The 69,420-nt window shown below is 56.8% G+C and overlaps 1 protein-coding gene and 2 long non-coding RNA genes across 3 annotated transcripts; 1 reads left to right on the top strand and 2 right to left on the bottom strand.

Annotated features, from left to right (window-relative positions):
- The first annotated feature begins 9,554 nt into the window (after positions 1-9,554).
- Positions 9,555-59,739, top strand: LZTS1 (leucine zipper tumor suppressor 1). Its single transcript, XM_016132439.2, has 4 exons — positions 9,555-9,750; positions 51,197-51,673; positions 52,766-53,569; positions 56,031-59,739. Exons 2-4 carry the CDS (start codon positions 51,329-51,331, stop codon positions 56,667-56,669), a joined length of 1,788 nt encoding a protein of 595 aa, XP_015987925.2. The 5' UTR covers positions 9,555-9,750; positions 51,197-51,328; the 3' UTR covers positions 56,670-59,739.
- LOC118612461 lies at positions 23,953-25,239 on the bottom strand. The gene is made up of 3 exons (XR_004954950.1): positions 24,928-25,239; positions 24,768-24,829; positions 23,953-24,232 (listed from the first exon to the last, which is right to left on the bottom strand). It is a non-coding gene; the product is annotated as an uncharacterized LOC118612461 (long non-coding RNA).
- Positions 34,129-40,560, bottom strand: LOC118612460. Its single transcript, XR_004954949.1, has 2 exons — positions 40,246-40,560; positions 34,129-39,318 (listed from the first exon to the last, which is right to left on the bottom strand). It is a non-coding gene; the product is annotated as an uncharacterized LOC118612460 (long non-coding RNA).
- Positions 59,740-69,420: the final 9,681 nt, after the last annotated feature.

Here is a 69,420-nt window from a genome sequence, read left to right as displayed (position 1 = left end):
TCTCATAAAGGAGTGAGTTCTGTTCATATAAATCTTCGAGCGGAGTCAGACAACCACCTCCTATATGTATTGTCGTGTGAGGATTCTCGCATTGAGCGAGATGTTGGCGGGATAACGTTTAGCCCTGTCGAAGTCTGTGGAATTCTAATTATAGGCCGAGTGGTTCAGTTTAGACGTCGAGAATGTGAACCAGAGGGAGAAGTGGCTTCTGCCTTCTACAACTTGTTAGGTATGTGACTGAATCTTACCGAGCCTCAGTTTTCTCATCCGCTAAATGGCATAATAAATACCTGCCCTCCCTACATCAAAAGGTTGGCAGGATCAAATGAAACCACATTTGGACATCAAAAATACAAAGTGCTCTACAAATATATTCAGTCTCTGCTCTGGAGAAAGAAAAGGAAATTTTGAAGGGCTATGTCTTCTGGTGTCCAGGCCAAGATTCTGTCAGCCTAAAACAAGAGTGTTTTTCCCCAATTCCCCCTAGACGTCTTAGAGATAGTTCGCACCTCTCTCTTTCCCTGCCTGGTGATAATAGGGTTGTTAACTTATTTTTCTTAGTTATGGTGATTTCACTCAGTACATAAACGTCCAGTTCCACCTGACTAGAAGCTAACACAAAATGTCTCTCCCCTTTCCTCATGAGTACAATCCTGTTAAATTGTCCTTTTATGCTCACATTGATTTTTTTTTTCTTTTTGGTTTTAAGTCCTAAAATAGCATGTTCTGTCCAACTGCTTTACCGCTTTCAAGGCAATGAGAATGGTGCTTGGCATTGTGGGAGCTTCATGCAAATCGTCGCGAGGCTGGCTGCGCTTCCAGGCTGTGAGATCGCTCACCGCCAAATGGGCGTTCATCAAGGACAGCGCGACAGTCCCGGAGTCTGAATTACCTTACATCTGCAGCCTTTCGTTCCCGACCCCCTGTCGCCCTCATGCAAGCCAGATAGAAACAGGAGATGGATTTGATTATCCCCATTCTACAGAGTGGAGAAACTAAGATATGAAACAATTACATGCCTTTACAAAGGTCTGTTGGCCCCATCAGTGCTGGGCCTGAACTTACAAATTTGGCTTCCTCTTGACACATTACTCTCGCTACTACGTCTCCAGACACTGCCAGACGATTCTGCCTCCCCGCTGGGTTGATTCTGCTCCGACCCGCCTTCATGATCATGGTGGCATGCAGAGCTTTCAGCCATTGGCCAGTCTTGCTAGGAAAGTTTCTGACCTTTATCGTGGCACCTTCTCAGAAATCCAGAAAAAAAAAAAAAAAAAAAAGCCCAGGCAAAGAAGGTGTCCTTAGAACAAGAGGAAGTAACTAGGAGAGCAAGCTTGTCTCTGTTGTGAAATTCCAGTGGTTGGCCCTTAAAGCTTATCGGAATATTGGAAAGCAAGTATACGCTAGGAGCTCAATGTCTGCATGAGGGGGGTGACTTTACCGTGTACATACAGTGACTTGCGATCTAAAATAACTTGCACATTGTCACCTGATTGGGTCTGGATGACAACCCAGTGAGACATGGATGACAAACTGAGGCGAGGGGAGCGGTGTCTCCCCTCTATATAGCAAATCAGCTGAGGTTAAATGACACCCGTGGTCGTGAAGCTGGTACATGTCAGAGCTACGCGTGACCTCTGGTCTTCGGGCAGCGCTAGAAGGTTTTATCTCACCCTCGATGACTCTTAGGCATTGACTCCCATTGATAGGGATAGATTTAGGAAGCCTGGTTTTGGTCTCCCAGAAACAATGCCACAGATAAACGCTGTCCAGTCTCCCCCTTCCGAGCTCAGGGGGCCCTAGACCTGGCTCTCCTGTGAGAACTCTAAAGAGAGAAGCTGGGGACATTTGTTCTTTGCTTTTGAAGCAGCTAGAGACCTCCCCGTGCCCAGAGGGAGAGGGACTTTCCCAGAAACACTCTTGCACAAGAGCCCCCTCTTTCCTTTCCCTCCCTCCCCGACCTGCACCTTAGCTAAGAGCTCCTCACTCTCCAGCACCCCTTCCTTACCAGCAAAGCCAGCCTGCCCGCCCACACCTCTTGCCTTCTGAGCCAGCAGCCGCCTCTCCCTCAACACAGGTTAGGGCTGTGGGGGGGGAGGGAGGCAGGGGGCAGGCCTGTAAAATGCAGGTTTAAGGGGAGGGGACGCCTCAGAAGCTCTCCTAAGAGGCTGTGTGGACCAGCCATGGTGGTCCCAGAAAGCCCCCCTCCCAGTGCCGGGCTCAGCCCTGCAGCACAGGGAACCTCACAACTGCAAGTTGAAACAGGACTCCCCGCCTCCCCTCTCAGCAGCCTGGCTTTAAATAGGATTAATGAGAGAGAATATTCTAAACACTGCTCTGAGAGGTTCCAGAACAGGCAGCCGGCAACTTCCTCTCAAGCTGCCATTTTGGACGGGTTCCCTGCTGCCTCCCCCGACTTCGAGCTAGCTCTTCTGCGCTTGGCCTTCCAGCTCTGCCGAGGACCCAGCCCTGGGATCTCAAAAGCAGGATGAGATTCCACTGCCCCCCAAGTACCTCCTCTGCCCGCCGCTGGTGTCAAAAGATTTATTCTTACCTCGTGCATTTAGCTTATTTATTTGATAAAATGCAAAGACCTGAGGGAAGGGGGCTGGGGGTGGAGGTGGGAAGGAAGCAATATTAAGCTGTCACTGTCATACGCACCTTACTGCGAAGGGCTCTATTTTATCGTAGTCACAGGATCCTCGAAAACCGCTGTAAATGTCATTCGAATTCGATAGGCTCTGTATGTTGTCCTGTGTCCCTGCCTGTGGCATTATAGTGTTAATATCACTCACACGTGCCAGACAATGAGGATATGTGGGCAAGAGACTTGGCCAAGGTCACACAGCTACTAAGTGCAGAGTCAAATTTAAAACCCAAGTCTCACATCCTGTCTACAGACTCGAGCTGCTGTTTTGTTTGTTTGTTTGCTTGCTTGCTTGTTTGTTTCTCATCACTACTCTTTGCTGAGTCAGCTTCAGGCCAAATCACCAAGCCATTTCCAATAGGAAGATTTAGGGTAGAAAAGGCTCTAAATCTGTGATCAGGGGAGAGGAGATGGCAAAGGAACAACAGTTTCGGGGGTTCTTATCTGACAGGTCCTGGGCCACCGGCATCAAAAGTAGCAACTCGTCAAACCCACACAGCCACATGGGAGGGAAGGAGGCTCCGGCACTGGGAAACCTCGACCTAACTGATCCCATTTCACATTTTGCCTCAATTTTACTATGAAGGGAAAATTCCTCTAAGTTTACCATGAGCCTCTTCGGGACGAGATGCTCACCCAGCTGCTGCAAAAGTCCTATGCTGCTCCCAGGGAGCTTGCAGCTAAAAAAGAGTCAGAAGCTTTTAGTCCCGGCTAAAAAGAGCCAGAAAGCGCTGGAAGAGGCCTCAGAGATTACCCAGTATAAGCATCTGCGCCCTGTTTTGCCCATGACGAGACTGGAGCCTTTTCATGAAGACTCCACTCAGTCTGGAAATAAAGCAGAGTATGTGGTCAACACCTCAAGACCGAGGCACTAAGTAAAAAGAGTGAGGTCGATTCCAGGCGACGCATGGGGAGAACGGCAGTGCTACTTGAGAGGTACAGTGACCCCGAGGATTCCATTTGAAAGCCAAGCAGGACGGTAAGAGCTCAAGCCCAGAGCAGTCCCCCATCCCAGATGGCCAGTCTCCAATCCCACCAACTCTTAGGGGACAGCATGGGCCTTTCAGTGGAGCACTAAGAACGGCTTACTGAAAAATGACTGAGTCAACATGTAAATTAAATTTTAACACACAGGGTCTCAAAATCCTCTGCTATTTGTTTCTCCCCCCTGGGGGGAGGAAATGCGTATGCCAACATTCCCCATGGGGGAACTAAATGATTTACCAGGAGTCCTGGTCTCATGAGCTCTATTTGCGTAAATGAGTTTAAGGCTACAAGCAAATGCGAGCCTGACAGGGCCCATTTGCCAAAGACCTCCCTCGGAACTGACAAAGGTCATGCCAACTTCTTTGTCTGCAAGCCGTTCCTCAGCCCTGGGGAGAAATTAGCCCGAAGTCAATTAGTCCATTAGTTACCACCCACGCACTGAGCAGGAGGCCAAGTATTACTAGGGATATAGAAAAATCAGAGGGGGTCTCTGCCCTCATCCAGCCATTAAATATTTGTTGAGTGTCTATCGCATGCCAAGCATGAAGCTGAGCGCTTAAAAATCCAGTCGGAAAATGGGATTCGTTTACCTGAAACGGTCAAACACGGGTTACCAAGTGCACAGTGGGGGAAAGGAGAGTAGGACAAGGATGTGCTCTCCCTGATGGGGTGACGCTGGGGTGCGGGTGGCGGGTCCAGGAGGGCTGGGTCAGGGCTCGCAAAGGGCCTTCGGAGACACTTCCCTGCTGGCTTGAAAGAAGGCAAGGGCCCAGAGGAGGGCGTGGCCTTGGAGGAAGCAGGGAGGCGGCGTGCAACCGGGAGACGCGGTGGGCAAGAAGGAGGAAAGGGGGCGAGTAGAGAAGGACGGAGGCTCGTTACAGAGGTGTCTGAGGGCTAAGCAGAGAAAGTTAAACTTGATGATGCAGGGAAGGCTGCTCTGTGTCTTGCGCTTACAGGGGTCCTGGCAGGCTCCGGTTCAGTTTGGGGGTCTCTAGCCTTGGGGCGAGCTGCGAAGAGTCAACTCTAGAGAGACAACTGAAACGGCAGAGACGGCAAAGGCCTCGGAGGGTCCCGCCCGCCAGTCCTTCCTCCTCCAGTGGTGGAATCGGGGGCCCATTATTTAAATACCCTGAGCTTCAGTGTCTTCATTTGGGAAACAGAAACAATGTTGTCTATGATTATTAAATAAGATACTATAGATTTAAATGCGGTATGTAATAGGCAACAACGACTGTTGTTCTCCGGCGGCTTTCTCCTTTCTCCGCGAAGACAAAAATGAGATATACAGGAATGTCCTAATATCTATTGCACTCCAACCAACTGCTCAAAGCCAACCACGGTAAGCTCCTTGAGTTTGCCAGTAATGTCAGACGACGCTGCCGAGCCTGTCTGGAGTCAGCTGGGAGCCTTCCAGGAAATGTCATCGTGATCTTAGGAAAGAGATGCAGGAACAAAGGTCGCTTATTCCTCAGCCCATTACTGGTTCTGGGTGTGAGAACTGGGCCGACAGATCCCACATGCAGTCACGAGGGCAGAGCCTGTGCGCTGGGGGCATCGGGAGAGAGAAGTGGAAATACCTGATCTCCGATGACATGGCGAAGCCAAGGTATGAAGTAACTTCTTACCTTGGAGCTTATCTCTTAACGTATTAATGAATGAGATTTTTTTTTTCCTACCATTTAAGCCAGTTTGATGAAGGCTTTGTTGTTCATTGTAAGTAGAAACACCTTTCTGATTCAGAGCTTTAGACAAACTCCTCAAAACCACAAAAGAGATAGATTCCAAAACAGGGGACAGGTCAGGACCTTTCGGAGCTATGATGTTGGATTCGAGATACCTTCCTGTACCCTTTTGAAAATGGAGTTTGGGGTTAAGGGAGTCAAATCAGAATAATTCCTTCTCATTCCTTTGTCATCTAGTTCAACCCCGTATTTACATTGAAAGGTTTGCTGAACGATTGTCACATGAGCCTTGTTAGCTGGTGATTGATCGAACAAAGTCTATTTGAACTAGAAGCCGGTTAGTGCCACTTGAGCCCTGGTTTCGCATTAGCCAAGGTGGCTGGTTCGCTGTTCTCTGCTCAGCAGAAGGCTGCCTGCCTGTTATCTGCACTGCCCAACCATGCTGAGGCCAAGCACCAGTTACAGTTTCTGAGGCCTAGGATGAGACCTGGGGTCCCGGCGCCCCTGAACTAGGCCCATTTCTTCTCTTGCTCTTTGACTCAGTTTCCTTTCCATGAAAGAGTGGGGTGGACTTATTTCCTAAGGCACCTTGAGCATGTTAGTGGGGATGAGTCATCCTTGGACAGGAATTCTGAGATCAGCAAGTTTTCCCCAGGGCACCTAAGAGTTTGTTCCCTCTAAAACTTCTCAGGTCGCCTAAACCTGAATACAGGTTAAGTTATAGATAAGCATGCCACTGGTGATAAAAAGGATAGTGATCATGATAAACAATTTCTTGAAGTCATGTAGTACTTTGTCAGAAAGGAGAAACACTACTTGCCTTTTAACTCATTCAATACTCAGAGGAGTCGAGGAAGAAGAGTTAACTGAAGCCCAGAGACAAGAGGTTCAAGGCACCCAGAGACGTACAGGCAGGAAAGATAAATTCCGATTATCAGAGCTGCATACCCTGGCGACTCTGGAAAAGCTGGTGGGTATCCCCTAAGGTCACAAGGCGTTGGTCCAGCCTTCAGGACAAACGGCCTTCCTGTACTTTCCTGGGGTAGTTGGGAGATAAATGGAGTAGCAATAGCCTGTTAATCCCAGAAGCTTTTCTCAGTGATCTAGCATTATAATACTTTCTCATCTACTTCTGGAGATTACCCAACCTCAGTTAAATATTGTCAGCCTTTCTTATCTCTCAACATAGGGCCCTGGATTTTTAGACTTGAAATAACATTAAACAATTATTTGACATTTTTCACTTTTCTTACCACCTTCAACACCATTAAGCCCTTTCACCTTTGCATTGTTGCCACGAGACAGACAGGACAAATGTTATTGGGCCCATTTTACCAAAGAGCAAACTGAGTCTCAAAAAGGCTGTGACGAGACCACGTGTTTGAAGAAGTGGGAGTAGATGTGGATCTTCTGTATGTGAGTCCATTCCTTTCTCTGCAACACCATTCCGTCCCCCTGCATAGAATTCATTCAAGGATTTTTTGAGTTCTTGTCACATATCAACCATGTGCTGGGGATTCAATGCTGAATGAGAAAGATGTGGTCTTGAATGAGCAACTTCCGGAAGAGTTGACAACAAAAAAGAAGACAGGCAATTATTTAAATTGTGACAGTGAAAGTCTATTGTAAAAGGCAGAGGTGTTTCTAATCCATGCAAGCTGCTGGGTTAACTGGTCCATGAGCCTGGCCTTCTATGGCCAATCTTAGGTCCTAGAGATGCAGAACAGAATGAAAAGACAGGACAGTGAGCTATTTGAATCTCGGGTGATGAGTAGATGCGGATGGCAGGACATTTATTTTTATAAGAACGCGCTTTGTGACCCTGCTTTCCAGACTCAGCTCAGACGAGGGAGAGCCTGAGTGACACAGAGATCCAAACGGGAAACTCAGCCCCGGCGAGGGCAGCACTCTTGCTTTAGACAAAGGAAGAGGAGCCACACCGAAAATCTCACCAGGGGTTTTGGTGGCAGACACACCCAGTCACTGCATTACCATACCCAACAGCTGAATCAGGGAGCTAATTATGGCTTTGTACTTCTGGCGACCACATTCCTGAAGCTTTTACGAACACACACACACACACACACACACACACACATGCGCGCGCGCGCGCACACACACACAACACCACAGGCTATACCATCACAACTCTCCGCCCTACATTCTGCTTCCTTACTTCTACCTCCATGGCCACACACCCCTTCTCCCTTGCACTGAGTGTTTCTGGTGTTCCAAACTAGTCCAGGTTCCATCCCTCGCACACACACCAACACGCCGCCCACACCCTTTGCCTAACTCAGTCATTATAAGAGGGCCACATGTCATGCCCTGTCTTCTACCTAGAATGTCTCTGACAGAACCACAGCATGCTGCTGCTGGAGGAGAGTCTCATCCAGACTATCCACTTTGCAGACGAGGAAACTGAGGCCTAGCCAAGGGACACGGCTTGCCCAAAAGCATTTAAATTGTCATCGGTAGGGCCAGAACCAGAAGCAGCAGGCCTCCGGGAGCCTTTTGCCCCTTCCACAGAATTTTACATCTGAAGACGCAAAAATGAGTTTGACTGAAGTCTGGAGCCAAGCTGATAATTCACTCTACCTATCGAGAATCTACCCTTTATTTAAGGGGCTGAAATATTTGATCTATATTAACCCATTCAGCATATATTCCTGAGAAACTCTCACCTGTGAGGTGCCACATCTATCTCTGAAGATAGATGTAGAGTCAAGTCTGTGACCCCAGACCACTCACACTCTAGGAAGACAGATTTGCAGTCACAGCCACCATGCAAGCAAGCATATATATGCCATGTCACTAGATAGGACACAGGAAACATGGGGCTTTAGAGAATAGAGCTATCATTCCGCCTGGGGTAGTCAGAGAAGGTATGAATAAGAATTGTCACCCTCATTTTATAAATTAAAAAAAAAACTGAGATATAAGGAGGTTAAGGCACTGTTCAGGGGTCACGCAGATGGCAGGTAGCAGAGCCTGTCTGTACTCTCCCCCCATGCTATGCCGCCTTCCAGGAAGCCTGGAATTGAGATTTGGAGTCATCAGGGCGGAGAGCTGAAGGTAGTGAGGATATTCTACAGGACACTGAGCAGAGGGGTGGCAAAACAAAACGATGTTGCTGTCATCTTCTATTCTACTTATAATCAGAGGTCGGCCACTTCCATCCTTGGCCACACACACACACACACACACACTTTTTCGGCTGAGGTTAATGCTCCTTGGGCAGAGCCGTGCCTGGGTTTTAGAGGATTAGCCTCAGTGCACCCTCAGAACAAGAGCCTCATGCAGCACCTGGCACCCCATTTAACTGTCTGACCAAAGCTCGTTAGCTTGGTTTTCCTCTTAGCTCGATTGTTAGAAGTTGAAAGTGAGTGTGGTAGAGAAAATGATAGTGTAAGAAAGGTACCAGGTAAGATTAATAGCTATAAACTTGAAACAAGCCCCAGCTTTTCCCCGAAACTCAATACCTGGGAGGGAGCGGGAAAAGTTTGCCTTTGAAATACATCGGGAGTGAAAATGCCAGGGCTCTGGGTCCCCTCTATAACCCCTACATGGCGAAGTGATGCCCCTTATTAGGCTGCTGGTTAGGTCTTTGAACCTAGAAACCCAGCCTTTTTGAGGGGCTTGGGAGTTGGAGTGCGGAAACATTGCTGGAAAAAGGAAACGGTGAATAAGAAGGGATGATGAAGAAGGGGTAAATACGGATAAAAGAAGAAAGAGAAGGAATGGATAAAGGAAACGAAGGAGGAAGAACGGAGCGCAGATAATAAAAGGAAAAAAGGAAGATGAGAACGGTCAGAGGAAGGGAGAAGGAGGAAGAGAAAGACTGAGCAGGCAGGGCCGCCCGGCGGGGTTTGCTGGAATTGAGAGCGGAGAGATGGGGGATCGCGGCGGACGCAGAGCAGCGGGGAGGGCGCGAGCAGCCCCAGCTGTCAGCCAGAAACAAAGGCCTCGGAGTCGCGATGGTGAGGCTGCCGGCCGCGCCTCGGCCAATGAGCGGCGCCAGCGCCCGCCCCGCCCCGTCCCGGCCAATGAGCCTCCCCGCCCCGCCCCGCCCGTCCGCCGCTCTGCCCCACCCCGGCCAATGAGTGGGACCGGCGCCGGCCCCGCCCCGTCCCGCCCTCGGCTCCGCCCCGTCCCGTCCCTGCCAATGAGCGGCGCGGGCCCCGCCCAGCCCGCCCGTGGTCCCGCCCTCCCGCCAGCCCGCCCGCCCGCCCGCTGCTCCGGACCCCGCACAGAGGCCGGCGCGCCGCAAGCGGGCGGGTGGCGGGCAGCGCGCGGGCGGAGCGGCCGAAAGTTTCTCTGCCCGCCTTGTCCGGCGATCCAGAGTCACCCGGCAGCTCTGGAAAAAGAGAGACGAGAACACATTGCAAACACACCGAAAAATATTCTCCAGTCAGCCCGAGGCGCAGGGGGCAGGTAAGATGCGGTGGACGAGGGGTCTCGCTCCCTGCCAGAAGGGTCTGCTGCCGCGGAGGGCGCCCAGGCTCCGGGGACACCGCGCTGCCCGCGGCGTGCAGCGCGTCCGCGAGTCTGTCGGTCTTTGTCTGTCTGTGCCAGGTCTGTCTAGGTGTCTTTGTCTCTGCACGTAGCTGTCAAGGTCTCCCCTCTGCCAGGGCGGGTGCCGCTGGCTGATCCCAGCCCAAAGGAGAGAATGGTACGTCTGTCCTGTCTTTGTCTCGGTCTTCTGCAGGCAGGGTTTACCTTCTCCCAGCCCAGAATCTGATCTTGATGGACATAAGTGTTGGGTTGGGGGACAACGAATTATCGAAGATGGAGCCAGAGGTGAGCGTGAGACGGGAAGAGTCCTGACTCCATACAGAGGGTTTGACAGCTGGAGCAGGACCACTGAACTTGGCCGTCTGGAACTTTGGAGATGAGCTGTGTCTGCACGGGGTGCAGGGACACGGATGCAGTTAGAGGTCTGGCATGTTTCACTGAAGGAGTATGGCACATGGCTGAGGAGGATAGAGAGGGGGCTGATGACCCCCAGAATGTAAGCGGCCCCCTGAAGCCGGAAGTCGCCAGGATCAGTCCTGGACATGCAATTCAGCCCAAGTAGCACACACACATGCACATGGAGTCTCATACCTATACAAACGCCACATTCACTTCTTTCTCTCACCTACCACAGGCAGCCAGCCCTCCACTCCCTCCCACTCCTACACACACACACACACACCTTTCACATGCTTAAGGCACTGAAACACTTATGGCCAGGTGCTCTTTCTCTTTCCTGCTCCAAGTGGAAAGGATTGAACTGTGGAACAAATGAGTGTTCCGCCCGCCCACGAGTGTCTCAGGCCTAGGAAAGTACCCCAGACTTGATAGCTTCAGAGCCCTCGATTTCCCAGGAACGTGGAGTCCTCAGGGATCCGAGCGTCTGACGCTCCCAGGCCCTTTCTCTTCCATTCCGTCCACCCTCTCCTGCCACCATCAGCCCCTCTGCTCTGGTCTTGGGCGCTGGCGAATGAGTGAGGAGGCACCAAGTTCTGGAGAGCTCTTGGCAGGAGCTGTGCCAGATAAGGGTCTCCTGCTGTGCTGGAGGCGCAACCTAATTATAACCGTGGGAGCCGAGGAGCCCAGCCACAGAGAGATGAGCTGTCTGCTTGGCAGTTCTTCAGAGACCCTTGAGAAGAGTCTGTGGGTGAGAGCAAGAGACTGTAACCTGAGCTTCCTCTAAGTTCAAAAACAATTTTCTGTGGGCATGCCGGAGAAAATACAGGTGTCGGAAGCATGTATGTATACGTGCACACGTGAAAACGGACATCACAGACAGCGTTCATGGGGGGAAGGCGTTTGTGCTCAGGGAGGGAAGGGCCGAGTGTGGGTGGAAGTCCGTGGGCAGAGGAATACACGCTAATCAGGCGTGGCCTCCACACCTTGTATTTATCCAGCACCTTTCTTCTGAGGCGCTTTCCACACCTCACAGACGTTATCTCCTTTGTCATCTCCATTGTCCTCCAACGTAACTATGGGGTTGGCATGAAGCACGGTTAACTCTCTGTCTGTGTTTACCAGTAAAGAAACTGAGGCACTGGAGGGGCAGGGCTTTCCCTGAGGTCCACGGCTAATGGGAGCAAAGTTAGGCTTAGCAAGCAGGAGTTTAAGCACAAGGCCTCAGCTGGACAGCTGTGAGCAGGGGATACTCGCTCTGCTTGAGATGAGAAGAAACTCAGGTGGAGAAAGAAGGGCGTCTCTCGAAGGTGCCTGTGGGCGAGCCAGAGGGAGGACGGGATGGTTGAAGCGGTTGTTATTTAATGTTTATGGCAGCCTCTGCACCCTTCAGGAGGTGGAACCTGTTCCAGCCATTGTGCATGTGTGTGTCTGCAGGAGGGACCCCCGTCTGTGCCGGTGCATCACTAGGTGTGTGGCCGGATGGCTGCCATCAAAGGTGCACTGCTGTGTAGCGTGTGCATTGTGCGTGTGTCAGGGGAAGATGTGCCAGGCACTTTTGAGAAACCATGTGTCTGCCTGTATGGGCCAAGATGTAGATGGGCTCCAGCCAAAAATGGCTTTCGAATCCCCAAAACTTATTTATATGCCTTTGCACTTATTCAGCATTGGGTACCTACAAAATGCAAGGCTCTGGGCCAGACAGCAAGGCTTCAAAGACAAACAAGGTAATGATGGCAAACCTGTCATTAAGCAGATTACAGACGAGCGTAATGGGTCATAGCTCCCAACATCTACGACCATGCTCTGCGTGCACTGTGCGCCCGGTACTTTTTATTGATGATGTCACTTCATTCTCAGCGCAGCGCTGCAGAGTAAGTGTGACGATCAGAGAAGGAGACGTAAATAACGCAGCCAGGGGCAGCAAGTGGAGGGGCAAGGGCCTGAACTCAGCTCAGCCCCTGGCCCTTCCACTTCTCCCGCTATCTTCGAGCATAGAAATACGTGTTTCTTCTCTATAAAATGCTCTTCCCCTGTCCCTCCACCTCCGCCTCGTCTGGCTCACGGGCCTTCCTCTGAGTTCCTGCCATCATTCCATGCTATCCCACATTTATCCGCTGGCTCATGAAGAGCCAGCAGTGTTCCGAGAGGCAGAGATTGCACTGTGAATCCCCAGCTCAGCATACAGTGTCTGGCTACTCCGCGTAGGCCCTTAGCAAATGCTTGTTTAATAGAGTGATGGGAAAGAAAAGACCTGTCCAAGACTCTTGGCAGGGAGCGGTTTTTATTTTTTATTTTTTTTGCAACAGTGGATTTCTGCGTGGGGACACTTTCCTGGCCTGGCCTCTGACTTTCCTTCCTCCATAAGGCCAGCTCCTTGAGGGCATCTGCCTAGACAGGGCTTCTCCACCCCAGCTCCTGCTGCCTCTGACAGTTCCGGCGCCTGAGGAAAACCTAGCCCCACCCACCCTGCCAACCCATGAACTCTTATCTCCAGCTCAATCAACCGACAAGTATAATTATAAAGTGGGAGTTGCCAGGCGTGATCTAGACATTGGGGTTTTTAAATGTATACCCAGAACCCCAGGGGCAGTGGTTTCAGGGCAATGATGAGGTATTTCTGGGGCTTTGCCAACAGAGAAGTGTCCAACCGCCTGGAGGATCTTTAGGCAATTTACATGGTAGGTCTTTGAGTTCGCTTTTGAATAGATCTTTGTGTTGCTGCAGGTTGAAAACCACTGATCTAAATCGGACACTCTTACTCTGCTGCTGGGACTGTGAATTGCTGCCATGTTTGGGGAGGTAATCTGGCCATGATTTGCCCAAGGTCACGCGGTCACAGTCCTGGTGACTCCCTTCCCACGCCCTTTGCTCCAGCCCATTGTTCCTCATATCTGCGTTGCCACATGCCTCCTCAGGGGTGGTGGTGGTTTTAGTTGTCCCTTCAAAGATCATCACTCAAGTCTGAAAAACTTGGCGTTCCACTATTTATTCAGAGTCTTATCCGTGCAAGGTGCCAGGGAGACAGGCGATTTTAAAAATATGGCGAAATAATGGTTTGAGATTAAACTTGGCGATGAGAATGGGGGAGAGGAGCCGGCACACGTGAATCGGCGACAAACACACTGACCACAGCAGCCGCTCAGCAGGAGCGAGGTGAAGGCACCAGGCGGGGGGTGGTTATGGACCGAACCTCAAGAAGGTGTGAGAGTAGACGAAGCAGCGGCAAGGTCATCACTCCACGGTGCAAGCTGAGAGCCGAGGAGACGGTGCTTTCTCTTCCAGGGGGAACCCTGGGGGCGCCTGTTACCTCCTCCCCCAAAGTCCCCCACCCCACCCCCACCCCCATCACCCTGACCACACAGATCCTGGAATGAAGGGTGGGAGGGCTCACCTCTTACAACTGCCTCCTGCCAAATAAGTGTGCAGGCTGGACCTCGCCCTCCAGGGGTGCAGAGCGGTGCCTGGGGACGTGTCGGTGGAGCGTGGTTGGATGGGGCTTGGGGGGCTTGGGGGGCTTGGGGCGAGCTGCCGTTCTCACCGCTGCCTCTGTACCTGCCCTCTCCGTCCTGCTCCTCTCGCTGTCTTGCTTCGGGCCAGACACTGACTTCCGCCTGACAGCCGAACACCAGCCCTAGGCTTCTTGTATTAATGATTTCAGTAGCCTTTTTTGTCTGTCCAGGACTTTACACTTGAGAAGGGATGTCATTGTTGCTGCTGCTGTTGTTGTATTATTATTATTATTACTATTATCGTTATTATTATTGTTATTACCAACTCTGTAGGAAGATTTCTTCTAAATTTGACAGATGAAAAACCTAATCAGCCTGTCAGAGGTAAGAGTTCACCCAAGATTTCAAGGGAAATCCTGGGATCGGAACCCAGCCATCCTGACTCCCAATCTGGGGCTGTAACCATCAGGTCTCATTATAAAACAGATTTAGGTTCAGCGAATTGTTGACAACTGTTTAATGTACAGGAGGAAAAACAAGAAAGATTTTTAAAATCACAAGAACTCGGTTACTTTCATAATTATTGTAATTCGGGCACGTCGAGGGTCAGAGTTTTTTCTTCCCTTTTCGGCACCCCTCCCCTTCCCCCTAAGCCCTTGTCATGCACGTATGTTAGATCAATGAACGACAAACTGGGAAGTGTCCAGCACACTGGACTACCTCCTTGAGACTTACTTTAAGGAATGAACTTTATCTTACGTCCGTTCTTTCCTTACAGCCAGTCAGTTCATGAGGTTTAGCCCCCTCCACGCTGAAAATATAGCACGTTTTGCCTTCACAGAATCTGAATTAATGACGTTCCGTGAGAATGCCAAACTTTATGTTATTATCTATTTCAGTGTTTCTATCTTATCCACGGGCGGATAAGTTCTAAATTAAAACGGGCTAGTAGTCGCTCCGCCGGTAAAGTGAGCCATGTGGGGAAACCAGACTTTGGAGGTGACTACCAGTGCAGGCTGCCTCCCGATGAGGGGAGGTCTGGATGGGGTACGGATGGGAAAGGGGGTGCTTTGGGTGCAGAGGGAGCCGGAAGACACAGAGGACCGAGTGCGTGTGCATGCGCGTGTGTGTGTGTGTGTGCGCGTGCACCCGACAGCTAACGCTAATTGCTCTCATCAGTCCAGCAGAGAGGCGATCTTTCTTAACAAGTGACTGGCCAAATTAGTATCGGAGCAGATGCGATGTGAGTTACATCCAGCACCTGGAACAAAGGCGATAAAGAGCCGCCCTACCCAGATCACCCGTGGACTTGCTCCCACGTCAGTTAATCAGAGCAGGAGGAGATAAGCGCCTTCAGGAGGCCTGCCAGCACACGCGCACGCACGCACAGGCGTACACACGCGCAAACACACACACACACGCACACATGTGCAAGCACACACAGGCAAATGCGCACACACACACACATAAACACACGTGCACGCACACGCACGCAAGCACACGCACACACACACGCGAACACATGCACACATGCACAAGCACACACACATGCGCACAAGAACACACGTGCAGGAACACACGCGCACAGGCACACATGCACGCAAGCACACACAATGCGCGGGCGCACACATGCGCAAGCACACGCGCGCGCACAGACGAACACACACGTGCGAGCACACACACATGCACAAGCGTGCGCACACTCATGCACACATATACACGTGCAAGCACACGTGTGTGCACAAATGCACACGCACATGCTCATAGACGAACATGCACACACGTGCGGGCACACACATGTACACACGTGCAAGCACATGCACATATGCACACAAGAGCACACGTGCAAATCCACACACATGTGTGCACACATGCACAAATGCGCGCGCACACATCCACGCACATGTGCGCGCACATGCACGATGCACACAAGCATACATGTGCACGCACATGCACACACATGTGCAAGCACACACATGCACAAGCACACATGCACACCCCACATTCATGCATCCAGTCTTGTCACCCCTCTCGCCGACACCTGCTCTCCTCTGATACCCACACTTACAGTCACATCCCATAACAGGAAACCTCAGCGGCTCCACATGGCAGGCCCTGGAAGACCCACACCCGGGTCTCCCTGGGTTGGCCTCTCTGTGGCATGATCTGAAGGGTGCTCGGGCAGCCTCCTCCCTGATACCCCAGAACCTCAGTTTCCGTCATGCCCAGAGCAGTCTCTCAGGTGGCCATCAGAGCTGCAGGTTCCCCCAGGCTGCAGCACCCCCCAGGAGAAGACGCAGGGGTCTAGGTGAAACTCTGTGAGCCCCGGGTGGGTGCAAGGACACAGGCCTTCCAGGGTGTCCAGAGTGGAGCCGAGATCGGGGAGGGGTGGGCATTGCTCTGCACATCCGCTGGTGTCTGAGGACACACCCTGCCCCGTGCGCGACCGTGCGCGGACCGCGGGGCGGCTGAGGCAGTGCCCGCCGGCCCCGGGGCAGGACTGTGCACGTGGCTCGCTGGGCCGCAGGCTTTGCGACATCTGCACTCTCCTTGCTGTGGCAAAGCCATTTGCTGCTCAGTCAGCCTCCTCCTGGCGCCCTGGACTGCTAAATTGGTCTCAACTTGCTGTACTGCCACCCACCACCTTAGTCATTATTCACTGGCAGCGTTCAGAGAGTGGGTGTAAAGCAGCCGAACATTACATTCTTGCAGAAGGGAGAGAGGATTGAGTATAGGCAGGCAAGGAAAGGCGAGAGGGAAGGAGCTGAGAGGAAGCGAAGGAGGCAGGGAAACAAAGCTTGGGTTTGCCAGCACCTTTCCCCGGTGACCCCAATACCGCTAGAGGCGGGGCAGTGGGCAACAGGTCAGCGGCCCGGGCTGGGCAGGAGGAGAGGCAGGTGTTCGAGGTGAGAGGGGAGCTCTCAGTACTGAGGGGCTGCACCTGCCTGGTCTGGCGGGCGGAAAGGACATCGGCTGTTGGGAGAGAAGGTCCCCACCACCCGGCAGCTCCCTGTTCCGTAAATTCTGCAGTGGGCGCCATCGTGCCCAGTGAGCATCTGTCGCCCGTGTTGGGCTTAGTGCTCAGCCCTCATCTTCCTCCTCGCCTTGACCACAAACCCTGCGTCAGGCCTGGGGGTGCGGCTCGGGGCAGGATGCTGGGCTTTTCCGTGCCTCGGCTGCGTAGCACCAGGCCCCGGACACAGTCAGGGCTCCGCCCCAAGTGGCGGACACCAACGGTGGTGAGGCCTGCGATGGCCTTTCCCTCCCAGCCCCGTCGCGCCTCCCCGTGCTGCCCAAGGGCCCCTGGGTCCGGGAACCCAGGCAGCCGAGAGGAGGAAGGAAGGGCAAGGGGGCTTCTAGGGCTTGGTCCTCATCCCAGCGAGGAAGCTTCGGGGAGGGAAAGGGGTACAGAGCAGCTAGGGAGGCAGACGCGTAGCGGCTTCTGCCCGGGCGCCGGGGCTCCGCGGGCCGTCCGGCCCACGGTGGGGCTGGCCCCCCACTCGTGTAGGACAGCAGAGACGGCGTCGGGCAGAGCAGAGTGGCCTTGAGAGGAGGTGTTGAGTCCACCGATGACATTTATTTGGTCTCTCCGGGAGACGATGGAAGGGGGCCACTGCGAGGCCCTGAGCTGGCTGGGGACCTGGTGGGCCCCACCCCTGTTTCTTCCCTCCACTCTCTTTCTTCACCAGTGAGATAGTGAGAAACCCTGAGAACAAGAGCTACTCACATAGCTAGGGAGGCAGGGACACTGGGCAACCTCTCTTAGAAGGTCAAGGGTCAGAAGTCTGGGGAGCGAGCCCCCGGGGCCGCTCTTGACCTTCTGACAGTCGCCAAGAGGCAGCCCGTCTGAGTGTCTCAAGGACGCCGGCTGTCCTCCCACCTGAGCCGCGAGGTCAGGGGCGGCGGGGTTAACGAAGGACGCTGTGAGCACTCAGGACCCTCCCTTATTTTTCGGGGCCAGCTTTGCCTCCCTTCGCCGCCTCCTCCCGGCGAGGGCGTCTCAGCAGTGCACCGGGGAGGACAGGAGGATTAGCCTGGGCTCACATCTAGGGGAGACAGCCTCCCCCCGCCTTGCCTTGCCGATCAAATTCCCCCGGCCCCGGCCCTCAGTGGCGCCAGCAGACAAACCACAGGGCCGGCAGGTGGGGAAAAGGAGAGCCGCAGGCGGCCCCCAGCCTCCACCTGCACTGTCAAGGGAGCCCCGCTGACGGCCAGGAGGGCTTCCAGCTGCTGCCTCCTCCCTGGACGGGTGTGCAGCTGCCCCTGACCAAAGGCTCCGCACCAGCTGGGAGGGGCGGCTGGGGGCAGGATGCTGGGCTTTTCCTGACCGACACTTCCTCATCGACCAGGAAGACTGGAGCACCAGGCTTTCGGCTTCCCCGGGCTCCCTAGCACCTCGGCCATCTGTTGACTTAGACACTTTCTCTTAATGATGGAGTCACTTCTGTGCTCGGGCTGCAACAGGACCTCTAAACCTAGGGCTCCAAGATTTATCAGGAAACTAAAGAGCCTGCATTGAAGAAGTGACCAGTATCCTGCGTAGAAACACAAAATCTCAGGACTGAAGAGATCCTAAAAAATCATTCTATCTACCCCAACCTGCCCCCCGCCCCAACCAAAAAAAAAAAAAAAAATGCCTCCAAGTCGTTCTCTTTACCCACCTCTAAGACCTGCTGTTCTGGACCCCAGGAGCACAGTTCTGTCTGTTTTAATTCCATTCCTCTAAAGTCATAGAATGTCAGATTCACGTCAAGCACTCTGGCAGCTTATGGGAGGAGACCCTGCCACAAGGTGTCACTGGCCTGGAATTGGGGGAGGAGACAGATACAGCCTTTTAAAAAATCACTATGCAAGCGATTCAGGCTTGAAAAGTTCGTGGAAGATACAGAATTTGAGAAGGGCCCTCCGAGCTGGGTATGATTTTAATAGATGGAGGGAGGGGTTGGCAAAGATCGAGGACAGTACGTAGCTGGGAGACAAAGGCAGAAAGTTGAGTCAGATCGAGGAGGGCCATGTCTACCTGGCTCAGAGTCTGCAGGCAGTAGGGAGCCAATGCAGTAATGGGCCAGGACCGGCACGTAGCCGACTCGGGTTTTAGCAAGTTCATCTAGCAATGGAGGTTAGAAAGATGTGAGACTTGTTTTCTAGAAATGACGTTATTTGTTAGAACGCCTTTCTATCCCCCTCCCTGTCTCCTGGTTGATAGCACATATTCCCAAGATCTCACGCAGCCTGGAAACGTGCGGGGGGGTGGGGGGGTGGACAGGGGGCAAGACTTCAAGGAGATGGGAGTTCCTAGTCCAAGATCAAAGGTCAGGGGTTAATGTGCTGTGTCGAGGACTTATTTATAACAGGAGACGTGGTTAACACCTTGCTTTGGACCCGGAAGGAATCACAGCAGGCTTTTTTTTTTTTTTTGATGGATGAAGACACAGAGGCCAGACAGCGGGGCCTTGCTCAGGGTCCCACTGCTGGTCAGTGACGGAACCAGGACTGTGCTCCCAGTTCAGGACCCTTTCTGACACCCACGGCTACTTGTGAATGGGGACAGCAGGGCCAGTGGACTTCATCAGCTCCCCAGCGGGTGGCCCCAGGGGTGCTCTCGGTCTCTGTGGGTTTCTGCCCACCCCCGTCAGGGACGCCGGAACGGCAGGAACGGCACATACCCACGGTCTCTGCTCTCCTCTCCTGTCCTCCTGTTGTTTCTCTGGGTGCGGTAGACCTTTCGTTGCCCTCTGCTCCTCGTCCTTTGCTCCAAGGGCTCTGAGAAGCTCCCATCTAGTGAGGCAGCGAAGGTTTACTACGCCAGTCGCAGTGGCTACCAGTTGGCGCCGTTCACAGATGAAGAACAAGTTCCCTGCCTCAGTCTCATACATGCTCAGTTTAAATCAAATCCAGAGAAAACGCGAAAGTCACGAGTGCCAGTCAGCCGTGCTGGCTGCCCCGGGTGTCGATGCCACAGCGGGCGAGAGCCCCGGACAGGAGGCGGGTTTCATCAAGCAGGGGGCCTCCTTCAACCTCAGGAAAGCAGGGTGCCCGGGGTCCCCTGCCTAAAGCCGTGGAGCTCTCAGAACACCGTTCCCCGCATTCCTCTGAAGGGCTCCTCAGCCTGGCGCCGGCTCAGGAACTTCCCACTTACCTGCTATAAACCCGCGAGCCGAGGGAGGGCCAGGCCCAGACAGCGTCCTGCGAAGTCTCCAGCGAGGTGACACCTGGAGACAGGGCCTTCCTCCGAAAATACTGCAGCCCTTGCCTTAGTCTGCCAGAGGGGTTCACCCTCACCTGGGTGGCAGCCCACGGCCCAGGCAGAGAAAGAAGGATCCTAATGGCCTGGGTTTCTTAAGCTTGTCGATTCTGTGGGCAGCAGAAAGGACATGGTTTGGGGAATCAGACCAGTGTTTGGATCCCAGCTACGCTACCTGTCACCTGTGTGGCATCAGTGGGCAGGTCGCTGAGCCTCACCGAGCCACGGTTTTCTCATCTGCAAAATGCATTGTGTCCCATGTAGAATTTGCATGACAATTCCATGAGCAATGTAAGTAAAAGCACATGAAACATCATAGGAGCTCTGTTTGTGTTAGCCTCGGCCCCTCCCATCAGGAAACTGGGCAGAGAGTGAGTTTTCCATGCAGGAGGGTCACAAGCCGTGGTCCAGACACATGTCCAGAGGGACAGCTTTGGGGCCGGGCAGTGCCGACTATGACGACGACCTTCTTATCTGCTTACTCTGCAAAGGCAGACAGGACCATCGTAGCTGAAAACGATATGGGAGGGAACCACTCCTCCTCTGTCACCCTGGATCCCCATCTGCCCCGTCAATGTGACTAAATGAACATTGACTCACGAAAGTATGTAGAGCAGCGAGGCTGACCTCGCTGACCGTCCTGAGGTTCAGACCCAAAGCCGAAGGTGAATCCCTTGCTCGCTTTGGCGTATGCCGCATGCGTGTTAGAGAGGAGATGGTGCGAGGGTCAGGCCCGGAGGCCCGGGGTCAGCCGGCTGTCCCCTCCGCCTCAGGAGGGTCCCCGCAGTGCCACCTCGAGTGCTTGTGTGGCGCAGAAGAGAGGGAGGGCGGTTTCTCCCCAGGGCGAGGGGCTGTGTGCCGTGCCCCCTTCCTCCTGCCTCCTGCCTCAAAGCCAATGGCTTTCCCATCTGGACCATTTTCTGGATTATGTAGCACAGGAGGTCAGGAAAGGGGGAGAAAGGAAAACAAATAAAATGAAACTTTTCTCTATGCATTCCCTCTCTGGGGGGCGCACGGATGTGAGAGGACCCAGGTCCGGCTGCATCACGCAGGGGAAGGCAAACGCCCGAGGTCTGATTCTGCGTCGGAAGATTAGAGGAACATTTATGCCGCCTAACGGGCATTAAACCAGACGGGGGCAGGAGCCCGGGGGACCGAGAAGAAGCTGCTTCTGTTTTGACACACACACCCTGTCCCGCCAGGGACACAGACAGGATCGTCCCATGTGAAACAAGCAAGCTGGCGCCGGACGCACCGTCTACCTGCCTCCTCCTCTTCCTCCGTGTGCGTTTTGTTTGTTTGAGTGGAGGAAACGTTTCCGCTTTAACGGTGAGGCCCAGGGGGCTGAGGAGATTTCCTCCACGGCACGCAGCACACAACCCTTAGGCCTCGGATCTGACATTAGAACCGGTGTCTTCAGGGCCAGTGAGTTCTCCGTCCCAGCATGTTGGTATCTGCTGGGGGAGAAGGCAGTGCCTCTGCCAACGGGGGGCTCACGTGGCTTTTAGGATCGTTTGGGAGGGGGGATGCCAGCCCAGCCGCGGGGGGCTCTGTTCTAGGACTAGGAGAGCTTGAAGAAAGCTGCCAGGAGAAAAGAAGCCCCGAGATTTGCCTCAAACAGTCTCTGCACCTGCCCCCCCCCCCCACTTTAATCAGTGGAGGCAGGAACCTCCCACCCGCGGGACTGAGACAGAGTTCAAACACTGCTGAACCTCCCTCTTGACCATGCTCCATGCATTGAGAAGCTGACAGATATGGAACTTGTTAAAGGAACACGATTTGCCTGGAATCAGGCCTTACGCTCATGGACATAAAGTGGTTTTCGTGACGGGTCAGAAAAAATGGTGAGTGTTGAGGTGCCTGCTTAAGATGTCTCCGCCCAGGGGGTCCCTCAGGAGGTGCGTCCCAGGGCAGGGAAACAGGACAAAAAGATGCAGCGCAAACCCAGAGCCCCTCTCCACTCCCCTACACCGCTTGGACTCCCCCGCCCCCAGCAGCAGCTGAGGGACAGGCGGGCAGGCGGGTGGGGACTTCTGGGAGCAGACAGCTGCGGGCCTGGCCCGCCGAAGCCGTCTCCCTGCCTTGCCCAGACCTGCGCTGCTTCACATTCACTCCTGCCTGAGCCCCTGAGCGTAGATGACACCCTGGAGGCCCCCACCCTGTCCTCTCCTTGCCCCTCCCCGGACTCAGGTGAAAAGACCGACCCCCACCCTCCCCCACAGGTCTCCCGTTTAGTTTTCCTCAAGGAGGTAGTGGCGAGCAATGGGGGCTGGACAGAGGAGGCAAGAACCAGGGGAGGCCAGCGACCGAGCCACGGGCGGAGAGGGTGACAGGGCCGAGACCCTCAGAGGCGCCTCTAAGCGGAGCCTGGGGCCAGGCTGCTGTTAGCCGCCTGGGACTCAGAGCCCGTGCAGGGGACAAGAAGGCGGCTCTCACAGAACACACCCCGGCCCCTCACGCTGCGTTTCGCCAGGGCGAGGGGCCGGGCCTGCTCCATCCCGTACAGCCATGCTGCTGACTGTCTGCTCCCCCTAGAGTGTCCCGAGTTCTCCTGCCTGACAGGCTCTGTGCCAGCCCCGAGGGACACGGAGGACGGCTGTCCTCACGGGGTTTACTCTCCGCCGATCAGAGCAGTGATCTCTAAGCACTCGAAGAGCGATTCTCACAAACAAGCGATAGATGAGTACTCGTCTTTTTTAAATCTAATGTGTAAAGGCCCCAAATGGAAATAGAAATGTCCCCAGTTCTTTACACGATGGAGAAAGAGGGGAGAGAGAGAGAGAGAGAGAGAGAGAAAGAGAGAGAGAGAGAGAGAGAGAGAGAGAGAGAGAGAAAGAGAGAGAAATGAGAGGAAAATATACTAGCAGTTTGAGTCTAGCCTTAGAGCCCAGCAATATCTTGCGTCACCAAGTCCAAAATGAAACAAAGCAAAAGACTCACTGCCATTTGCTAAGCTCCGAATTATGTCCCAGCGCCTTTCCAGGTTAGGCTTCACTCGGTGTGCACAGGAGCCCTGTGGGGCGGTAGTTAGCTGCAGTCTGCAGAAGGGAGTGGAAGCTCAGGCTGCAGCGGTGGCCCAAGGCTGTGGGTGAACCCAGAGCACAGCGGGAGGTTTAGGAGGGGCTGGGCTATGGGGCACAGAGTCAGGTTTCGGGGAGCGGTGGGGGGAGCTCGGGGAGTGTGGGCAGGGGCATCACAGCCAGCACTGAGCAGGGCACCAGCGCCTAATGCCGATGGAGGTTAAAAAAAAAACAAAAACAAAAACAAAAAACTAGAGCTCTGCTGGCCACAGCTCAGGTTCAAAGCCAAGCACTGCCCTTGGCAGGTATAAAACCTGAGGCCTCATTTGGTGCATCTGTCAGGTGGGGATAACAGTAGTGCCTGCCTCTTGGGGCGCCTTGGGGTGCAGCTTGCTCCAGGTCATGTGTTTAAGTGCTTAGTCCAAACTAAAGGAAACACTCAGCAGATGGAAGCTTTAGAGGAAGCTCTGTCCCCTGCTTGACATCACCAGACTCTGCTCTCCAGCTTGGACATCGTCCTCCAGCCAGAGGAGATGAGAGGCGAGGGCCGCTGTCTCCCACAGCCTTCCCTGGGCAGCGGTGACCCCATCCCTGAGCCACGGGAGACTGGCGAGCAGCCTTTTCAGAGGAGGCTCCTGACAGCATCCGGGTCCCGATCCTTCAGAAAGATGGAGACTTAACGATCCCAGCTGTGTGGGGGAGGGAGGCAGGCAGGCAGCGGGAAGGAAGCCCTGCTCAGCGAGCTGCCAACCCGGCTTCCCTCCCTCTTCCCCTGGAGAAAAGCGCGGGGGAGACAGAGAGGGAGGGGAGGAGTCAGGACCGAGCTGTGGGGCAGGGGGCGGTGGGACCTGAGCGGGCACCTCAGTCCACTCCCCCTGCCCAGAAGGACCTCACCGAGAGCAGCTGAGAGGAAAAGCTCCTCGCTTTCTGGGAGCATGGCTGAAGCCACCACGCTAGCTCCGGCCCCATCCCGAAGCTGACACCATCAAATCGGGAGGCGGAGGCAAGAACCAGGCAAGCTCAGGAACACTCTAGAGAGAGAGAAAGAGGGAGAGAAAAAGGGCAGATGGGCAAATTTATAGATTTAGCTTCCAGACTTCCTCTACTTACCGAGTGTCTTTGTCACCTCGGGCTGCTATAATGAAATACCACAGATGGGGTGGCTCAAACAATAAACATTCGTTTCTCACGGTTCCGGGGCTGGGAAGTCTCAGAGAAAGGTGCTGGCAGGTTCGGTGTCTGGCGAGAGCCTACTTCCTGATTTGCAGATGACCGCCTTCCTGCTGTGTCTTCATAGTGGAGAAAGAGGGTTCTGGTTTCTTCCTCTTCTTCTAAGGGCACTAATCCCATCTTAGGGCCCCACCCTCATGGCCTCATCTAAACCTAATCACCTCCCAGAGGCCCCGCCTCCAAATACCATCCCACTGGGGGGCGGGGCGGGGGCCACAAGCATGCGGTCCATGGCACTGAGCATTTGTTGGGCTGCAGTGTTCAGCCCTGTGCCGAAGGCAATGGGGGGGGTGGGTTGGGGGGGTGCAAAGCAGGCAAGAGTCAGGGTTCCTGCCTCTGAGAGTCCCGGTGTAAAGCTGAGCTACTTGAGAGAAAGAGAACAGCGCTGTAGGTAAAGGCAGGACTTGGTGCTTAGGAGCACATGCAGGGTGCGTTCAAATCCTCTGCCTCTCACCCCGGGCTGGCCCTGGACCAGTTCCCCGTCCCCTCTGAGCCTAGTCTCGTTGGTAAATTGGGAAGAAAGAAAGAAGCACTAGTGGGTTATCATGATAATTATTTTTAAGTGAAAATTTTATTGAATGGTAATATACATACAGAAATGTGTGTAAGTCGTGGATGAACCAACAGCCAGGTGAGTTTTTACCAATCTCAGGTAACTAGAACCCAAGGCAAAAGACAGAGCATTAAACGTACCCCAGAAACCACTTTCCCCCCAGGTCACAGCCATCCCTCCCCGTGACGCCACCACGCTTACCTCTTTGTGAACATCTTGTTAATAGAACCTCCTACCGCGCGCATCCTTTTTTGAGAGGCTGGTCCGTGTGCTTGTGTGTGACCTCAGTTCCGTCATTCTCGCGGCTCCATGAGCTGCGATGGTGTAGCAATAATTCCACCGCGGATAGGATTTGGGTTTCCAGGCGTCGCAGTTTGGGACTCTTACACGTGATGCCACTAGGTCTTTCAGGAAGCGCGTGCGGACATGTCTACTGGGTGTACCTCTCGCGGTGGAGCGGCGCGGCCGTGAGCTGCGCATGCGCCAGCCCTCCCCGGCGGGTCCAGCACACCTGCGCGGCCGCTGGTGGAGACTGACAGCCGCACTGGCTTCACAGCCTCGCCAGCGCTTGATGTTGTCCGGCTTTTTCATTCCCCGACCATAGTGGTTGCTCGGTGGTATTTAATTCTGGTTTTAACTTGCATTTTTTCTGACGATGGATCATGATGAGTGCCTGCGCTTGTTTATACGTTTTTGTCTATTTTCATATCCTATTTTATGGAGTGGCTAATTTAACTCTTCATCTTTAATTTGGTTTCTGTTTGTTTGTTTTTTATTAGAGATTTACAAGAGTTCCTTTTTGCATTTGTCAGATATGTGTACTGGAAATATCTTCTGCCAGTCTCTGATTTGCCTTTTAATTCTCGACGGAGACCCAAGAAAGAGAAATTCTTAATTAAACAATATTTTCCCCTTTACCCTTAGTGTCTTCTATGTCCTGGTTAAGAAATGTTTGCCTGTCCAAAGGCCAGGAAGTTGTTCTTTTATGTTTTCTTCTAGAAGCTTTGGGGTTTTACCTTTCACATTTATACCTACCATTCACCTGGAATTCTTCATGTGTAGTGTAAAGTAGGAGTCAAATTTTACTTTCTTATAAATGGGTACCAGTCAACCAGCCGCAATTAATAAAAATAAATTTGTTTTTCCACTGCTCCGTGCCGTCCCCTTTGTCATAAATCAAGTGACCACACAACGTGCGGGACTGTGTTTGGACTCTGTTCTGTTCCCTTGGTCAGCCTCTCTAGCTCTAGGTCAATGCCACATTGTCTTAATTACTGTCACTTCGTAAGTCTTGAAATCTGGTAATGTATACCCGCCAGCTCTGTTCTTTTCCAAGATGGTCTTGGTTATTCCTGGCCCTTCGCATTTTAATGCATAAGACGCTGAGATTTTGATTGGGATTGTGTTGACTCCATAGGTCGATTTGAAGAGAATGAACATCTTCAGAATACCAAGTCTTCTGAATCCACGAACCTGACATACGTTTGCATTTGCTTAGATTTTCTGTAATTTCTCATAATTGTACTTCCCAGTTTTCAATGCAGAGGCCACGTATGACTTCTGTTGTTCCGAGGCACGTACGTTTTCTAAGTGGTATGTTTTTAAAAATTTCTCTTTCTATTTAGGAGTTTCTAGTATCTAGAAGGGCGATTGTTTTTTGTACACCGACCTTGTTTCCAGAGATGTTGCGAAGTTGGTGAGAGGATTAAATGAGACTGGTAAACCCCAGGCATATTGCAAGGGGCTCGCTAGCTCATTCCTGTGCAAATAATCCGACAATTCCAAGTAGGACAAGGACTCGGTACCAAGGGCAAGGTTAGTGGAGGATAACATCAGGACGGGAAGGTCAGAGAACCCCTGAGGGCAGGATTTACCTGGCCAGTTAAAAGAGGGAGAAGCCCTGTGGAGAGAAACAGCAGGAGAACCATAAGAAAACCATTCGGATGGACCTTGTGAGAGGGCCGAGAGCCCTGAATGGATGCAGTGTGGGCACCGCACTTGACAGTGTGTTAAATCACTCTGTCGTTGATCCTCACTGCACGACTCTGAGGTCCCACGTAAGATAGGGTTAGAGGGTTAAGAGGCTTGGCTGGAGTCTCTCCAGGAGGAAGTGAGTGGTAAGATAGGTGTCACCGCTCAGTGGAGAGGTTTTCCGAGGCACGGTCCCATGGCAGCCTTGGTCCTGATGTGACAGGACCATGGGAGCAGAAGAGGTTATCAGGAAGATAAGGGATGACGGTGTTGAAATCAGTGTTTAGAAGACCTTTGCGCAGAGTGAGCAGCCGCGGGCCATCTCGGGGGTTGTCCCCACAGGCCCTGGATCGGGGGGGGGGTGGTGGCAGCACAGACGCAGGACCCACAGAGCCGGCCGGGTGCCCCCAGCGCCCACCTCAGGTCCTCTGTGCCTGTGTTCTTCTCGCGGCTGAAGAACGTGCCTTTGGGGCTTTTGGAGCTCAGCTTATTTTTTTAAAGGAAAAAAAAGTGAAACTTGCACGTCGTCTACCCTTTCTCAGCTAATCTCGTGATTAAAGCTAACACTAAAACAAACAGCAAACTCTCGCTCTCGTCCGCTCTGCTGGACCCCGGTTTCCGGCTCCTGTCGCACACAGACCTCATTAACCCCCTTCGGACTCCCAGCGCTGGCCCGCCTTGGCCCGCACTCGTCCCGCGAGCTCCGTCCTGTCATCCGGTGACTCCCTTGTAAACGGCTCTGCCGCGGCCTGCTCTCCCTCCGCGTGATGCCGAACTTGGCCGTGGCACACGCCAACAATCCTTTCTGTCTTCTCAAAGCATGTTTGGTCGCTGATCTCACCAGAGCCTCTCTGAGCATCCGTAACGGAGAGCGCGGTTTCAGTGCCGCCCCGGAGAACTGAGGAAGGAAGGCACGATCCGGAGAGAATGACTCACTTCAGACCACACAGCTGGACGGCAGTCCCAGTCCCGAGGAGCAAATTCAAGCCCTTCTGTCCATTGTCATCTCTACGCCACCTTTAAAAAAAAGGAAAAAAAAAAAAAAAAAACAGCCAGAGGAGGCGAGCTGTCTACACTTCGGGCAACACCGAGATTCCTTATACTGGGTTAGTTAGTTTTGCCTCTCACACAACCCAGTTGTGGACCTGGAAGGTTTCCATGGATCCCAGCCCTGCGGACCTCTCTCCTTCCTCTGTCTTCTGGCCCCGTGGAGAGGCCTGAAGCTGGGTAGGCCGGACGTGGCTGCCACGAAAGCCAGCTGTGCCGAGGGCGAGGGGGGCAGGCCGTCCGTCCTCTGGGGCCCCCCGCAGTCACAGCCAGCACGCTCTGAGTCCTTTCCCAGCCAGGCCAGCGTCTCGGCGGCGTCTTCCACACTCCTTCCTTGCCGATGTGCACTGCTGCTCTGTGTAAGTCACAGTCCCTCATCCAGAGAGGACCCAGAACGACCGGGTGGCAAGGAGGGATTCGAGCAGAAACGGGCTGCCTGCCAGGCGAAGGCTCTCTCTGTGTGGGAACTGTCCGAGGCCTCCAGCCAAACCACCCCTTTCCCGTGAGGCACTTCTGAGACGCACCTGAGCATCCGTGAGATGTCTCCTCTGAGACCAGGGAAGCCACTGGGGAGATGGTGGGGCTCAGACACCTTCTGCTGGGCTCTCCTCCAGAGCTAGCCCCGGGCCACCCACTTCTGAGAGCCAGGGACACACTGTGGCAGGTGAGATCGGAAAGACGGAAGGGAGCCTGCCAAGTTCTGCTTGAGATACCGGCGGGACCGACATTCGCCGAGCACCTGCTTCCCGCGTCAGACACTTTGCGTTGCGTGTGCTGTCACATCGTCGAGAGAACATCCCCGGGGTGTACGGATTCATGCTTTTCGACTGAGAGAGACTCTGCCCCTACCCCCAGGGAGCATTTGGCAACGGCTCAGGCATTTTTAATTGTCACAGCTGGGCAGGGGAGGGGGCGATTGGCATCTGGTTTAGGGAGGCCAGGGATGCTGCTAAACTTCCTTCAGTTCGCAGGAAAGCCCCTGACAACAAAGAACGATCTAGCCCGGTTTGTCAATGTGCCAAGGCCGAGAAACCCAACCGCAACTTACAAATGCACAAAAAGCACGAATTCAAAGCTAAGCGGCTTCCCTGAAGCCCGACAGCTGGGCAGTGGCCTTGCTATGTGCGGTCCACATCCGTCTGGCTCGAAAGCCTGGACTTCTTGGGTTACGAAATGCCCCGTTTGAGAGCACCTGCCCACCAGGTCCCATCTGTGTCAGGAGAGAACAACTCGTGAGCCCGGGGTGGCTGGTCAGACGCAGACATTCCCCACCACGCTCTGGGAGGTCACTGAGGAGGGAGCCCCGCCCCCCTCCCTCCAGAAATAGGGGGTGTCGCCCGAGTGGTTACGCCATGTGCGTATGCAGGGCCCTGGTGCGTGCCCGGTGAGGGTATTGTCCAGAAGCCCACGGGCGTCAGGACTGTGGGCCCCGGTGGGTAATCAGGGACGTCCGCCTCATGGGAGGACGGGACTAGGGTAGGTCTTGGGAGGCCTGTAGTGGGACCTCAGTGCACAGAGGAGAATTGGGGTCCTGACGTCGGAGAGAATATGCCCAACTCTGAGGCCAGGCTGGGGAGCGGGGAGGCAGGGCTCCAGTGTGGCAGGCGGGTGATAGAATAGATGCCCGATTCTCTCCTCTTGTGTCTCTTACGTCACGGCTTGACGTTTGCTCTGCTTCCTCCGCTGGCTCTCTCCCTGGCCCTATCGACCGTCTCGTTAACCATTACCTTATAAACTGCTGGAAGACAGTTTTTGCTGGGTCGCTGAGGTAGAACCACCGTTCCGCCACTGCACCCACCTGGCCCCTCAGCAGCGATTCAGAGAAGACGTAAGCCACGCGGGAGCTGCAGATCACAGGAGCACACCTGGCCGGCGGGGGTGCGGCTCAGTGTGAGGAGGAGGCTGGCAGCGGATGAGCCCGAAGGGGCTTGAGAGCTGGCTTCTGGAGAGCTTCGAATGCCAGGCGGAGGGCTAAGGGGAAGGCAGAGGTTGGGTCTCCAAAACTCGCTGGTTCTGGGCGGCAGGGTTGGGGAGAGCAGAGTCTGTCTGGAGTGATGCGGCTGACAGCGTTAGGGAAGGGAGCTGCCAGGGCGCCCCCGCCCCTTCCTCCCTGCCTGCTCTGCAGAGGCCCCAACAACGCTCCTGGTGCTTCTCGAAATAACGTTAGCGCAGCAGACGCCCCAGCTATTAGAGGGGGAGGGCGGATCTGCATTCAGGCAGCGCTGCCCTTTACTTCAAGTGTCCTCGCCGCTCCTGGGACACGAGGTCTGAACACACGTGCACGCGCCTCTGTGCATGTGGCCCCGGGAGAATTATCCCGGCGAATGTCAATGAACGGTCGGGGACAGCGAGGTACGGTGAACGAGCGAGCCACAAGGGGCCGTTCATGAGGCCCGAATGGCAACTGGGCTCGCAAGGAAGGGTGCCAGCCCGAACGGCGGCGTCCGCATCCCGAAAGGGAGCGAGGATGTGCGCACCTGCCGACAAGGCCGCCGAGGGAGCCGAAGCCCCTCTAAGTAGCACTGTTCCTGGGCGGATTAAAGAGAGAGGACGTCGCCCCCTCATTGTGAGAAGCTCTCAGAAGACGGAGGCAAGTTCTTCAAAGGAAAGAACTGAGAAAGCCCAGCAAGGAGGGAAACCCAGCCTCGCCTTTTCTCCGATGAAACTTGGCGGTGAGGGTGGGGGGCGGCTCCTAAGGGAATGGGGCTCCTTCATCTCCTCGTTCTACTTCTTCGGATGGAAGCCGAATGGGGAAAAGGAAATCCGTGTGCATGGCAGCAATCTCTGAGGCTAGGTGTCTGCCATCTTTTAATCTTCCCAACACCAGCCCATTAACGTTTCTTCCTCCAGCCTCTGTGAGCCTCTCTGGGCCCCCTATTCCTGTAAGAGTCGTTTAGCTGAGTCTGTGGAGACAAACCAGGGTTAGTCTTATTTGTCCAAGAAGCGCAGGGACCGGTGCAGGGTGACGGGCGAAGAGCGAGCAGCTTGGGAGCGAGGACAAGGAGCTGCAACAGCTTCAGGCCCCTGCTGAGCAATGGCAGATAAAGAAGAAGCAAGGGAGACATAGGAGGACTTCCTGGAGGAAGTGGTATTTACGTGGGACCTTGATGAGTGGGTTATCACAGGCCGAAGGCTGGGGTCACGGGGGCAAGTCGTGAAAGAGAGTCTGGGTTGAGCCGACGGCCCGCACAAGGCTATGGAGGTTGTGTCTGCCGAGCGGTGTTGGGGGAAAGGGTGAGGAACCAGGGAAGGACGGGCCAGAACCGGAAAAGGGGCCGGGGCCCAGGTCACACAGGCATGAACGCCCTGAAAGCACCGGTCTCTGAGCAAGGGAATTCGGACGCTTATCCCAAAGGAGAGAGGCCAAAAAGGGGCCTCGACCTGAAGTGGGCAGGTCTGTGTTTGGGAGAAGTCACTTCTGCCGCCGCAATGCGGACGCTCTGCTTGCACCAGGAGAGACCAAGGCGGGAAGTCCACGCCTTCTTCCTTCGCTCACTGAGCGTTTCTAAGCTCCGGCAGGGTGCCCGGCACGGTGCTGAGTGAGACAACCCAAGGGGCCTCCTGGTGCACGGAACTGTTTCCACATGTCCTTCCCGAGGACACACTGGGACACTCCCGGCTGCATGGGAGGGGCTGTCGCACACTTTGTCCCCCTGCCAGCTTCCCTCCAGTCCCAGAGTTCCCAAACCGTGCCGCGCCAGAACTGGCAGCAGACACAGAGAGCCCCTCCGGGCAATTTCCAGAACACGGACAAAGCCTGTTGTGCATCTTGCAGGAGGTTCTTGGCTCTGTGGTGGGTAGGGGCACTGAGCAGGGTGCTTTTAAGACGGTTTGCCCGCCCCGGGGCCGCTGGGTTTTCTGAAGTGACCTCCAGGTGAAAATCCCCATTCGTTTCTTGGTTTTGTCCTGCTAAAATTAACACTACCCTTATATAATTTCCTTTACTCCTGATGCTGGGGACACTTTTAGTAGTTAGCTACTCTTTAAGGCATTGTATCTTAAAACGAAGAAAACAAATCTATCCCAGGATTATATTATTTCTTGATAAACTGCAGTCCTCTTACATTTTATTTTATTTTATCTATTTCATTTTATTTCATTTATTTCGTTTTTTTATTTTATTTTATTATTTTACTTTATGGTATCTGTGGTCATGCTGGTGATAAGGAAGGGAGCAGGTGGCTACCAGCTCTCCAGATGTCTCTTCCTATTGAAATGTGCTCTGGTCCCTAAAAGCGGCCTTCATTTCCGCCCACTCCGTGATTCCTTCCACCATGCTAAAATGCACGCAGCCACACACCTCCTTGCTCGGAAGCCCTGACTTCTCTTAGTCAATAACAGCTCGCCCAGCACGTGACATCTGCACCAAAGAAATCAGATCTCCGTGACTGGCAGCTGTGATATGATCTCCGCATTCATCTGCTGCTCCTGCGGTGCGACCTCACCCTGCCTCCCTCCGCTCCCTCTCGCCTCCCCGGCACCTCATTTACATCACAATGAAGGCTTCCCAGCAGCAGGAACCAACCGGCACTTTCTATCTGCCTCCTCCTTTCCTCTCTATTCTCCTCCCTTCCCCCCAGATTTCTCTTTACCCTTTGGGATCCCCCCATCCCAAGTCCTCTTAGACCCTGTCCCACCCAGGCTCTGCTCCCACTCCCTGCTCACCTCTCTCTCTCTCTCTGGGGTCCTTAGGAAAGCTTCCGGGTCATGGAGGAGAGGGGGCGGGGCTTAATGAATATACTCAAGTCTTCCTTTCCTTTTTACCCTCCACTTAATGATTCCCGCATTCTTTCCACACATATTCTTTGCCCCTCCAGCACAGCCGTACAGACACTTCCATCCATGAGCCCGAGATGACACCCGTGAGAGGCGACCCCTTACTCACACTCACACAGGCAGCCACTCTATCTTTGTTTTCTATCACATCACCCCAGGGGGCCACTCAATCAGGGGCCAAGGGTCAGGTCGCGATGTCACCAAGACCGAGTCAATCTTCTTTTGTACTAATCCCAACTTCCGACTAGATAAAGCCACCATCTCACCCCAGTTTTCCTGAGACTGTCCCTGCTTTCGTCCTGAAGGCTTGCGCCCCAGGAATGCCCACAATCCCAGGCGAATCAGGACAGCTGATCACGCTGTGAGTCCCAGATCTTCCGAACGAATGGGAGCTCAACACCCATAGGGATGCTGAATCCAGGGCACACCCGCACGCCCCGGCAGGCCAAGTCATTCAGCTGTGCTCTTGTGGCTCAAGGAAGGGCTACCACAGGCCCACAAATCCCAGCACCCCCAACCCTGGACCGGCCATTCAGACGAGGGTGCCACGCACAGCAGGCTTCTCTAGAGCGTGGTGACCCGGAGTCATCACAGCTGTGCTCCAGGACACCGAGGGCGGTCCAAGGAGCCCGCTGGGGTGGGGTTAGGGCTGACAAAGTTTATTAACAGCCACTGTGTAGCGTTCGATGGTGTTGAAGCAGGAAAGGGCGCTGGTCATGGAACCCAGGCACTGTGAAATAGAATATTATTCTTAAACGCACGCGTATCCATTCCTTGCACAAACAGTTCTTAAACTCTGGGCCAAGAGCTATGCTAGAAGTTAGGCTTGCAGCATCGAATACGGCACGGCTCTGTAGTCTGCTGAGAAGTAGACGTGAATAAGGACGACCTGCATTACGGCGTGATTGACGCTGTTATAAGAATGAGCAGAGGGGGCACAGAAGGCGTGGGGGAGGCCTCGCCGGGGAAGCCCTGTCTCCGCCGAGTCCCCGGGACTCGGGCATAGGGAGCGGCTCAGGAAAACTTGGGAGAAAGCCAGCGGGAGATCACGGCAAAGCTGCAGAACTTGAGTCTGTCAAAACGAAGGGTCGTGTCGGGGGGCAGTGGTGCCGTACAGCAGGAAAATGCAAAGAGGAACAGTCGTCATCAAGGAAGCCTTCTCTGCCATGTTAGGAAACGTGGACTTTATTCTTTGGGCAAAGGGAATCCTTGGGAGAGCTTGGAAAAAAGCAAAGATCAAGCCTGTTAATATCCCAGGGGAAATATGACAGAAACTTACACTAAGACAGCAGTAGTAGAGGTGGAGGGGAACCCTGGTTTTACGGAAAATCGAGCAGGACTTAGTAATCGTTCAGATATAGGGATGAGGGAGAGGAAGGAATCCAGGGTTCCTGGCTTGGTCAGGTTTCTCGGAATCAGCTTTCTGTCCTGGTTGTACCACTCTCCAAGACCAGAAGCCAGGAGGGATGTGTTGAGGGAAGAAACATTCCATTTTGGACACGTTGAGTGTGAGACGTTGTGGCCCATCCAAGGGATGGTGGCCAGCAGCACCCGAGTGTTCAGATCAGGAGCTCGGAAGAGAGGTCTGGGCTGCAGACTCAGATCCAAACATCAACACCACGTGGAGGCAGCTGAAGCCATGGGACAGCATAGGCCAACCAGGAGCAGAGAATAGGGCCCAGAACAGAACTGTGAAGAGAACCAGCATTTCAGGATGAAGAGACTAAAGAGACAGAGAAGGACAGGCTCAGGGGATAGGAGGAAACCGAGAGATATATTAGCATGTAAGCCAAGGAAAGAGTGTCTCCAAAAAGGATGGAGTGGAAAAAAAAAATATGGACCAACTAAGAGGTTATTTGATAACTATCAAAAAGTATTGGTTGGCTTCAGCCGCATCCCTGGACAGCAGTTCTAGTGGGTCGGTAGGGGCAGAAGCCAGGGTTTTGTGGACTGAGGACAAGAGGGAAGCGAGCAAGTAGCAACAGTGAGCATAGCTTCTCTCTCAAGCAGTGTGGCCATAAACCAGAAGAAAAGCAGTGGAGGGAGAAATGGAGTTCAGGAGCTAGCGTGTTGCTTTGGAGTTAGCTGGCAGACTTGTGCATGTTTAAGTCCTCGCGGGAGAGAATAAGAGAAAGCCAGACCTTTAAGTGGAAGGAAGAGAATGTAATTCTTGGAGGAAGCCTCCTGGGATGCTTGCAGTTGATGGAATCACAGCTCAGCTGGAAAGATCTGTCTGAGGAGGAGGGCGTGCCATTGTCAGAGGCACAAAGAAGCAGGAAGCACTTCAGCCCAGGGGATGGGGGGTGGGGTGGGGGCTGGGATTGAGGGAAGGTACCGGGACCTCCCTCCCTCCCCTACTTCCTTGTCTCTGCACTGCACTGTAGAGAGGAAGCTGCCTGCAGGGTGTCAGGTGCAGAGGTCAGTCAGTTCGGGCTTACAGAGTGCAGAAGATGAAACAGACAGGACTGGAGAAATACAAAAGGCGGCAGCAGTCAGAGCTTCGGCTTGCTGGGAGGTCTTGATTCTTTGGTATGCCCATCAGAATCCGGACTCAGAAAGAATGTACTGTGTCTAGCAACGAAAGTGCTGCTCAGCAACGCAGAGCCGTCTGAGCAGGAGAAACCACGAGGGGGACCTGGGAGAGGGCGAGGGCTGTGCCTTGGGTGGGGGTAGGGGAGACTGCATGACAAAGGCACGGAGAAGGGAAAGGGCTAGCGGGCCCCTGAGAGCGGTCAGGAGTCTGGCAAGGAGGTCACTCGAGATGCCAGGTGCAGCCCTGAACGTCGGGGACCCTGCGCCCCAGACCGGTTGGGAAGCGTGCCTATTTGGTACAGCTTGTGGGAGCAGCAAGTGAGATGAGACGAGAGGTTGGGGTTCGACTGTGCAGAGCCCCGAGTGCAAGCCAGGTCCATCGCTTTCCAACATGTGGATAAGGGCAGGCTCTGCTCCGTTCACTGCTTATCTATGACAGGCCCCCGATGGTGACTGCGCATGGTAAATGCTCACCAAATACGACTCAGGGGCCCTTGCTCCCAGCAGCTCACCCCTTCGGGGACAGACCTGTCTGCCCGTCAGAGCAACTGCTGACACATATCCTGGCAGGTGACGTGTAGCTGTGCCTGCCTTACCAGGTACATCAGTCCCGTAAAGGTGCTTGAAGTACCAGGGGCCACAGCACCCTGTTTATCACCGTCGGCAGAGCACCTGGTAAGTGGTCCGTGTAACTGGCGCTCGCTAGTCCCTAGTCGCTCGTCCTTTCCTTGTCCCTTGTAGCCAACCGAACCCTGAGTGGCTGAGGGGAGGGGGCAGGAGGCCCAGACGCACCAGACCTCCCTCCCCAACATCCTCGTCCCTGGCCTGGCCCTCGTGGGAAGAAATATGGCGGATATGTAAGGCGACCACACCTCCCAGTTCACGTCTGCTGTCCCGGAGGAATTCGTACCAATGTTCCCATTCACTCTTAATAGTGTCCGGATTATATGGTAGGCCTACCAATAGCCTTCGCTGGGGTCAAAGCTTCTGTTCTTGGGAAAGCTTAGGTTTGCAAAGCAGAACCATTAGTCGGACACAGAGAGAGCCGCGTCTGGCTAGCAGCTTGGCTAAATTACATGTTTATACCTTATCACATATGCCCTGGCCACAGTCACACCCATCTTTCGTCGGTTCTACCGTCCACAGAGCCTGGGGAGGGAGCCCCGTCGCCAGCACACGGGGAAGAGGGAAGGTATTGCAGGGGGCGCTCATACTGAAGGGAGAGCCCTCCACTCTCTTCCACCTGGCCATCGTGTGATGGGTTACAGTCAGCAGGCCGCTTGGGGCATCCTGGAAGGAACCTGTGAGCAAGGGGGTTAGGGCCGCACTCCCTTGCCCCGGTCTAGCTTTTTGAGAACGCTCAGCCCAAGGAGTCTTTGGAAATGTTACTGTGACGGGGACACTATCTTAACTATCTGGCATTTCCTGACACTCCAAAAGTGCCCTCTACCCTTACTCCACACTCACGGCCAATTTTAAGAGTCCTAAATGGCTACTTAGGGAAATAAAAGAGGGAGGGAGGGAACGGGGAAGGAAGAAGGAGAGAGCCGGAGGGAGGAAAGGAGGAAATCTTCCCTCACTGAGGGCGGGGGAGATTTTCCCCAGGGCCTGGGGTGGATGGGAAGAAGATGGAGGCGAGGGGCATGCTGGGAATTATTAAGATGAAGTCGAATTAAAATGCTCATTGAGCTCAAATTCACAAGAGCTTTTCCTTAGCACTTCCTCAGAATATAAGACAAGGTCTCTACCCTTGAAGAACTTGTAATAATTCAGGTCAGGCTATGATCAAGTACAATGATAGAATACCAAGGAAAAAAAAAAAAAAAAAACCGAGAGTCGTTCTCAAGCTTTATCCTGCGAAAGAATCCTTGGGGACCATTAAACACAGATCATTGGGCCCCAGCAATCTGGGCTGGGGCGGACCCGTGAATGTGCATTTCTGACAAGGTCCCTGGGGATGTCGTTGCTGCTGGTCTGGGGGCCACACTTTGAGAACCGTTTCCAAACAGAATCTAGAGATTGACGTGACTTGAATTCATGTGTTAAGCTCCGCAAAGGAGGCGGCATTTGAGGTGGGTCTTAACAGATGAATAGGGTTCGGGACTCCAAATGATGACAGCTAAGAATTCTTAAGTGCTTACAATGTGCTGGGCACTGAGTGTTAGCATTCAACTTTCATTGTTCGTTTAATCCTCCTAGAAATCGGATAAAGTAGAGAGATACAGTTATCGTCCGCAGAGGCAATGAGGGATCAGGCGACCCAATGTGCTATACCAGCTCAAAACAGTGTTGAGGGGACACAGCACAGGAGTTGTTGCTGAGGGTTCTTTAAGGTCCCCCAGCTGGAACTTCCTTCCCCTGCCCAGATCTCAGCTTCTGCTCCAAGATCCTCAGCTGCCATGCCGTGTGCCCAGCCCTCCAGGGTTCAGGAAACAGATATATGTGGCCTTGGATTTGATTTCCTGCCAAGGCACCGGACTGGCATTGCTTCCTTCAGACGTAGTCGAGGAAGGAGAGGTGCTTGTCCATCTTCCCCCTGCGAGACAGTCACGGTCACGGAGGTCCTTCCTGGCAGAGGGCAGAGCCCGTGGGACAGCGCTGAGAGGCAATCTGGGGACCCGCGAGCCGCTTGGCATCCCTGGAGCACGAAGCGCGAGGAGGGGCAGGAGCAGAGCGGGAGTGACCTTCAAGGCCCGGCGTCTCCGCGTGGTGCTTCGGAGCCTCTTTCATGAGCCTCTGGTCCTGTCGGATGGCAGCCGCAGCCAGAGAAGGTATCACAGAGGTGGCGGGGACAGTAATGAGGGACTTCGGGGGCAGCCGCGGGCCAGCTCCGCAGGACTGAGGGACTTCCGGGCCAACTCCATGGGCTCTGCGGTAATTATCTCCCTGCCAGGGAGGTGGGGGCAGCAGGCCCCAGCAGGGCGGCAGGGTTACCCGACGCTCACCAGAGGCTGCTTTGCTAGATGTGAGGCTTCTAGTTCCCCCGACAGGAACGTGCTCTGGAGGAGGGAGCAAGGAGGTTGAGAATCAGGACAGAGGTGACATAGAAGTCAAAATCGCCCAGCCAGACACATCAGAGGATTAACTCAGGACGTGCAGAGACGTGTCAGGAACAGTCACAGGTTTCCGCGTTGTGCACACAGGTCCCAGCAGACAGGCCGTGCCTCCGAGCACACGAAACGCACGCAGGTGCGCCTAGACAACTCCAGACAACAAAAGCCACACTCCTTTGGCTAACCTAAGGGACCAGGTGAGTCTCTCTGGGTCACTTCCAACACCCGGAGTCAGGCGTCAGCTTTGCCTCTGCCAAGGCTTCCCGAGCTCCAGTCTTTTCCTGAGTTCCGAAAACTACCTGGTTCCCCGGTACACACCTTTACAAGTACCGTATACACTCGGTGGGTATAAACGCCAGCCTGGGCGAGCGTGAGGGGTGAGGTGAGGAGCGAAGAAACGCTCTTTAGGAAAAGAGCTCTCTCCCCTCCCTACTGCCTCCAACCGCCAGCCTTCTCCCACACCTGCCCGCCTCCCGGACTAGTCATTACCTTCTCCTGTGAGATCTGTTCCAGAAGCAGCGTTCTCCCCGGGGTCTGTAGGTGGTAGAGGGCTTTCTACTATTCCTGCCTCTTGCCGCCTCTGTCCTTTGTCTCACCCTAGTACCAGCCAAACTCCTGAGCCCCAATTTCCCAGTGAATTTTCATGGAGAGATACGACTCATCTCCCGGGCTCAGCCCTGTCCGTGGCTGGCGATGGCAAGCCAAAGGTTCCTGGGGTGTGAGGTGGAGACCTGATTTCATCTTCGGTCCGGCTCCTTCGATCTGGGTATTTTTAAAGCGGTACCTCTCAGCATAGAGTGGTATTTATACTCTAGCCCTAACTTTTCTCCCGTTAAAGGAGAATAGAAGTGGGAAGAATGCTGGCCAGGGGCCCAGGAGGCCAGATCCTAGCCCTGGCTCTACTTGCGCCTTGCCGTGTGGCCTCGGACAAGCCACCCAACCTCTTTGGGCCTCAGCGCCCTCATATCATGGAGCACGGAGGCAGCACCTCTGAGCTCGAAAAGCTTTTCTCTGTTGTGTCGTCTCCCCCATGGGTCTGGCGTCGACTTGCTTCTCATCTTACTGGTTGTCCCCGGGCTCCTGCCCTCTTAGGAAGAGCCTCGTGCATAGCTGGAGGAATCACGTGGGTATCTCTGTGATGCCATCGAAGGGGCCTGCGAGCCCTTTTCCTGGTCAGGTGGCAGGCACGCTGTCAGCGAGAGGCTCTCTGCTCCTGGGATGAAATGGAATGGGAGGTAGCACACCTGCTGTATTTTCCTCTGACCAGAGCACCTGGTCTCTCCAGCGAGGACGAGCGCAGTGTGGCGGTGTGGCTGCCGCTTGGGGCAGGCGAAGGCAGGTCAGAGTTTTGGAGAGATGGAGGCACGAAGGCGTCCCACCGCAGGGACCCCGAGGAACCTTAAGACCCCTCCCATCCAATTCGGGATGCTGGGTTTTCTGATTTGCCGAAAGCCAGCGAAGCAGCAACCTTGGTACCTGGACCAGGGAAGTCCTGTCGCTGTGTCTCATCACTGCCCCTCCCCAAGCCCGCGGCCCACGTTGCTAGTTTAACCCTCAGTTCTTCCCCACTGAACCCGAATCTGGCCACGGAACACTTCAGGCGGCCTCAACGATGGCAAAGAGAGAAAACGTGTTTCCATCCCTGTCTGAGACCCCGTCGGTTCTGACTGTCGGTCACTCAAACCCAGACCTGGTGTCTTCAAATTCGCCCTTCTAGAAGGTGCCCGCTCTGCCTGCACTCTAGGGCGGTGAGGGTTTGGCAGGCAAAGGGGCCATCTGTCCCCTGTATTCTGGCCTCCAAAGTCCTAACCGGTCCTGGGCTCCTCGCTCTGATCAAGCGAGATGAGAGGGAGTCCGGCCAGACCCCCAGCCCTGCCCTGGACTTCTCACCCATGCCTCCCACCGAAGACCTGAGCCACCTGCTTTAGAGGCTAAAGGAGAAGTGGCTCCCTTCACGGCTGCCCGGGCCCCGTGGCGCCCGAGTCAGGGACAGGGGTGAGGCTCACCTTCTGCTGCTTCGGGTGGGAGCAGCCGCTGCACTCACAGTGGCAGGGGTTAAACTGGCATGAGCTTAGCATGTAACTGTGGCTTGATTTTGAAAGGGAGCAGGGCAGGTTAGGGTTGGCGGGTAACCACGTACCTGAGGAGAACTGTCAGTCAGCGCTGTTCAGATGCAAACTGCCCATTGGGAGGAGGACGGCACTGCCAGCAGCTGACCACTGAGACCTGCACACAAAAGGCTGCCAGGCAGGATGGCTTTTGACTCCTCCCAGCAAGTGGGAAGCAGAATCGCTTCCGATTGTTCACCCGACGGGGTGACTCAGCCTGCCAGCGAGCTCCCTTTCACTTTCTGCCTTTCCAGGGAGCCCAAGTGGATTGAATTGAGAGCTGCGTGGGCCCCTGCTTCCAACCCATGGCAGCCCGCTCCCCCTCGCCCCGCTCCGCCTCGCGGAGAGCTGCGCTGCCCACGCTGCCCGACCCCCTTCCTCCTCCGTCCTCGCCTCTGTTCCATTCATCCATTCACTCAGAAAACACGTATTGAGCTTTGCGCAGGGAACCCTCCAGGCATCAGCAAAGCGAGCGTTAGGAGGAGGCTTGCAGGCCGGGCTGAGATGATTAACCAGCTCCCAGGCTCACCCCTGCCCCAGCCCTGGCCGCAGCCCCAATCCTCATCCAGAGCAGCAAATGGCAGGAGAGGTCAAGAACAGGAATACAAACACTGGAATTCCAGATAAGGAAGCTCAGTTGAGCAGTGTACTGAGGGCGGGACAGAGGATCAAGGGGAAAGTCATCTTGAAAAGGAAGTCCAGTAACCCTGGGCTCGCGCTCTATTTAGCCCCAGAGAGACCTTGGCTGGGGAAGCCAGCGGGGGGCCACCCAGGGCGCCCCCAGCCCCAGCCGGCAGATGCTGCTCCCACACTCTGCATGCCCCCCTCCTCCCTGTCCTTGAGGCACCAGGCCGGGTCTGGCCCAGCCCTGCTCTCCTAGGGAGATGGGGGTGGGGTGGTAATCCTCCTCCAAAGTCCTGCTCCTCTAACTGCAGGACAGGTGAGGATCTAGTCCTCGCATCTCTACACACGGCATTATGATTTCACAAGCACTTTGGTGTGACTGTGCCCCGGATGGTCTACTGTGGTCCAGGACGTTCAACTGTGTGGTTTCATCTAGTCCCGTGAATACCCGCAACGTGTCGGCCATGTTTATCTGACGTGGAAGGAAATACACAGAGATGCAAGAAGGTTCAGTCTTATGCCAGATGACAGGAGAGACCCATCAGTCCGTGACCCTGTGTCAGAGTCCTAATGCCATCACGCAGTGGCACATGTGCCTCAGAGGGCCCTGCTGACCTGTGGCTCCCCCCTCGGACCCGCCGCTGCGCGGCCCAGGCCCCGCCCTAAGGGGTTCCCCCTGAGGGGACAGACAAGTCACTGCAAACTTGCTTCCAGCGGCAGAGCTGGAGGGAGGCGGAACCAGGGGTCGAGCTGAGCTTCCCCGACTCCCGCCAAGCGACTTTCCTTTCTAGACTGTCCCCAAAGAACGGCAGCTCTGCGTGTTTCGGGGCGATCGGCACCACGCGGGCAGAGACGCAGGAGGGAAGACTGTAAAGACGATGCCGGAGACGGGGCGACCTGACAGCACCTCGTGGGGGGCCACGAGACGGCGTCTGAGTCAGCTCGGGCCGCTGTAACCAGCGCCGCAGGTGGGGCTCAGGCAACAACACACCTTTGCACCACTCTGGGGCTGCAAGTCTCGGGTCAAGCGCTGGCAGATTTGGTCTCCGGCGAGACCCCTCTTCCCGGCTTGTAGGCGGCCACCTTCTTGCTGTGCCCCCGTGTGGGGGAGGGGAGAGAGAGGGAGAGAAAGGGCTAGAGAGGGAGAGAGAGCGAGAGAGAGCGGGAGAGCTCTCTGGTCCCGTCTTATTCAGGGCGCTAACCCCATCCTGAGGACCCCACCCACGTGCTCGTCTCACCCTAACCACCTCCCCGGCCTCACCTCCTGATGCCCTCCATCGGGGGTTGGGGCGTCCACGCATGAATTTTAGCGGGGCACAGACATTCAGTCCGTAACGGGCAGACCATAGTGTGAGACCCTTTATTTACTTCGCCCCGGGCTGCAGGCAGAGGCAGCTGCTTTTCCTCGCCTGCCTTGAAACAGAGATTTTGGCTTGTACTTCTTTGTCTTGGCCACAAGTGTTGAGCAGGACCGGGAGGTGAAGAACCCGACAGAGAGGGTAGGTTTCCTTCTTCCCAAGGTGGCCATTGACTCAGAAAAGATTTAAAGAGCCGGAAGTTGGGGTTACAGCCAGGTGTGGATTCTAGTTCTGTAGGCCTGGCTCTCGCACTGCATGTGTGGCACCTGGACTGACTACACATCCTTCCTGGGCTCCACCTGCCGTGTCGAGGACCCCGTGCACCCCTGGGAGCTGTTTTTATTAAAACATGCGTTGAGTACCCGTTGTGTGCTTAGCGCTGCGGTCAGCGCTATGTGGGACGCAGACTCCGCCTTTAAGGGGGTTTAAAGATAATGAAGAGATACGCCTTCACCCTACTGTAAGAGCTGTCCCCAGGCCGTGCAGGCCGAGCACCCAGTGAGGGAGCACCCTAGTGACTGTGGCCCCGCTGAGTGGCTTCCCGAGGTAGGGGGGAGGGGGGCGGGACTGGAGCCAGGCCGGGAAGAGGCAGCGGTCTCCCTTCGCAGGAAAGCTGCGGGTTCGCTACTAGACGCGAGTTCTTCGTGAGAGGCTTGCCCTTCTTCTAGGCACCCTACATGACGACACTCAGCGCGTGTCCACCCCCCTGAGAGACAGTGTGACTGAATCGTAGTGTCTGTGGCATTCTCCACGTTCCACAGACGGACCCGAACTGAGGATGCAGAGGCGTGGCTGCCGGGGCTAAGGCTGGACGTTGTCCTGGGCCGTGACTCCTGAGCAGGGGGACAGCGGTAGGCGGACTGCGGGTCCCAGCCCAGCAAGCACCAGCCACTGCTGGAGGCGGGTCACCCTTCCCCCACACGGGGCCCACGCAGAGCCTGTGGCAGCTTCCTCAGCCTCCTCAGGCACCAACCCCGAGGGGATCATCTCTGAATGGAGCAATGCCTAGAGCCGGCGGGATGGCGTGCCCCCCCACACACCCCCTTTACGCATGTGGCCCATAGAGAGCGAGGAGCTGCCCTTCCCCAACTCTGGAAAACGGAAGCGGGTTGGCCCTGTCCTGTTGTAAACTGGAAAGAATGCTGGTTTCGAACCCAGAACGTGTGGTGTGACTGGGCAAGTCCGTCCCCGGCTCTTGGCCGCCTCCGTGCAGCATCTGCATCATGAAGGAGTCGGGGTAAAGGATCGCTAGTATCTTGCACGGCTCCAGCGTTATGGAATTTGGACCGTGGAAGGTGCTGTCCTCCATGTCCAGGCTGCCGTAGAGCAGGAAGGTCCCTCATCACCTACAGCAGAACGACCTCTCTGGCCAAGGCTCCTTCACCTCACGCTGTCACCCAGGTCCCCCTCCCACCTCTGCTCTGCCAAAAGCCTCCTCTTGTTAATCATAGCAACATGCCCCTCCCCCACCCCAGGGTAATATGGGGAAGAGGGATTTGGGGCTCTGGTCCCCTCTTGCTGTCCTCCTTAGACATCCTGGCCAATATGGGTCTCAGATGCCACCTTCTAGAGAGTTTCAGTGTAAGGGAGGAGGTGCTTTAAAAATTAGATGTCTTCCAAGACTCAGAGAAAACAAATCTCAGAAAAATCCCCACACATGTGGGGAAGTTACCATATAACAGAAGGTTTTGGCGACATTGGCGACAAAATGGAAACATCAGAGTCGAGAATGGTCAGTGAAATGGGGTTTTGCTACACAGAACCGCTACACAGCAGGGCGAGTGGGTCCCAAGGCGCAAACTGTTAAAGGATCCGCATTGCAGAATGATACATGTAATGTGATACTATTTATACAAAGTGAAAAACAAAGCAATGCATAGGGTATTCTTGTGTTGAAAATATTTTTGGTGATCAAAACACGTACCCACAACATTTATGATAAAGTTCCCCCTGGGGAGACAGAGATAGGGGAGCGGAAAGGACTAGAGAATGGGGATTTCAACTTAGATTTCTATTTCCGAAACAAATATGACAACATTTTAACCATTGTCGATTCTGACCGCGTCACTCATGTTGTTGTAATAGAATTTCGGTATTTCAAAAACTGATTAAAATTAAGTAAAAGAAGAAAGCTCTGATAGCGAGGTCTGATAGTGAGGTGCCCAGGCGGAGCCTGGCTCACCGCGGTCCGGGCGGCCGCCCCTCTGACTGCTGGACCCTTCCTTTGGCCCCCTTTGAAGTAGGTCCGAAGTCTGTCGCAGTCCTGGGGAGGGAGGGCTGCAGCGTCCCGGGGAGGGACAGGCTGCGCTGAGGTGATATAATGTCTTTACTTTCACTTCCTCTCCCACCTCCCACCTCCCCGGTTCATAAAAGGAAGCCGAGGAGTCTTTCATTAAGACAATAATCTAAGACCAAGTCCTTTGTTCTTCCGCAGGGCCCCAAAGCTCACGTTTGATCCCCCGAAGCAGGATATATTAATCTTTTTAACCTGGGTCAACCAAGGGTGTTCTGGGTCAAGGATCTCTTAGAAGTCATGGCCTAATCCTTGAGGAGGGACATTTTTCTGAGCAGGGGGTCAATAACTCTCACTCAGTGCTCAAGAGGTCTCAAAGAAAAACTGAACTGGACCCCGCCCAGAGAGGGCTGGAGACTCCGCACCGGCCAAGGGGAGGGGTACGCCTGGCACTCCGTCTGTCTTTCCTGGGTCCAAGGGCATCCTGGGGAACGGGCAGTCCTCGGACCACTGAGGCAGTGCTGGTGGCTGGCCAGATTGTTCTGGAAGTCCAGGCCTGGGGTGCTCCCGCAATCAGCCGTCTTTGTGTAATTGAGTATCTCGGAGGACTGGCCTAGAAAATAATGAGAAAACACAATAACCAGACGGAAGTCCTGTTGCAGAGCAGGTGTGGTTGTCTCCGCTCTACGAGTAAGGAAACTGAGGCACAGGGAGCGTCCGTCATGTGCTCCAAGTCACACTGAGTCAAAGGCAGAACTGAGGTCCTGGGCACATTTTCTTTCCGTTCTTCTAAAACCAGGCTTCTCGACTTCGGCGCTGTTGGCAGTTTGGGTCAGGTGATTCTTTGTCGCAGGGGCTGTCTCACGCTCCGTGTAACTTAACTGGATCCCAGTCATGACAGTCAAAAACATCTTGTCTCCGGATGTGCCAAGTTCACCCCGCTGGAGGACCACGCTGCCCTAGAACACCACACCCTCCCGCAGTTCTCCCTGAGGGGCCGTTCTGGCAAAAAACCTCATCGAGCTGCCTCTCCGTGAATGCCATCTTCTCCGAGGCCTTCCCTGGACACTGCCACTGGGGTAGTAAATGTGCGCGCGCACACACACACACAGGCACGTGCACACACAGACACCTACACATGCACACACAGGACTCCGACACACCCAGAGACAGACGCATGCAGACGTGTGTTCCTCCTAAGCGCTCCGGCTTTCGTTTTCCGTTCTAGGTGCTTACTACTCTCCACGTCTCCCCTCCCTCGCCCTTCGCTTTGCATACTTGACCCTCGTCAGCAGCGGAATAAATATTTGTTGACTAGACAACCAGATGAGCCCCCCGCGTGCAACCCCATCGTCTAGGCTCAGCCCGCAAGTGACATTGCATGGCAGTTACTGGGAACATGCCCTGCTGGGTGGGCTCGGGGGTGGGCGGCGCAGCCCCCGTGGGTGCCAGAGGAGGCCGCTCAAGGGAGCCAGCAAGTCCTCCCAGGGCCCGGGGAGTCCCCGTGGGCCCGCAGTGCGTGGCGGCACCTCCTCGGAGGGAGGGCCTGGGCAGAGCAGAAACGCCCTCGGTGGCAGCAGTGGCTGTGGGTGCTTGGTCGACCCGCCCGCCCGGACCACTCCCTGCGAGAATGAGGAGAGGAGGAGAGATGGGGAGGAGGAAGGAGGGAGAGGCGGGAGCAGGAAGGGAAATAATACGGGGGGGGGGGGGCGACAAGGAGCTGGGTGTCCGGAGGCCGAGCGTCCTGATCTGTGGTGACCTCTCCGCACCGTGGGGGGAGGGGACGGTGGCTCTGGACCCTCCCTGTCCCAGGGCCAGAGCGGCTCCTCCCGGAGGTTTGGGATGGGAGGGCGAGCAGCAGCGTTTCTCACCTTCCTGAGTCTAGACAGGCCCCTCTACATCTCCATATTCCAGGATGGGACCGTCAGTCAGAGGCATGTGACCCTGTGGCGTGACCCCTGGTTTCCTTCGGGAAGGAGGGGACAGAATGGAATGGGGGTGGCCTGCCTCGGGAGTAGAAGCGGCTCAAACCTGAGGGCTTCCCAGGATCCAGCGACACTGCCTGACCCGGCGCGGCAGCCACGGTCACTCGTGTGGGCCGGGCGGGGAGGCGCGGGCGCTGGGCCTGGGGCAAAGCCGCCTCCTGAGTGGCCGCGGCCGGATTCTGAAAAGCATGGGTGAGGGGCTCCTTCTCCTCTGGCTGTTCTCTTTCCCTTTCTCCTCTTAAGACCCAAAGTCTAACTCTTGCTAGATTCCTTCTGTGAGATCAGCGGGAGGTCAAGCGGAAGAGGTTACTTACTACCTGCTGACTCGCTTGCTCTCAGGTGTGAGGGTCTCTGGTTCCTTCCCTTTTTCATCCCTAGTCTCTTCCTTCCCCCTGCTCGAATCTCCAGGAACGTACGATTGCTTATTGTCCACCCTGAGCGCGCACTCCCGGCGGGCAGTGGGATTTGTTTCCCGGGAATAAAACTGTGCCCCTTGCCGCTGCTTCTTGAGGGCAGAGGTGCAAGTCCTGCAGGGCTGGGTGGACGGGAAAACCAGGGCTGGGAACGCGGCTGAACCACAGCCAAGTTTTCTGTGATGCTCTCTCCAGGCCGAGAATGAAACAAGTCCAGACACGGAAAGGTAATTAGCTTAGTTCCAAGTGGGTCTGGGGATAATCTCAGACTTCAAAGTTCCTGTGTGTCAAGGCCTGGGGAGTGGAGAGCAGAGGACGGGGAGCTAAGAATGCACTCAGGGGACCGGACAGAGGCCGCCGTCCTCCACCCCCTCCTCTCCTTTGCTCCCTGGGGCCCAGCACAGTGCTTGTGCTTTACGAGTCATCCAGGCTGCTGCTCAGGTGAACGGAGGAGCTCACCTGCACCTCAAGCCTTGTCGTCATCCACCCAAAAGGGAAATGAAGCTGTGGCCAGAGGCTCGCTCTCCCCCAGCCCTGGAAACTCGCTTTGCTCTCCAGAAGGGACCCGTAACATCTCCGAGCCTCGCCTACAGTCCCCGGCGACATGCTGTAACGTGGACTCCTGGAACTTGGGTCTGGGTTCCACCAAGGTCGTTGGCCAGTTGGATGACGGGGGCCAGGTCATCTCACCTCTCTGAGCCTGTGCCTCATTTCCCCTCATTTCTGTTCTAGGAGCTATAGCTGCAAAGCCTTTGCTCTCACCGAGCGTATATTCTGGGGGACACTCACAATCACGAATTTACAAATCAAGATTATGACAGATTAAAGCAAGTGATATGAAGGAAACGAGCAGGTTGGAATGAGAGAGTGAGTAATGGGGAGATGGGTTTTCCCCAGGGCGACCAGAGAAAGCCACTTCGCAGGGGTGATGTTCAAGGCGAGAGCTACAGGATGAGAAAGAGTGTTCCGTGTGAAGAGCTCAGGGAAGAGGCGAGTCAGCAGGTGCGGAAGCTCCTCGGTGGGAGAAGGCTTGCTGCATGCGTTCGACCAGCAGCAAAGTCACGCGTGGCCATAACTCCGGTCGTGAGCGAGGCAAGCGCGGGGTGAGATGCGATCGGCGCAGCGGGCGAAAACCAGGGCCTGCTCGGAGCTTCGCGAGGAGTCTGCCTCACCGTAAGGAGCACGCGAAGCCCTCGAAGGGCTTCCATCGGGGAGCGAGACGACCGTGCCACCCGGGATGCATGGGGAAAGACGGACAAGGAGGCCGTCTCAATGCGCAGCCGAGAAGAGACGGCGCAGGAGCAGGAGGGCGCGAACAGGCCCAGGCCGCGTGTCTGCCCGACGCCGGTCTCGCTCGCCTGTGTTCTGCGCTTCCTAAAGGCGACACCCTTCGCTCATGCTTCCAGCGATCACACACACACGCGCACACACACACACACACACACACACGTCTACGGAGCACCTGCCAAGGGCCAGGCGTTGCACCAGACCTCCGTGGCTTCATCCTCGTACTGGTCCTACGAAATAGATTATTATATTTTATTGTGCAGACAAAGAAACCTCAGAGAAGTTGATTTCCAAATCCGGGTCTGCCCAATGTCATGACCGACTGTCTTATCTCCACAACACAGTCCACGCAGGGTCTCACAGGTGTGCGATTGGACGGGCCGGTTGCCCAAGAGGCGTAATGCGCAGAGCGCTGGAGTGTCTTTTGGCCAAAAATAGCTTCCCTATGTAGAGACAGCAGTAGATTTTTTGCCTCCTAGGACCCGAAGGCCTCAGCCAAGAGAGGGGTGGATGACCTGGGGGTCAAAAAATACATTTTGTCATTGTCAACTGTTAAGCGAGCAGAGGCACGTCATACTCCTGGGCAGCGCCGCCAGGGAGGGGTGCAGGGAAGTTGCATTTGAAGGGCGAGAGCCCGGTCCGGAGCATGAGGTGGGGCATCGGAAGTGTCACAGGGACGACGAATGCTGGAGAGAACAATGGTGGTAATATCGTAATAGACACCCGCGAAGATGCCCACCATATATTGAGTGCCTACTGTATACTCTGCATTCAGTAAATGTCCCAGGCCCGTTATTTACGGTGGTGCTTAATACACTCGTCATAACGATCCCCGGTTTCTTGATTCTAAGGGGCCATCCGCTTAGTGTAAGCTTTTCCTAGGAAAACGTGCTTAACACTTACATAATAATGTCTTTGTTGTGTTATGCTTTGACTAGTGGAAGAAAGAAAACACTTATTCACACCGCAGTCACTGACTCACGCTGGACTCCCAGCCCTCACACCCAGAGTTGAGGGTCTTCTGGCTCCTTCCGCTGCACGTGGGCGACTAACTCTCCGTACCTGCTCGGGACTTTTTTTTTTTTCTTTTTTTCCCCTTCAGGATCAATAATGTAATTTAGAGCACAAAGAAGAGCAGAGAGTTCCTTCCGATTTCTTATTCTACTAAGCTCATAGGTTTTTCTTCTTCCTTAATCGCATCGGCCGTCTTTTGACTGAGACTCACTCTTCCACGAAGCATCACGGACGCACAGCCTTTCCTTGCTTTGAAAAGCGCGTGGCTCCCGGATCTGCCTAACTCTGCGAGGATGTCACATTGCCGTCCCGGCGTGTCCCTTTGCCTGGCGGGGTTGTTACTGTTTTCAGCATTGATTATAAGATGCCTTCCTATTACTCTTTAAAAAAAAAAAAAAAAAAATTTAAGTGTGTCTTAGGATTAGCTTACGAAAGTGAAGGCTGAAGGTGTTGGAGAGTCTACCTCACTTGTCACAGCCGACAGGCGGCATCAGCCGGAACCCAAACCGTCGATCGTGTACTTCTCAGCATTCGAGGGCGCAGTTACTTCCCTCCCCTTTCTCTCTTGAACGCTCTCCGGTCAGGCCTTTCCTCCCGCCGCTCCTCCAAACCCGCTCTTGCCAAGGCCACCGATGGCCTCCCCACGGTCACGCCCACCGGCCAGTCCTCAGCCATCCCTTGACTTCCGCAGCACTGACACCATGCCACGAGGCGACGTCTGCCCCTGCCTCCCCGAGGTCTCCTGCGTCGGCCGGAGAACCCGTCTCGGGTTCTCTCCTCTCCCCCTTCACCGTCCTGACCCCGCAAACCAGTCCTCAGACGTCTCTCGCCACCCTCCCTTCGCTTCCTCAGGGACCTTCCCGGGTCTCACAGATGGCTTCTCTACGCCAACAACTTCTACGTGGACGTCTGCAGCTCCCGCCGCCCTGCTGCACACCTCATCCCTCCTTCAGATCTTCAGCCCAACTCCTGTTTTTCACCCCATCTCGTTCTAAACCGGCCCCTTCTGCGGTCTTTGCCTCTCAATGAACGGCCACGTCCTCCTCCTCCTCCTAGTTGCCAGGATAAAAACAGTGGAGTCGTTCTTGATGCTCTCTCGCTCCCTGGGTCCAATCCTTTAGCAAATTCTATCAGCTGGACCTGAAAATTACATCTAAAATTTAATCCAAAGCTACCACCCTGGCCCAGCCAACAAAACTGGCCCGCCCAGCTATCCAGGCCCCCCTGACAGCCTCTTCTCCACTCAGCGGCCAGAGGGACCCTCCTCAGCAGATCAGATCAAGGTGTCTCTGCTTAGAGCCATCAGAGTAGCGACCAGAGCCCTCAGGCCACCAGGCTCTGTGAGGGCCAGCCGGCGACCCCTGACTTCCCCCGCCTTGCGGCCCACTCTTAACTGGTCTCCTTACTGGTCTTACGTGTGCCAAGCACATGCAACCGCAGCTCTGAGCTGCCTCTCTCTCCCCCAGCTTTGCACATGATCTGCTCCCTCATTGTCTCGGGAGTCTCTTTCAATGACACCCCAACAGAGAGGCCTTCTTTCTGCTCTCTCGATAAACAGCCGCCCTCCAGAATTCCATCCCGCGCGGTCTGCTTTATTGCCCTGGGGCACCTCCGTCACTCGAGATGGTACACAGTGTTGGTTTACGGCCCGGCCACACTGCAGTGATCGCGAGCCCGCGAGCACAGGGGACGGTAAGTGGCGTCGTCCCTACCGTATGCCCGCGCTCAGAACAGAGCCCTCCGGAAGCAGGTCCGAGGTGAACGTGTAGTGAGTCGGGGACAAAGGAAGGATGGAGGGCCTCGTCGCAGAGACGGGGCTAAGCTTCTGCTGAGAGACACACACAGGAATCCAGCCCAGAGTGGTGGTGAACGCCAGCTGAGGCCACACACCGGCACGAGGCCGACAGTCAACAAGCGCCGTGAGGGAAAGGTCACAGGAACTCCGAAGAGACGCACACATGCCCCCACTGCCCAGACCCAGCAACCCGAATGGCTCGCTCCGAGTCGCCGCCGCGGCTTGTGGTGACCGGCCCGGCCCACGCTGACCGCTGCCCTGTGTCTCCTTCCAGGTCCGCGTTCTCCCAGGCTCCGCGAGGCTTTTGCTATGACCGCAGTGCCCCGGCCGAGCCAGGACTGCCCCGCGCTGCCACGGCCACACCAGGCACCCGCCCTGCCCCGCCCGAGCCGGGCCCCGCGTCGCCATGGGCAGCGTGAGCAGCCTCATCTCCGGCCACGGCTTCCACAGCAAGCACTGCCGGGCCTCGCAGTCCAAGCTGCGCAAGGCCTCCCACCTCAAGAAGCTCAACCGCTGCTCGGACGGGCTGCTCCGCTTCGGCTTCTCGCAGGACTCGGGTCACGGCAAGTCCAGCTCCAAGATGGGGAAGAGTGAAGACTTCTTCTACATCAAGGTCAGCCAGAAGGCTCGGGGCTCCCATCACCCCGATTACACTGCGCTGTCCAGTGGGGACTTAGTGGGCCAGGCCGGGGTGGACTTCGGCCCGTCCACCCCACCCAAGCTCATGCCCTTCTCCAATCAGCTGGAAATGGTAAGTGTGTGTCCATGTGGGGGGGCAGGGTGTGTCTGGTAAGGGCGGGGGGTTGGGGACGGCAGCAGAGAGCAAGAGAGGGGTGGCGAGCTCAGGGCAGGAAGGGGCAGCAGTGGCCATCTGAGTGTTTACATCTCCAATAGGCCAGAGCGGCGTGGGGAGGGCAGACGCCCTCAGCCCGCCACGGAGGTCAAAGGTTAGATGGGAGCCCTTAAGCAGAGAGAAAAGGGAAAACAAAAGGCTCTCCGAGCTCCCCTGGGGTGGCACTGGATTGTCAAGGCGGGACCCACGGCAGCATTTTCGAGCGCACGGTCGGAGAGGGAGTTCTGTCCCCGTCTGGAAGAGCAGACAGAGGCCGCGTGGGGCGCTGGCAGCTTCTGCCAACGGAGCCACGGGGCCGGGGCTCCCCCTCATTTGCTGCCTGGTGGCGCAGCGGCTGCTCTTCCAAGCTGGGCCTGATGAGGGCTGTGCGACTCTTACCGTCGCCTTTAGCGGAAATTGGGGCACACGAGCCTTACGTGCTCAGGACTCCGGCCCTCGTGGCTGGCTCTGGCTCCCGTGGGAACCCAGTGGACGCGGCCCCTGGTCAGCCCCCGCCCGACCCTGGCTGGGGCGGACCAGGAAGCAGCCCCTCGTGTTTGCGTAGAGCCTTGATCCTTTCAGACTAAAGGGTTGTCGACTACAAAGTACTCTACCTATGACGATGGCAGTTGTTAGAACAGGGTTACTCCGTCAAGGGATCCTTCCAAGCCTTCGAGGAGGCCACGGTGGTGTCCTCGCCCCTGGCCTACCGGAAGGGTAGTGGAGGTGGCAAAGGGTCAGCTTCCACAGGGACACCATGCGGACCCAGTCCAGCGCCCCTGCCCGCACCACACCTGGGGAGGTTGGGGCGAGCTGGCCACAGGTGGCAGGTCCTGGGTGATCCTTAAGAACATCCCCCAGGCGCAGAGGAAATTCTCCTGTTGCGAGAGATTCAGCACATTCAGCAGCTGCAGAGCCCCAGGCGAGGCCGCCTGTGGCCACGACCCAGAAGGGTGCCCTGTGGCCGCTGGGAGGGGACACACGGGCTCAGTGTGCCTCTTTCCTCCCCAGGGCTCGGAGAAGGGTGCGGCGAGGCCCACGGCCTTCAAGCCTGTGCTGCCGCGGTCAGGGGCCCTCCTGCACTCCTCCCCCGAGAGCGCCAGCCACCAGCTGCACCCCGCGCCTCCAGACAAGCCCAGGGAGCAGGAGCTGAAGCCCGGCCTGTGCTCCGGGGCGCTGTCGGACTCCGGCCGCAACTCCATGTCCAGCCTGCCCACCCACAGCACCAGCAGCAGCTACCAGCTGGACCCGCTGGTCCCAGCCGTGGGGCCTGCCAGCCGTTTCGGGGGCTCGGCCCACAACATCACCCAGGGCATTCTCCTGCAGGACAGCAACATGATGAGCCTGAAGGCGCTGTCCTTCTCCGACGGGGGCAGCAAGCTGGCGCACCCGGGCAAGGCGGACAGGGGCTCCGCGTGCGTCCGCTCGCCCATCCCCACGGACGAGGGCGCCATCCAGGAGCTGGAGCAGAAGCTGCTGGAGAGGGAGGGCGAGCTACAGCGGTTGCGCCGCAGCTTCGAGGAGAAGGAGCCGGCCTCCGGCCAGGCCTACGAGGAGCGGCCATGGCGCTGCAAGGAGGAGGCGGAGGGCGCCGAGCAGAAGGGCGGCGGCAAGCCGAGGCCGGCGTCACAGAAGCGCGCGCGCACGCAGCAGGCGCTGCACCTGCAGGTGCTCCAGCTGCAGCAGGAGAAGCGGCAGCTGCGGCAGGAGCTCGACAGCCTCATGAAGGAGCAGGACCTGCTGGAGACCAGGCTGCGCTCCTACGAGAAGGAGAAGACCAGCTTCGGCCCAGCGCTGGAGGAGACCCAGTGGGAGGTGAGGCCGTGGGCTGGGTGGGGTGAGAGGTGGGGTGGAGGCGGGGGGGGGGGGGGGGGGGGGGGGGCGGTGTCTGGTGCCGGCCCCGCCCCTCCTCCAGGTTCTGGCCAGCGGTGTGCGGAGGCGAGCTGCCCCAGCACGCTGGGCCAAAGGGCTGGCTTTATGACCCAAAGGAGGAGCCCATGGTGACCATGCCAGGGACATGCGCAGTCGGTGCTTCCCACCCTCTCCCCGTCTCAGGGCCTGGCGGCCCCACCAGAACTGAATTCGCTAACCACGTGGCAGACTGGGAAGCTGGAGCCCTGAGTCGTGAGGCCCAGCGGGGCGTCTGAGGGCCGGGCACTTGATCCACTCACAGGAGGCTCAGGAGAAGCGCAGCCTGAGTTCAGGCTGGTCCAAGAGCCCAGGGAGAGTGGGTATTTGTTACTTGTGAGGGGTGAACCCCCAGCCCCTGGAGAGAGTGACCCCACTTGTGGCAGGTCTCAGGGACAGAAGGGGCCACTCGCTATGGAAGGGTCAGTGGCGCTTCTGATGGACCAGAAGAGCGAGCAAAGGGCCCACGCCCACACGCACACGCGTGCACTCAGCCGTGGAAGCGAGGCCGGCGCCCCGGCCTTGCTGGAGACCCGGCTCACCACCTCAGCCCCCGCCCCCCCACCTGAGCCGCTCCTCTCCCTGGGAGGCCTAGCAGGCGGCTCAGGGCAGGCGGGGGCGTGCACACACACGGCAGCTCCGCTGTTCACCCCAGGCAGACTCCCCGTGGGAAGGGGCCGAGGGGTCACTGTGACCGGTGAGACCAGCGCCGGCACCACCCCCGGAGCACAGGCGTCTGTTCACACTGGAGCCTCCTGTGCGTATCCTGGAAGTGAGAGTGACAGTGTTCCCAGGAATGGGGGGAAAAGACCCTTTCTGTGGAAGACATGGGCGGGGGACCAGGCAGGCGAGAAGGGAGAGTCACGTCCTGTTCGCCAGGTTTCCCAGAGCGGAAAGGACAGTAGCCATTGGGGCATCGATGTTGGCACAACGGACCCTACCCCGGCCTTCGTTCCTCAGCCAGGGCTCGGGGACACTTCGGGGTGCCTCAGAAACAGGAGTGAGTGCTGGCGTTAGGCATCCATCCTTGTTGGTCCAGTCTGGAACTGAGCGGGACGTTGCTCTGACCTCATTCCCAGCTCGTCCAGTCAAGCTGTACAGTAAAATACTAAGTAACAAATTAAATATTTATAATAACATATATTCAGATACATTTATAACAATAATAATAATTTATAGAGTGTTTATTAAGTGCCAGACCCTTGATTCTCTGGTCTGATCCTTACAACAACCCTATGAAGTAGGCACAGTTACTAACCCTTAATTCACAGTTAAGGAAACGGGGCACAGAGAGGTCGTGATAGCAAATGACTTACCCAAGGTCACCACAAAGTAAGTATCAGAACCAGGACTTGACCTTGGAAGTGTGGCCCCGGAGGTCACATTTTTAATCACTGCGCCATGGTGCCACTGCAGAGACAGTCACCCGGGTCATGAATGGTCAAGTCAGGGTCCCAAGCCAGGCGCCTGCCTCAGCCAGGGTCGTGCCCCTGCCTCTGTGAAGCAAATGCAGGCTTGACCTTGGGAAGCCATTCCCGCCCCGTGGTGGGAGGGGGCGGGGTGCAGTGTTCTCAGGGGGCTCACGACAGCAAGGGGGGTTCTACGGTGAGAGGAAAGTGTGGGGGGATCGAGGTGGTTTTTCGACGTCCTCCTGGTCTCGTCCCAGAGCAGCTGGGCACACAGCCAGACTGGCCTCGGTCTTCTGAGCCATCCACGGCCCCAAACGGCCAAGACCCAGAGATGCACGGGTCCGCGTCAGTGCCTTGGTTTCATTCGCGGACCTCGGACACCTCTCGATGGGGAACAGGAGTAGGGTGGTGGAGGCATGCCGCAGAGAGAACACAGTAGCCTGTCGTTCGGCAGGCGGGAGTCGCGTCTCTGACCCAGGCGGGGCGGACGTGTGGCTCATCCTCACTCCATTAGGGGGGAGAGGGGGAGCTGGGCGTGTGCAGGGGTGAGGTCAGAGGGCGTGTGCATAAACGTGGGTGATAGAAGCGTGGCAGACACAGAAATCGATGCCACCCATGTTCGTTGTGGGTGACGGAGCTGCCAGCAGTGGGCACAGGAGACCGCTGACCACTGACTGACACGCAGCCAGAGACTTGGCTGTAGATTGAGATTTCGACTCTGACTTGGTGGTGAGGCAGTTGTGTGGACCAAAGAAGCCAAACGACAGAATGGAAGGGGCCTCCGGGAGCGGCTTGGCCTCTGTGGGCCGCCCAGACCGCCATGCTCGGGAACCCCCCGGAGGCTCCGTGTCAGGACGGTTTCATTCCGTGAGGCAGTGAAGATGTCCCTTGCCTTGGGCGGGGCCCTCTCACCTCTTGGCACTCTCTCTTCTCCCCTACCCCGCCCCGCCCCTCGGCAGGTGTGCCAGAAGTCAGGCGAGATCTCTCTCCTGAAGCAGCAGCTGAAGGAGTCCCAGATGGAGGTCAACGCCAAGGCCAGCGAGATCCTCAGCCTGAAGGCGCAGCTGAAGGACACGCGGGGCAAGCTGGAGGGCATGGAGCTGAAGACGCAGGACTTGGAGGGCGCTCTGCGCACCAAGGGCCTGGAGCTGGAGGTCTGCGAGAACGAGCTGCAGCGGAAGAAGAACGAGTCGGAGCTGCTGCGGGAGAAGGTGACCCTGCTGGAGCAGGAGCTGCGGGAGCTGCGGGCTCAGGCCGCCCGGGGGCTGGGGCCCGGGCCCGCCTTCGCCGAGGACATCCCAGCCCTGCAGCGGGAGCTGGAGCGGCTGCGGGCCGAGCTGCAGGAGGAGCGGCAGGGCCACGACCAGATGTCCTCGGGCTTCCAGCACGAGCGGCTGGTGTGGAAGGAGGAGAAGGAGAAGGTGATCCAGTACCAGAAGCAGCTGCAGCAGAGCTACCTGGCCATGTACCAGCGGAACCAGCGCCTGGAGAAGGCCCTGCAGCAGCTGGCCCACGGGGACGGTGCAGGGGAGCCGCTGGAGATCGCCCTCGAAGGGGCCGACATCCCATACGAGGACATCATCGCCACCGAGATCTGAGGGGCCTCCTGGGAGGGCGAGAGCTGGGCCCCGGCGCAGCGGGGCGGGGCTGCTGAGCCTGTCCAGGATGGCTCCCCTCTCCTCTCCTCTGCTCAGTAACTCTGCTCCTCTGCGCCGAGGGGCACAGACCTGGGGTCCTCGATGGGGGAGAGGGAGGCGCGGAGGGGAGGGGAGGGACTGCCACACGGCCTCGCCTCCCCTCTCCCATGGTCCAGCGCTCACCAGTCTGGAGCCCTCCAGACCTCTAGCTTCCCCAACGGATGGGCCCAGGGGTGTCCGTCATCTGGTTAAGGGCTCCCGAAACCTTGGCCTTTGTTCACATCCTTACGGATACCCTCCCCCGAGGATGGGGCAGCTGCCGTGAAGACCAGTGGCCACCTCTCTTCTGGCCTCTCTTCCCAGGACTTTTCTCCCCCGAATACACAGGGACGCCTTGGGAATCGAAAGAAGCCATTTGTGACCAGAGTCCTTGTAACTTGACCTGGTCATAACCCAAGCTCTTCCTCTGGCTTCGGAGGTGTGAGGGTTGGAGAGGGGCGTGGAGAACTCGGCTTAGCAACATCAGCCCTGTCCCTGACGCATTGAGTCACAGAAAGTGGTGGGAGGTGAGGGGGAGCCGAGGTGGGGGGTGGCCCAGGAGAGTCTACTCAGCAAGGACAGAGGAGGCAGACGGAGAAGCAGGTGTCAGGGCCAGAGGCTGCTGGGCCTGCTAACTGGAGCTGAGCAGCCTGGGGCAGCTGGTGGCCTTTGGCCTCAGTGACCACTCTTCTTAAAGCCATAGATGCCGAGGACCTGGGTGAGTGCTGGAAGGGCAGACTGAAGGCACATGGCAGAGGCAGGTGTGGCTTGCCAGTCGTCCCAGGGGGAGCATCCGGGTAGTTCCTGCTGGAGGCTGGCAGTGGGGCCCCGCCACCTGCTTCCAGGTGGCCAGAAGCTACTCCGAACTCATTTTCTTCCCAAGAATCAAGCCTTCGCTGGATCCAAAATAACCGACGTCCACTCAGACGGCACAGGGTGGTCGGGGCAGCGGCGTCTTTTCCCTTTCGCGTCTCTAGTTGCGATTCAGACGAGAGTCCTTTCAGGTCACGAGGGGTCCCCAGCGTGCCGATGGCCGGAGCCCCAGGCAGGGAGTGAGAGGTGCAAACACAGCCTTATGAACAGCCCCTGGGCCGCTGGCTGGCCTCCCTCTGCCCGAGCCCCGAGGAGCCGGACTGTTAAGAAGCCCGTGCTCCGGGAGGCCGGGGTTTTGCTTCTGAAGATGTGGAGAGCTGGGGGAGGACAGAAAGGTAGAGCTTCTCCTTCGCTTGTTTCAGGAAATTTTCTTTTGTTCTTTCTTCTTCCCTTCCTTTCTCGTCTTTTCAGAAGCGAGCCAGATCTCGCAGGCAGCCAGGCTGTTCCCTGTTCTATTTTTGACCGTAGCTACAGCTGCTGTTCTTAGGACAGCCGGCGCTCCTGGGGGCCTGTGCCTCGCGCCTGCACGTGGGGGTGGGGGTGGGGAGGCTGCTGTGGCCAAGGAGATGAGAATATCCGGGCACCAAACCCTGTCTGTCTCCCCGACCTCTGCCCTTCAGCTATAGGCCCCAGGAGCGGGGCTGCTCCTCTCCCTGCACCCACCCCCCACCCCCACCTCCAGGGCCCACCGTGTTCTTTCGCTGAGTCTGGGCTGAGGGAAGGGCCACCTTGTCTTGGGCCCGGTCCCCAGGGTTAAGCTCTGCCTGCCCCGCTGCCTTCCACGACAGAGGAGCATGTACGGAATGTGAAGCCATGTCTTAGTCATAGGCTAGATTTAAACCTGGAATCCAGAGGCCGAGAGGCCCCTCCCTGCTCGGTGGCAGCACAGTGCAGACCCCTCAGGCGAAGATGTCCCATTCCCCCTGCCGTGGGTGGCTCTCGGTCCCTCCCCTCCCACCAGCCTGTGCCTTGTCGAAGTCCTTCCTCCCAGTGAGACTTCCCTACAGGACAGAGAAAGGGGCTGTTGCTCCCTCCCCAGGCTGGAGACACCCCAACACCCCTCCCAAACAGTAGCCCCTCACCCAGAAGAGGTGGGTGCTAACTGCGCTGTGACCCTGCCCCGTTACCCAGCCCGAGACCCTGCGGTGGCCCGCGGGGGCACCAGAGTGTGTCAGTATCCTGTAACATAGCGACCTCGCCACGCCACTGCGTGGGTCTCCTTCCCTTCCCTGTGGATAAACGTCCTTTCTCCTCCTGAACCAGGCCAGACACAGCCTCTCCAGAAGGAGGCTCTGAACGGCAGAGGCTGAGCAGGGACTGGGGAGGTCAGCCAGCGCGGGCCTCAGAGCAGGCGGCCTGGCTGGGGACCAGCGTGAACTCACCGTCCTTCCTTCTGAACACTCCTGCTGGCATGCCTGCTCGCTCAGTCAGACCCGCCCCACCCCCCTGCTCCCCGAAGGATGCCTGGCCGAAAACGCTCCAGCTGTCTGCAAAGGAAGAGCAGCATCAGGAACCACCTCAACCGGGAGCGGCGCTTCCTCTGGGACTCAGACGGCCAGACTCTCACGGCGCGTCCACTGGGGATCTCTCCTCTGGCTGTAGCTCAGGTGACTCCTGCTGGGCACACTCAGCCCCTGGGAGCACCGAGCTCTGGGGGGGACTGAGGGCCGTCTCTCCCTGAGAAGCACCTACTGAACCTCCGCCCCTGCCCTGCTCTCGTCCCAGCCCAGCTGGGGCCGCTCTTGGGTCAGAGGGCCGCACACGCCTGGGCCGGGCTGGAGCAGCAGCTTCGGGTGAGGGCGTTCCCTGTGGGCTCCGAAGGTTCGTGCAGAAGCCGTGTGCCCCGTGCAGGGGGTGATCCCCTCACAGCCACTGCGGTTGGTCCCTGCGGCGCCTGCCGGCGGAGCCGGAACCCCCGCCGTGGGTGGACCAGCGGGATGGACCGGCGTTTGGAAGAATATGTACAGTTATTTTTCTCTTGGTTGTTTCCTGTTGTTCGGTTTGCTTTGCTTTTGACAGCTTTGTTTTATTTTATTTCGATGCCATGTTTGGGCCGTGTAAACTATTTCTGGTAATTTTATGTTTTTATTTATGAATAAAGAATGCCCTTTCTCATGCCCTCCGTAGCCACTTCTGTCCACCCACGCTCCCCTTGGGTCTTCTCCATTTGGAAGAAGAAAGGCGACTCCCTTCACACCGGTGAAGGAGGTCGAGACTGCCTCGACGAGGTCGGCATCGGCTGGCGAGGCACAAGCCTTGGACTTCCAGCTGGCCCCTGCCACTCGCCAACCCTGTGGCCTCGTCTGCGAATGGCCCCCAGGCTGACCCCAAGGTGGGGAAAGGAGACCCGCCAAGGGGCATGGTCCTCGGCAAAGGCAGAGTCCTCTCTGAGCCCCTGCCTCAGGCTGCCCCTGCCTCACTCCTCCAGCTGGCCCCCTCACCAGCCAACCCTGGGCCTGTTGCACATGGCCTCTTGGACAGGAGACCAGAGTGGCCATCGTTGCCACTACCCAGGACCTCCGAGCTGGGAAGGTGCAGCCCCCGCAGGGCCCGACTGTCCTGCCGGCTCCATGCCAGCCTGCTTTATTCACCCACACAAGTGTTCCCTACTGCCTTGGGCTCAGATCCTAGGCTCGAAGGGCTTCCACTCAGGTGGCAGGTGACAGAAGGGACGTAGAAAGGGAATTAAGAGCGTGAGGCAGCCTAGGGAACCCTGGCGGGGTAGACGGCAGTGCCTCTGGCGTAGGAACGATCAGGGTGTTCGGGGAAGGTGGTAGGCAGGAGAGGAGGAAGGAGGAAGGGAAAGGCAAGACACATCCCAAGGCAGGCGTTCAATCGGCCAGGGGCCCCGCCTGCACGCTCAGGTGCCGGGAGCAGCTCTGGAGGTTGGAGAGAGCAGAAGGCCCGGCCGCTGTGAGCCTCCGGAGCCCGAGGGGGCTCAGACAGCTGAGAGTGACCAGCCGGACTAGATCCCGCATCTGTCAAATTCCAAGGCCCCAGCACTGGGGCAAAGGGGTCCTGTTGGGCTTGGGGTGGCCCTTCCTGCTCTTCCTCCTAGACCTGGCCCAAGGCTGCTGGGCTGTTGCATTCATTGGTGACGCCCCCTGAAATATGCGTCCCACTTGCCTGTGTAGCTAGCTCCCTCCCCTCGAGTTCGGGCCGGCCCTGGGATGATTCCCTTTAACCGAAGTCAGCAGAAGTGGTACTCGCACCGGTTCCAGCCTCGGCTTAGACGGCCGAGCTGCTTCCACATTTATACTCTTATGGGTCCTACGCTGCCTTGTAAGAAGCACCCCGCCCCCCAGCCTGCTGGAGTGACCCCATGGAACTAGAGGGGCCTTGCTGTCCCAGCTAGACACCAGCTGGGTGCAGCCGAGCAAGTGACCAGGATCCAGCCGAGCCCCGTGAACAGGTTTGCTCCCCACCTTCTCCCTGCCAGACTCCTGACCACATTAAATGGCAGTGTCTCTAAGCCCTAAATTCCAGGCGATTTACTCTGTGGCTTGGAAGTAGATAACCAAAACACCCTCTGGCAACCCCGTACAGGCCACTCCAGCAAGCCTCTCTCCACCCAAAGGGTCAGGAATCGTAGGGAAGCAAGGCCCCCAGGCCAGGGACCAGCCCTGGAAGTGACTGGTCAGCTGCAGAGGGGCCACAAAGGAGGGAGGGAGCAAAGGCTTTTTCTGCCCCATTTCCTCTAAAGTGCTGTTGAGGATGGAAGCCTTCCTTGAGCCCCGAACCTGCTTATTATTTTAGGAAAAAAATAAGGACAAAAGGGGAATGAGAAGGAATGACGGGGGTGGGGGATGGGGAGGGGCTTCCCTTCCCCCGGACCGAGCAGCTGGAGCCTCAGCTCGGCCAGCAAGGAGGACAGTCTTGTGGGGGGAGGGTCCTCGTCAGGCTGTAGAGACCCTGCAGCTGTGCCTGTGAGGAGGCGCAGGCAGTGGGCGCGGGGCGGCCTCCTCGGCAGGTGCTTTCCGAGTGCTGTGAGGAACGCCACGGTGCCCCAAACCCTCTCCCCGACGCGGGCATCGCAAGGCGAAGAAGCATCGAGCGTCGTCATCTTGTTCACTCACGTGCACACACGCACGTACTTGTTCAACGAACGTTCCTTGGGCTCCGACTTGAGGCCAAGCCCTGTTCTAGATACCAGAGCTACAGATGTGGCAAAAACAGCTCAGGTGCTTTCTCCTTGCGGGCCTCTCACACTGTGGGAGTAACGAGGAAAGCGGTCGATTCTCCGATTCTCCGTTCTGACTTTCTGACGAGGGCTCTGAAGGCAACACAGGGCAATGCCACCCGTGGGGGCCTTGCACGGCGTCTGCAAGGGTGCGGCGGGGCGGGGCATGAGAAGGAAAGGAAGGCTGGAGAACCCACACGCCCCCGCATTTCAACATCGTGGGAGACACTGTCCTTCCCAAACTTGGACACCACCCCGATATTTCCTCTCCTGGGAATCCCGCCCTCCCTGGGGCCTCCGCAGACAGCTTCCCGACGGGCGGCTCCCGGCGGTCCTCTGAGCTCAGCTCCTCTCATTCCTGCCCCTGAACCTCTCCTGCCGCCCCACGCGGAGCAGCCCGCAACCTCGCCTCCCTCTCCTGCAAAGTCGGCCCTGCCCGTCACGTCCAGCAATGGCCACTGACAAGCCCGCAGCATTAAACATCACTCTTCCACACGCAAAGGCTGTAAACAAAATTTGGCACAATCCTTGTGTGGACGCTTAAGTTAAAAATCCCATCTTTCCATGTAACTTGAGTGAGAAATGTTCCGCTTCTATTAATTTATCCACCTACACGTAGTGTTTAAATGTCTGTTGGGTTTGCTGGGAGGGGTCTGCTTCGCGGGCCCCGCCGACGGTGACTCAGGTTACTGTATAACCCAGACCATTCCCCCAGGACTGTTCCTCCAATCTCGCCCTGCAGTTTGGAGCTGTCATTGGCCCCCTGCCTTTCCTTCATCCTCCCTCTCCAGTCAGACCCCAGATCCCTTAGGGTCCACTCCCTAAAGCCCGCCCCGCCATCCTCTTTTCTTCCTACAGCCCCTGGCCCAGCTGAGGTCCTCAGAAGAATCACAGGATGCCCGAGGTATCTTAAACATCTGCAAATTCCACCCACCTCACTTTAGCAGACGTGCTAAAGAGAGCCCAGAGAGGACCTTGACTTCCTCAAGGTCGCACAGCTAGCGAATGACGGACCCGGCCACCGTGAGGGCTCTGATGACCGCCCCCTTCCGGCCCTTGGCCCCGTCCGCACAGAGCGGTCCCGTCCAGCCCCAGTGCTCTCCTCTGCTCAGACCCTCCAGGGGTTCCCCACTGACGAAGTGCAGCGCCCTCAGCTGGCCTCACGTCTCCACTTTGTGGCTCCAACGCCTACCTTAGCAAACCTGAACCTAACCACAGATCAGAGCGTTTTCCTTGAAACATGACATCTACCATCATCAATCAGCATAAGCTCAGTAACTGCCGAGACGGCCCTCTTGTCAGTCACGCTCCTTGCGGGGGGTGGGGGGAACCCCGCCCTGCTGCCCAGACCCTCTCCACACTGAGACCCAGTCACAGTTGCCTCGATGGGAGGCGGCGTGCCAAGGGGCCCAGCGCTCAATCTGTGGATCAGAGCGGGTTCCCCTCCCCTCCCCTCCGTCGTGACTGTGCTGGGTGCCATTGGATCAAGTACCTAAGCTCCCCGTGCTTCGGAGGGTTGTTTGGACTAATTAAACGGGACGATGTTCGATACAAGTAAGTCAAAGTCTGGATGTTCGATACAAGTAAGCCGAAGTCTGGCTGTCTTTACTACTGTCGCAATTTGTGGTTCCCGTGATCGTTATCATTTGTTACTGTAGCACTGCCTCCAGCTGTAATGAACTGCAGTGGTGCCCCAGGCTCCAGCAGCCCCAGCCTAGCGGCAGCCCGGGGAAAACAGCTGACCTCATGCTGGTCAGCTGTCTGCCTCCCCCGGCCCCTCCTCGCAGCTTCCGGCTCCAGAAGGCCGGCTTGTGGGGAAAGCCCCAGGGGGAGAGGGCGCAGCTGGGGGAAGCGAGGAACAAAGAAGAACTTTGCTAGGGGGTGTGGTGGTGTGGGCCTGGGCCTGGGCCTGGGCCAGCCGCGACACTGACCGAACCCCTGCCAAAGGGAGAAGCTCGCATCCTGTTTGTTCACCACCCCCAGGCAGAGCCTCTGCTCATCCACGGCCCTGCCCCCACCCCGCTCGGCCTTGCCTCATCGAGCCAGCCAGAGGGCACACACGCTCATGCACACACACACACACACACACACACACGCATGCTCCTGCACATGCCCGTGCACACGCACACGCACACACAGGCACAGACTCCCCCTGCATGCTCCCTCCTGGGCACACACACTCATGCACACACACACGCGCGCACACACACACACACACGCACACACAGGCACAGACTCCCCCTGCATGCTCCCTCCTGGCACACACACTCATGCACACACACACACGCACACACATGCTCCTGCACATGCCCGTGCACACGCACACACACACACACAGGCACAGACCCCCTCTGCATGCTCCCTCCTGGTCCCCGGCCCGCTGCCTCATTTAGGGCTAATTGAGCAGGAAGTAGCTAGAGACTGTGTTTGCAGTCAGTGTTGGCTGAGGCAAATGAAATTCCTCACACCGGAAGTGGCAGTAACGGGATGGTTTGCCTCCTGTGATCCATCGCCAGTGGCACCTTCTTGGGCCTCAGGACCCAGCGAGGCCGAGTGCGTGTAGCCCGTGGGTTCAAGCCCAAGGCTCCCTTCGCTCGATTGGTTCTTCCCAGCGAAAGACAAGGGCAGAGCAGAAGGCAGGGCAGGCCAGGGGGGCGGGGGTGCAGCCCACGCCCGGAAGGGAGGTGAACCTGGCCTGCACTGGGGCTGGGTGACTTCCCAGACTCGCACTTGCTCCTGCCCCGCACAGCGCCCTGCGTTTCACACGCCTCAGGGAGCCTGGACCCCCCCGGGCATGAGGCCTGGCTGTGGCCGTGATTGCGGACACCAGGCTGCCTCCTCCCCCCACCCTTCCACAGCCCCAGACCCCCTGTCTCCGACAAGCCATAAAAGGTTGTGTCCGAGCATGTCTTCCTCCCCACCTGCCCACCGACGGAGAGAGACCCGCCCTCCCCTCGCGGAGTCCTGAAATTCCACCGTTAGAGATGCATTCTTTGGGCTGAGCTTTCAGAAATACGAACATTCGGGAGAGGTGACCCCTGAGTAAGTGAATGGGATTCCGAAGCATCTGCCAAACTAGAGAAGAATGGGGTCACGTGAGACTGCTGGGCTCCAGGTCAACGGCAGTCGGTCCAAGGTCACCTTGTTTGTCCCCTCCACTGTCCAAACTCTCCAGGGCCAATCATCCTTCGGCCCTTGAAAATGCCAGTCCAAGCAACTCAGAGCATCAGAATGGACCAAGAGCGCTGCCCACTCAGGCCGCGGGGCCATCCATCCCAGCCTGTGCTGTGTAGACAAGGAGCCGGGAACGAGGCCCGCCAGAGAAGTGGGGATCCAGAAGGAGGCCGAGCACCTCTGCCCGCCCTGCAGCCCCGCCGGCCTCCAGCCCTGCTTCCCCAGCCTGGCCCCTGTGAACGCAAATGCTTTCCAGGGAAATTCTGGCCCCGGCTCCCGCCTGGCTGGGCCTCCGAGACTAGACTTAGAAAGCGGGAGGGGTCAGGACGGTGCCCACCGGCAGCTCCAGGCGGGAGCTGGCATCGCAGAGAGGCCCGGTGGCCGCAGAGCCCCCGCCCACCGCCCCGTCTCCCCGGTGGTCGGTCTCCCCCTCCCGTCAGCAGTCAGCATCCAGAGTCAGAGGAAAGCAGGACGTCCTCAGGCTCCTTCTCACGCCGCCATCTTCGACTGTCTTAGTTCAGTCGGGTTATTTTCCTACGGCTTCTAGATGCCCAGACGGCACAACTGCATCGGAAACGATACAGACCGACCAAGCTACTTACTCTTCTTGTACACACACACACACACACACACGTGCGTGCATGCACACACACACACAAATACACATGGGAAAAACAGCAAAAAAAAGACAGAGCTCCTTTTCCCCAGTTTCCAGATGTTTTTAGGTTGACGTTGAAAATTAGGACTTGTGACGTGTACGTATATGTGAGCGTGTGGCGGGCGTGAGCGAGCGTGGACATGGGTGGGGTGGGTGCTTCCACATGGGAGAGGGCACTGCATTTCTTCCATTTCATCCCTTCCCCTCACCAGGGGACGTGTCAACCTCCAAAGGGTGCCCGCGACACTGGCGAGGTTCCCCGGGGTGGACGCTCGCAGCCTCACCTGGCGGAAGCTGCCCCAGCATCTCCTCAGGGACCGGAGGCCAGCGGACTGTGTAGAGAGAAGACCTCACAGTGGGGGCTCAGCAGATCCTCATGCGGGGGCCGGGGGGCGAGAGGGCTGGGCCTTCACATGCCCCCTGCCTGTCCCCACACCCCGGCCACTGCCTGCGGCCGCTCTGGGAAGAGGAGAAGCTGTGGCCCCAGAGCTCTCAGCGCCGAGGGCAAGTCTCAGGGCTGCTCAGCCGACAGCCGCAGCTGCTACAGTCCCATGGCTGGGGAATGAGTCTCCCCCTGGAGGAGGGTCCCGGCCCCCCACCATGGCCTCCCTCTCTTTTCCCCACTCCCCTCTGCACCCACTTTGTTGCCGGCCCCCACCTCTGAACCCTGCACCAAAAACCAAAGCTGGATGGACAGTGGTGGGGGGGGTCCTCCATCCCAGCTCTCACCTCCCCGCCCTGCGAGCCCTCGTGGGTGGCACCAGGACCAAACCAAGAGTCCTGGGCGAAGCTGCCCGGGGGTCCTCTGCCCGCCCCCAAAGACAGCTGTGCAGATGCTCAGAGGAGCCAGACCTGTTACGAAACGGGGCAAATTACAAGGAAGAGAAGGAGCGTTTGTTGAATATCTCCAATGTGCCTAGGTGACAAGTGCTTTACAGGACTCCTCGGATGTCCCCAGCAAATCTCCAGTGGAGGGACTTCAGGCATGTGGGGGACAGCTGGTCCCACCGGAACTGGGGCTGGCAAGGGAAGGGACCTCGGGGCGCACTGCGCCGAGACGTTCCGTGTGTTGGCCAGGAGCCGGCGTGACAGTCCGGCTGTCGATAACCTCTGACCAGTGGCCCGAGAAGCTGGTCCCACACGTCCCTGGCCACCGTGGGTGCTCAGTCCTCGTCAGAGGGCCCTGGATGGGGAGCCGGACTCCCCCAGAGGCCTCACTGCTGGTTTTCCCACGGGACATCGAGCGAAACCCTCTGAGGCCCCGCTCGCCCTGCCCACGTGCCGTGGTGAAGGCTCTTCCCCTGAGCTGCTGGTGAGGCTTCCGCAGGCAGTGAATGACAGAGGAAGTGGCCGTTTCCAGGCGATTGAGTTCTCCACGAGGACAGGGAACAGACAAATAGCTGTGAGGATGGATCCGGGGAGGCTGAGGCCCGGCCGCTGGGCAGCTTGGCGAGGCAAAGGAAGCCCTCCGGGCCCCTGTGCCCAGCGCAGAGGAAGCGGCCCGTGCGAGGCGTGGGAGGCGAGGGCCAGACAGGGCGGGGGCCTGGGCGTGTCTGGCCGGCGGTCCTTAACTCCCCGGGTTGTTTAAAGCCGCCCTCCTGTCAAGAAAGGGGTGGGCCCGGGTGGGTAACTCACTCAAGGCGACATGATTTTCTCCAGAATAGACGCAGGTCCCAAGAGTGGGGAATCCGGGGCCAACCCCTTTGAAGTGCAAATGCCGGCCCCTCTGCGGGCCGCCCTCCCAGAACAATCCGGACTCGCAGCTGCCACCGGAAGTGCGCCCGCCAGCTGCTCCCGCTCTCCCCGGCCACCACCACCGGCTGCAGTCAGGTGGCAGATCACGCCCCAGGCAGTCCCTGAAATCACCACTTAGCGGGTGCAGGATTAAGCGGACCGAGCGCGGGCTGTTCCTGCGGCAGCTGCGGCCTGCCCGCCTCCTCGCCGGCTGGGATCGCTGCCGTCCCGCCAGGGCTGTGTGATGTGTGATGACCGGGAAGAGCACGAGGGGCCTTTTGTTTAACAGGCAGCCCTGGGGGCATCTGGGCTCGGTCACACGTGGGGGACGGGGCCTTTGGTGGTGGTTATAAGAATCAGCACGTGAGCTTGGCGATGAGGAGGGACAGAGTCCCCTGCGGCAGAAGGCGTCCCAGCTGGCCACTCCGGTGACACCATTTGGCTCTACCTCAAACGCAGGGCGAAAGCCAGCACCCAGACCAGGGTGGGGGTTCTGCTTTACCAGCTGGGGCGTGGGGATCAGGTGGAGCTGATGTGAGGACTGGCTGGAGCTGCGCCTCTGCGGGGCTGCGGTCAAGTGAGCCGCTGCAAGCCTCGGCTTCCTCACCTGCAGAATAGGAACCATATGCCTGCTCACCGGTCCCTGGGGCGGGCGTCAGGACGTGTGGGCAAAGCACCGGTCAGGAACGTTCAGCATCTTTGGGTCCCAGCACCAGCCCTGAAAGGTGGGCAGAGCGAGGGGAGAGGGAGACACAGTGTAGCTCTCAGGGGACCCTGGGTGCCAAGACCTTGCTCTAGAAATGACTCTTCCTTCCTTCCTCCTCCCTCCCATCTCGAGCATCTGCTCCTTCCCCCGCTGGTCACATGATGACCTCATGAGGTCACTTGCCTCTTCCAGGGCCCCATTTCAGATCTGTCTGAGCTGAAGGTAACCGGGCATTGTCCTCAAACAGCCCGCAGCCTGAAGGTAGACAGCCATCAGCTGACATGCGGGGCCCACCCAACACCTGGATCGTGGCTGGCAAAGCCGGGAGCAGTGGTGGCTGGGCCTTGGGGTCTCAGGACCCTCTCTAGGGCGCACTCAGGGGCTGGTTGTTTGGGAGTAAGACCAAGGCTGCCTTCCCCCTTGCCAGAGCTCCTCCTTGGGGGAGGACACCCTCTCTTGGAGGGGACAGGGTTGTGCCACGGGGACTCTGGAGCCTGCAGGGTAAAGGCTTCCTGGACCTGACACCTGCCTGTGCATCCCCAGGCGCCTCAGGGACCTCAGTCCTGACCCACAGCAGGCTCTGACGGGAAGGCATGGGAACTGGGTCTGCATGAGGGTCCTGCGGCCGCCGTAACAAAGTACCACAGACAGTGTGTCTTAGACAACAAGCATGTGTTTGCCTCACAGTTCTGCAAGTCCAACAAGCGAGACGTCAAAATCGTGTCCGAAATCAACATGTGGGCAGGGCTGGCTCCCTCTGAGGGCTGTGGGGGGAAGCCGCTCCGAGCCTCCCTCCTCGCTTCCAGAGGCTTTCTGGCAATCCCTGGCCTTCCTTGGCTTGCAGCTGAACCCCCTCCGGTGTCCACACGGCGTGCTCCCTGAGTCCCTGTCTGCTTACGGCAGTCTTTATAAGGATACAGGAGGGTTAGGACCTGGTGTTAATTTAACTAATTAGAGCTGCAACAACCTTATTGCCAAATAAGGGCACATGTGGAGATATGGGGCCAAGACTTCAGTATAGGAATTTGGGAGACATCACTCGTCACATAACAGGACTCGCAGGTAGAATGGGATTTTGAGCGGAAAAGCAGGATCCCTCCCGATTCGCTACCAGAGCCAAGACGAGAGAGCTGGAGGAGGAACACGGCTGGGCAAAGGCGAAGGAGCCGTGTGCCTGGGCCCCGGGCGCAGGCGGGAGGGAGGCTTCTCTCTCGAGGCTGCGAGCCGCATGCGCATCTGCGCGTCTGCCCCCCGGAGACCCGGCCGGCCGGCCTCGCCTGGGCTTCGTTGGGTGCTACTTGGGAACTGCTGACGCTCTGCCGGTGGGTGACCCGAGAGGACGAGAGAG

The sequence above is a fragment of the Rousettus aegyptiacus genome, unplaced genomic scaffold (genome assembly GCF_014176215.1).
Source record: "Rousettus aegyptiacus isolate mRouAeg1 unplaced genomic scaffold, mRouAeg1.p scaffold_m13_p_16, whole genome shotgun sequence".
Classification (NCBI taxonomy): Eukaryota; Metazoa; Chordata; class Mammalia; order Chiroptera; family Pteropodidae; genus Rousettus; species Rousettus aegyptiacus.
This window is presented reverse-complemented; position numbering and strand designations above follow the sequence as displayed.

Excerpts from the sequence above, each read along its gene's own strand:
- LZTS1 (XM_016132439.2), top strand. The coding sequence starts at position 51,329 with ATGGGCAGCGTGAGCAGCCTCATCTCCGGCCACGGCTTCCACAGCAAG. Across the intron at positions 51,674-52,765 it reads TCTCCAATCAGCTGGAAATG|GGCTCGGAGAAGGGTGCGGC; the intron begins GTAAGTGTGTGT and ends TTTCCTCCCCAG. Across the intron at positions 53,570-56,030 it reads TGGAGGAGACCCAGTGGGAG|GTGTGCCAGAAGTCAGGCGA; the intron begins GTGAGGCCGTGG and ends GCCCCTCGGCAG.